Raw genomic sequence first — 70,592 nt, 5'->3', positions numbered from 1 at the left:
GCTAGACACTTTACATTATTCTAATCCTCACAGCAAACCTTGGCGGAGGTGGGGCAGGTGGTAAGCCACTTTATTCCCATTGTACAGACGATGAAACTGAGGCTCAGGGAAAAGAAGGGGTTCTACTAGGCCACACGGCGAGTGGTAGAGATGGGTTGGAACCCATGTTGGTCAGGCTCCAAACCCAGCCCTTACCAGAAGGTGCCTCCTGTCGATCCCTCCACACTTCTTTGTAAATGACCAGCCTGTCCTCTTGGCCGACAAACTTGTGATCTCACGATGTTGGTGATTTGAGGAAAGACCAGAGCCGAGGGGTGGAAGGAAACCATGGGGAGGACCTCTCTGGGTGCTGCACCCCCTCGTGCCATGCACACCCACTGTTCCCCTGTCCTGCCCAGTCCCATGCTGGGTGTGCAGTGGGAGAGGACACGAGCTCCAAGAAGCTCCCTGCCCGACAAGGAACAGTACAAGTCCTCAGACAAATGCATCACAGCCTGAGAAGAGCCCAAGGAGAGGCATTCATGAAAATCCAGAACGTTCTATTCCCATCCTGCTTTCCACTTGCAGCTTCCTGGAGCTTTCTCCTCTCGAGGTTGTGAGCACACAGAAGCCCCAATCGGGAGAGTTTTGATTGTTCTTTCTCTCACTTCTGCATCACCTGGGGCCTGAAATATCAGCTGGCATGAATTTAGCACTCAGGGAACATCTTCCTAATGAGCTCACAAATAAATGAGCAGCCGAGCAGGAGAGGGCATTAGCAGGTCCAGCTCTGGAACGCGGACCCTGTTGTGTTCTACATGGTCTGTGTGCTTCTAGAGCCCATGCTGTTACTTTATTGACAACCACATTTATTTGCCAAGGACACCTAAGTTTTTCCATCACTGCTCTGAACTGAGCACCCAGTGTGTGGCCAGTGAATTCACTTGCAGGCCACCAGCTGGGTTGTAGCACTGGCTTAGCTACTAGTTCCTTGAGACGTTAAATCAATCCCCCGCTCCTGTCTCCAGCCTCACTAGATCCAAGCCTTCCGTATTCCATAGAGAAATCTGAACTCCCTGCCCTCCCAGCCAATGAGGCGCTGGAACGTGCCTCACCCACAGGGGTCAATTATGAGCCTCATTTCCCTGCTGCACGTTCAGCTGACATCACGTTGGTAGCTTCTATCAGCCACTCTGGGAGTAAATTGGTATGTGCTTTTTTTTTTTTCCTAGAAAGCCAGTTGTTAACATTTCTACCAGCATACAACTTCAAAAGATCTGGAGCGCCTGAGTGGCTCAGTGGTTTAGCGCCGCCATCAGCCCAGGGCGTGATCCTGGAGACCCGGAATCGAGTCCCGCATCAGGCTCCCTGCATGGAGCCTGCTTCTCCCTCTGTCTGTGTCTCTCCTGAATAAATAAATAAAATCTTTCTTTTAAAAAAATCCAAATTCGGGACATCTGGGTGACTGCCCAGTGGTTGAGTGTCTGCCTTTGGCTCAGGTCATGATCCTGGGATCCTGAGACCGAGTCCTGCATCAGGCTCCCCACAGGAAACCTGCTTCTCCTTCTGCCTATGTTTCTACCTCTTTTTCTGTGTCTCTCATGAATAAATAAATACCATATTTAAAAAAAAATAAAAGTTCCAAATTCCTTTAAAGTATCTGATGCTATCTTTAAAATCCCTGTGTATTTTGCAATTACTGCAGAAAACATAAGTTTTTATGTTAATAAAACATTTTTAATGACCAGCGATATTACTTTGTCAGATCCTCCCTAATCTTTTATTAAAATGAGTGCTCCAAGAAGGCTTCCACATGTACCACGTACCTGTACCATAATACATCTGCCTGCAACTGGCTTTTCCAGTTTGAAAAACAGAGTATGAGCGGGTGAGGGAGGGAGGGACAGGTGGAGCAGAGGGGAGGCTGAGGGCAGAGAGAATGCCCCATATGGGGCCACAATGGTGGATACATGTCCTCATACATGTGTCCCAACCCATGGAATATACCACATGAGAGTGGCCCTTCACAGAGACAGGGACTGTGGGTGACCAGGATGTGCCGATGCATCAGTTGTAACAAAGGAACTTCCAGCGGGGGTTGCTGCTAGCTCGGGAGTTGGGGGGGGGGGGCGGCTGGGGCTGTGTGGGAGCTCTTTGCTTTCTACCCAATCTTGTTGGGAACCTAAAATTGCTCTAAAAGTGAATTTTATTACAAATTAAGATTTAAAAAGAAAACAGCACTGCCTGATTTCTGGCTGTCCTTCCAGATCTCAAGTCCATAGGGTTTTGTGTCCTTTCTTTATTTAGCAGCAGTGAAAGCAGGATGTCCTTGGCAGGTGGTAGGGAAGCTGAGGCTCACACAGGTGCGGCCGGCTCACCGCCATCAGAGGCCCCAGCACGGTCGGGGTCAGGCTCAGGGTCAGAGATGAGCAGCCCAGGGGAGGCCCACATTGATATCACCTGCTGAGTTCATGGCAATGCAGATCTCCAGGCCATCACACCCAGGAATAGCCGCTACGGAGGTCCCAGCCTGCCAGCGACCGAGCCACGGCCCGGCAGTGCAGGCTGAGAGCAGGCCTGCACCCAGAGCGGCAGGAGTGCAGAGGACTCGGGCCCTATCCCCTTGATGAGAGACACGGGGGCCAGCCCGTGACTCACACAGTCTGGGGCAAAGCGCCCCCCACCCCCGCCATGCCTTGTGACCACCACCTTCTCTAAGCTGGGGTCTCCTCAGCTGTGGAACGGGGACAGTGTTCATCCCCGGGGTTCTGGGAGAATGAAACCAGATGCCCTGAGACCTTCAGCAGGTGGGACAGCTCCTGGAAGCAGCCTCACCCTTGCTTGTGGGGCGGCTCCTTCTCTGAGTCTCTAGCCAGCCTGAACCATGAGCCAGGGGAGGCGTTTTACCTCTGTGGACAGAGGGGCCCCTGGGGCCTGGACTCTAGAGACAGGTCCAACTGCCAGCAGGGAGAGAGTCCCTTCCTTTTCTGAGTGGCCAGAGCGACCAAGTTGCAGGGACTTGGCCCCACACCCAGCCGCTTCCCCGGAAGTGAAAATGCCCTGAGAGGCCCCCTCCCTAATTTCTCTCCAGTGGACCTTCCCATATTCACATCACTGGTCACCACTAGTTGCTTCTACCGAGGGTCTTCCCTACACCAGACCCCAAGCCCAGGCTTGCCCATTCGCCTTTCCCCTTAACCAGAACGGCCCTGGGAACTCTCACCGTGTGCCTCTGGGGGTGAGGACACTTGTCTCAAGGTGTTCAAGCCACAGGCCCGAGGCCAACCAGATTGGAAGCAGTGGAGCCGGGACTGAAAGCCAGGTCAGGCCCCTTAACCACTACCTGGCAGGTGGTTTGCCTCCTAGGTACCAGGAGCTGAGTCCACAGACTTGTTAAAATGAACCTCGAGTCACTGGCTCACACAGGAATCTACCAGGGAACTAGTGTCACCAAGACAGAGGGCTGCTGTGTGTGAAGGGTTTTCTGCAGGTTATCAATGGGGTCATCAATCAGGCGGCCCTGCAGTGATGCCCAAGGGTTAAGGCTCCTCTGTGTCTCACTCCAGGGCAAGCTCTGAGCACCACAGCAAGGTCTGAGCAAAGCTGCTGCAGCTTGGAAAGTCGATACAGGAGGCCACAGGACGCAGCAACAGTGAGGGACACGCCCAAGGTCACCTAGCCTGTTGGGGAGAGTCTGCCCTGGAATGCAGGCTTCTGCTTTCCTCTGCTCCTTCCAGCAGGATCCACGTGGCCAGACTCCTGCATCAGGAGCAAAGCCCAACCAGGGAGGTGAGTTCTGCCCCCAGGAACCATTCTCGGCCAGGCACGAGGAGCTGGCTCATTTCTTTATGTTCTCATCTCCATCAGGTTCAGGATCAAGGGCCCCGAGCTGACCTCAGCCAGGTCAGCATCGCCCAGACCACTCGTACTCTGGCTTCCAAAGTGGGGCCATCTGCCATGGGAACCAAGCAGACCCTCACACGATTTGCTTTGGCTCCATCCGTAGATGTAGCCCAACATCTCCAGGACTTAGGTGGTCAAACGGTGCCCCAAGACGTCAGTCCTAAGAGCAGAGACCTAGTCTTCTATCTGGGATTGACCCAAACTGTTCGGTGCCTACCAAAGTAGCACCCTGAACGTGTTCATTTCCAAGTGCTTGGGAGGCATGACTGAGCCAGAGAAAAGCCCCAAATGGAACTGCCCCTGAATCCCAAGCACCTTCCCAGGAGCCAGCCATTGACAAGCACTGGGACATGGCCACACCTTCTGTGAACAACGTGGACATCCAGGTCAGGACGCCTGGAAATGTCCATCACCTGTCCTGCGTTCGAATGTTCAGTCAGCAATGCTGACCTCCTCCTGTGTGCCAGGCACCTGCGGGAAGCTAGAGACTCAAGGATGCACAAGACACAGTCCCTGCCCTCATGGCACTGTGGGAAGCCACCAATGGCATCAGTGTCACAGGGCAGCAAATGCCCCCAAGAAAGACAAGCCCAGACAACAGCAGAGAAGGTGAGGACAGCTGAGGGAGTCACATCTGAGCAGACCCAGATGAAGTGAAGGAAAAGCCACATGAACAACTGGGAGGAATATTCCAGGAGGAAGAGCAGCTGTGCAAAGGCCCTAGGGTAGGACAATGCTCAACACATCTGCGGGCAGCAGGGAGCCCCACGAGGCTGCTGTGGAGTGAGGAACAGGAGGGAGAATGAATGGAGAGGTGGCCCTCCAGGAAGGCCACTCCTGGACATTATCCCAAAAGAGCAAATAAAAAGAAGCAAATACGCACACATAGGCATTTGTAGCATTGTCCCCGAGGATCAGAAATTTCCAAACCACCTAAATGGCCAACCACTCAGGGACAGCTGAAGAGAGGATGGCACATCAGCTCCAAAGACAGTTGTGCAGATTTTGTAGCAATGAGGAACACAAGCATGATATAATGTTTTGTTTTGTTTTGTTTTGTTTTTTCTTTAAAAAAAAAAAAAGTTTTTAATCTCGGCTCAGAATATGGTCTCCAGCCAGAATGAAGACTGAGAGCTGTTGGCGTGGTCTGGCCGGGGGGGTTGGGGGGAGGAAGGTGGCTGTGGGAGGGGGCAGTCCTTTTTTCCTTTTTTCAAATTTTATATAATGCGGTTACTGTATTATTTTTATAATTTAAAAAAAATTAAGGGAAAAATGTGTTCAAACCAAACCAATGGCAGAGCGAGGGGAGGCAACCAGAAATGTTGGTTTCCCTTCCTCATGATACCAACACCCCCGCCCTCCCCCCCGCCCCCAGCACACACCGACGTTTCGAGTTTTCTCACCACCACCTTCTGGGGTGCAGCCAGCGCCGGGAATGCCACGCTCAGCCCCGAAGGGCCACAGGGATTCCTCGGGATGGGGGAGCCCGGCCCCTGAGCATCACTGGCCTCTAGAGCAGGGTCAAGAGCGGGGAGGGCGCATGACCTTCCAGGGCAGCTGGAGAAACCGTGTGCCAAACACCTCCCCAGCTTCTGGCTGGCATCCCACCCTTGAGACTCGTTTGAGCCACCAGGGGTTTCCTCCTGACGCCCATGGCGACAGCCCACCTGTCCCTCACGCCCGTAGTGGGTGGAAGGCCACCCGGGCTCACTGCCTCCGAGCCGGGGGAGTTGAACAGCCCCCCAGCCACTCCGCAGCTATCCCCAGGCCCACAGGCAAATCGGAGGCACGTGGCACGGGGACCCTCTGCACAGGGCACGGGGTCCTGAGGGGATCCACTAGGGGCCCGGTCTCCAGCTCCCGCTCCCTTCTCTCACCTCCTCTCCTAAACCTCTCTCCTTCCCCAGCTGGCTGCTGTTTCCTCAACGGCGCTGAAGCTCTGTGGACTGAGGGCAGCCTGCCCACCTCGCTCTGTGCCCGGCCGAGCCCCTGACACCCAGCTCAGACGTCTCCTCTTCCGAACGGCCTTCCCCGATCTCACCACATCCCAGGATGGATCAGGAGCCCATCCAGGCTCCTCCTGCCCACCGCAGCACCCATCCTGACCAGCCATGAGGGGAGAGCTGCTCTTCCTGCCCCCTCCCCCCGACACACCCGTCGGGGTGCCAGTCCAGAGGCCATGATGCATACATGAGCCCAGGTTGGACAAGCATTGGAGAAAAGGGAGCACGGACGGTGGAAACGAGAAGGGGTCATGTGAGCCTGGGGACACACCAGGTGCCCAAAACAGGCAGAGGTGCCTAGGCAGGCCCTGCTGAGAAAGCTGTGGTGTCAGCTACCAGGAGTCCCTTTGCCTTCAGTGTCGTGGGATGTGACACTTGCTGGCAGGGAGGGGACCAGGCATTTGCTAAGGAAGCCCCCAGGAGTGGCAATGTCTGAGCCGGCGCTGGTGGCCGGGACCCGGGAGGCCTGAACAGGGCCGTGTCCAGGAGCCGCAAAAGACCGGGATTCCTCTACCAGCCTTCGCATACAGGTTTCCATGTGATGAGGGTCTCGGCTTTTTTTCTTCCAGATGGGAATAGAAAATAAGGGACACCTGCATGGCTCAGTGGTTGAGCATCTGCCTTTGGCTCAGAGCATGATCCCGGAGTCCTAGGATCGAGTCCCACATTGGGCTCCCTGCAGGGAGCCTACTTCTCCCTCTGCCTACGTCTCTGCCTCTCTCTGTGTGTCTCTCATGAATAAATAAATAAATAAAATCTTTTTTTTTAAAAAAAGGAATAGAAAATAAATTGCGTCCTGTTGTCATTTTTGTAAAACTCTCATGACAAAAATAAATTTAGAACATAGAGGGAAAAAATACAAAGACAAAACCCACAACTGGACTCATTTCTACAACCCACCATCAGAAGGGCCTGCAAATTTTAGATAGAACTTTATACGGGGGTTCGTAGCCACGTCACACATGCGGATCCCCAGAGGAGCTCTTTACAGTGAGGGTGTCCAAGTGCTACAAGTCCAGGGGTGAAGCTCGGACGTGAGCCCCCACGGCTGTGACTCTGCAGGTCTGGGTGCAGGTCTGGGCTGGGCTAACAGGCCACCAGGTGCCTGTTCCCAGTGAGACCCCTAGAGGCTCTGGAGAGGATGGGTCAGTGTCCAAGTAACCCAGTGCTTCCACCCTCATATGTTTGCTTTCAGAACCCTGCTGGAACCTTCAGACGGAAGCCTGGCCTCAGGAGAGGAGGCCATGAGAGACGGGAAAGGGAGACGGGAGGAGAGTCTCCCGGGGCGCATCCACGTGCGTCCAGGGCCCTGAGCAGTGCACGGCCGTTGGGCTCAGGGCTTGATGAACCACCCTCAGCGTGTGGTGCCGGCTGGCCAGGGGCCCCTTGGGGCTCCGAGTCCTCCCCTACACACAGACGGCGTAGAGTTCCAGGGCCTGTGTCCAAAGGCCCTTCCAGCCCTGAGATTCTGGTCCCTTTGAGGTCGGGGTGGCACAAATGTGCATCATTTCTAGTGGAAGCACCATCTCACCGAGGCATGTGTTCTATCATTTCAGTTTGCTCCATCCAGATCTTACATCCCACCCAAAATGCTGAGTGCATCTTTCACTCCCAAACCCACGCCCAGGGGGCCCACGGGCAGAACAGCAGTCATCAAAGAGGTGGGGGCTTCTAGCTGGTGAGCCTCCAGAATGGAAAATAAAAGCCTGTAAGAACCATTTGTTTGGGTCCAGGAGTCTCACTGGTTTCTTATTTTTACCTCCCGCTATGTTTCCAGCTGGTCTCCACTCAACATGCAAGGCGTCTGATTAAATGAACAGAAACTGGCTTGCAAAGGGAGTGGCGGGTGTCTGGTGGGAGCCCATCTGTGAAGCGGGGTCTGGGAATGCGGTGGGGGTCGTGTGGTTTCCGCACCTGCTCAGGCCGCCGGAATGGGATGAGCCCGGGGGTCATGGGGAGTGAAAATGTGGAAGTGCGCAGCCCTGCTCAGGCCTGCGGGGCCTGCAGGTGTCGGGGGACCCCTGTCCCTCAGCCTCCACATGGAGGGTCCGGGGATCTCGCCAGAGCCCTATCCTGCTGTGTGGTTCTAGGCAAGCCGCTTCATCAGGAAGAGCCTCAGTTTCTCCATCTGCATAACAAGAACAATAAGTAGACCGTGGAGGGGTTGGTAGTGCCCCCCGCCCCGAGACACCCACGCCCTAGTCCCCTATGCCTGTGGATACGGTGGGTCACATGGCAAAAGAGAATTGCTGCTGAAGATGATTAGTTGCTTGCTAATCAGCTGACCCCAAGATGGAGAGAGTAGTGTGGGTCTACCAGGTGGGTCCGCCACCATCACTAGGATCCCAAAAGCAGAAGCGGGAGTCAGACTGGTGCAGGTCGGAGGGGAGGGGGGAGCTCCACCTGCCACGCAGGTTGTGAGGGCAAGGAGGGAGCCACAGTCAGGCAATGCGGTGTCTCCAGGAGCTGGAAACGCAAGGAAGGGGATTCTCGCTCAGAGCCTCCCTAATGCCTTCATCCCCAGGGGGCCCAGGCCAGACTTCTGACCCTCAGAACTGCCAGAGAGCACATCTGAGCGTCTCTAAGCCTCTAGGCTCGGGCTTGTGCGACAGCAGCCCCTGCAAGCTATTCGCGGGCTCTGCAGGGTTGTGGGTGTTGAGGCAACAGGTGCATGTGCAGCACGCAGCACGAGAGGGCAAGAACAGAGAAACTCGGCTGAGGTCACTGCGTTAGTGAGGGAGGCTGCGTCGACATCCGTAACATCCCCACCCATGTCCTTCCCCTTTAACGTACATGGAAGTCCCCACCCCGCTCCATGCAGAGCTGTGGGGTGAGCCCACCCAGCCGGCCTCCTGTGGTACCCCAGCTGCAGGCGTGGGGCTGGGACAGAAGAGGCTCTGCTCTGGTTTGGGGAGACTGGGCATGAGTTCGGACCCAGGAGAGGGGAACAACACCCATCTTTGCATCACTCCTTACGTGGGACTTCTCGGCTCTGCCACTCGCTTTGAAAACACGGGGCCCCCGAGTCAAGCCTTATACAGAGAGTATTTTGGCAAAATACACACCACTGCTTCCAGAAAGATGCTTTATTCATAAAGCAATGGAGATATGTTTGGTTCGGAGAACTGTAGGTTTCTGAGCATGTGGACACCCTCCAGCCAAGACTCCCAGGAGCCCCCCTACCCCACGGTGGAACAATCCAATTGATACCTCACAAGAGGGTGGACCCTCCCATGGGACCCGCGGAGGGAGACCGTGTCAGAGCCCACTGTGGGAAGTGGTTTGGGGGCCACAGAGCGGGGTTCCCTGTCCAATGGGTGCTCAGAAAGGAGGACTAGCCTCCAAATGGAGATCTCCCCCTCTCCTCCCACCTGCAGGGCTGCACCAGCATGAAGCTCTGGGGTAAAGAGGCATCGATCCCCCATTTGAGCTGAGAGGGAGCAATGTTTGCTGGCTCCTGGTGGCACGTGACCTGTTTCTTCTCACTACAATGTGGTCTGGGGTGACCTTGTCTGAGACTAGTGTCCTTTGAGGTGGCTTGTGTCCAGCAGGAGGACAGCATGGCCCAGCCGGAACCGGGACTGTGTCCCGGTGTCAGGGCCCCTCTGCTTCCTCCAGAGTAATCAAGTGAATGCTTCTAAAAACATCCTGCAACCCCTGTTTTTCATGCTGGCCTTCCCCTCCGTGTGATATATCTAGACATTCCCAGGCCCCACACCTCAGCTGGTTTGTTGCAGAAATAAGCCACGTTTTCTAAAGGATTTTTTAATGTAACGTTAGTTTCATGAGTTTCCTGGGAGTCGTGGAAGATAAGGGTTCCCTGCACTGTTGAGTTTGGGAAGCAGTAGGCTTTTTGCTGCAGGACTTCTCAGAGCCTTTAATATGTTCTAGGGCATCTGATATGTATGGAAAGAACTGGGGTACTTTCAAACTTTGACTACAAACCAGGGGCCTGGGTTTGTTTGCTTGAGGAGGTGGTCAGCGTCTTGGAGGAGAGAGTTTATAAACTGCAGGAATAAGGGGAAGCTAACACAATGGCATCTAACTGGTGGGACACAGACTCCGTGGGAGCCGGGGAGCCCTCCCAGGAGTTCCACTGCAGATACTATGGCTCAGGTGTGTGCAACTACTGATCAGAGGCCAGGAAGCTGCCAGGACTAATTGAGACAACCTGCTAGCTATGGCAGGTCAGAGAGTTCAGCATAGCACCTGAGAATCAGGGAGGCTTGCAGGGTGTGGCCCCCCAAGAGCCCTGCATGGTCTGATCTCAGCCCACCCGCCCCGGAGGCCTCGATTCGTTTGTTGCACCGGCTCCTCTGTCTGCGAACATAGTGCAGCCTTCCTCTGCTCCACCCGCAGACGCCCCCTCCACCGGGAGAGGTAAGGTCCCCGTGGCATCTCTCGTGGCTCTTCCCCAGTTTTCCAGCACCTTCCACACTGATGCAGGAGCAAGTGAGAGGCAGACCGGGCTAGGCAAGGAAAGATAAGGGAAAGGCCCAGAGTCAGGCTCCCAGGAATCTGAGCTCCCATAAATCCCAAGGACACCAAAAGGCCCCAGAGTCGGGCTCCTACACATCCCAAGAAAACAGAGATAAGACCGTGAAAACAAACAAACAAAGAAAATAAGCCTGGCTCCCTAGGTCCACAGTGTTAGGGAGTATCCCCCTTTAATGGACACTAATCCCAGATGTGGAGAAATATTATGGAGGAGATAGTAACCAGAGAGAAGGGAACACCCTGTTTGGGCTCATGTATTTACCAAAAAAAAAAAAAAAAAAATTGCTTGTTATTATGATAGTTACAAGTCCACCATGTTTGTTCTAAATACTCACCCAGATATTGATAAGAAATGGACCGAGTTCCTGGTCAGTTTCCTATAAAAGACCACAAAGGCCTCTGTGGCCGCCCTGTGGGGAGCCCGCTCCCTTCTGAGAGCTTTCTCTGCCCCTGCGCTTAATAAGCTTTGATCGCTTTGCTCGCTCTGTTGTTTGTGAGACTCATTTTTTGACTCCATGAGAGAACCAAGCTCTCCCCTATCATTTTGGTGCTGGAAACCCAGACTACTCCCACGGAGGGGTGAGTAAAAGTGGACTCTATCCTTTTTTTCCTGGGAGACCTCTCTCCCTTGGATAACCTCTTGTAACAAACACCAAAACCGGGCACCTGTCAGTTAAAGGTGAATACTGGTCTTAAAGATTCAGGTGATAGGCTTCTGGAGAAAGGTTTGGTCAATCCCCCTTCCCCAAAGGAAGGGAATGTTGGCCTAACCCTAACCAGTTCCACTAGAGTCTTTCTGGCTTTCTGAATTGGCTTCCCCGCACCCCCCCACCTCGGGGGGCTTTGCTTACTGAGGGGCGTGCTTGCAAATGGGACCTCAGGTATTGGAACCGAAAGGCAGCAAGGGTGAGGCAGAAAACTTGACCAAAATTGGCTAATGAGTGGCCTGACTGATAGGCACCGTGGGGCTAGGCATGCAAGCGAATTTACATGACCAAACGATGAGGGCTTATGCAAGAGCAGTCTAAAGAATAAGGCATTTATAGGATTTCCTGCTAGCCTAAGGTTCATCCGGAGGGCGCACATAAGGAAGGACTGGCAATCCAGTGCTCTGAACCTGCCCTTCGGTTACTGCTGGTGGCCTTGGGGTCTCAAGACACGTAAAAGGATGGAGATCAGCCCTGGGGGGTCACGCCCCGGGGAAGCCTCATCCACAAACAGCACATGCCTCCCACTGAGAGACCTTAGGTGTTTCACTTGCTTCCTTAGCCTTCTAAAAAGAATATCATAATTGAAATTTAATCTTGCTAAACTCTATGATTGATTAGGCCAGATTTTTTCAGGAAAATCCAGAGGAGGCAGGAGGATTAAGTGGCAGATGGGTAAGAGTGGTTACTCCCACTGACCTGATCCCTCCTCATCCCAAGACGTTAGGCCACTCTTCACTTGGGAGGGCAAACCAAGGGACACCTTGGTTTAGGCGAGAGCTGACTTGTAGGGACACCTGCAGTGGTCACCTCTCTCTAACGGGTACTGGGTCAGAGACTCCTACCTGGTTTTCGAGATGGGAAACAACCCATCGGCAGAGACGCCGATGAGAAACTAGGAAAAATTTGACCCACTGACGCTTAAAACAACAGGTATGGGTAAGAGATTCCTACCAAGATCACGAGATGGGAAACAAACCATCCTCTGCAGGAACTTCTCTAGATTGGGTACTGCAAAATTTGGTGTTTTCCCCTTGTAAAACTTTTCTAGTGTTTTCCATGGGTTAAAAACAGTGGGTTTTTCAAGGCAAGGTGGAATAAGACCTTCATGGCAAGGCATGGTCTCTTCTGCTCTCTAGGACTCCCCCTTGGGTTGCCTTTTAACCCAATGGAAACAATTTGGATTGCAAAATTTAAGGACTGATCTCCGGTAGCACTTGCATGGCCTTATTGGGATCTATCAGTTAGATTTTCTGTGGAGAATAGGGCTGTAACATCAGGACCCCCACCTAAGGGCCTCTAGCAGAATGTGTTTGCCTGAGCACTTTGGCTCATAAACTCCTCCTGACATACTACACTCCATTTGCTGGAGGAAACACAGGCCTTCCCAAGCAAAGAGGAGGCTGACCCTCACTGTTCCCTATAGATACAGGCTACTCCAGCTGTACATGGGAGCTTCTCCCTCACTCATTTCCCAGCTTAATGGTTATAATTAGAGCCAACTATAGCTAGTCTACCTCAGAACGGGAACTTTAAGGAATATTCCCAAAGAGCTGCCAAAACTCTTTGTTTCAGGGAAGTTTCCCTGTCTTCTCCTGCCTGATATGGGCTGCCTCATTCCACTTGGTGGAAAAACATGGCATTTGCTCATCAATCCAGGTGAATGAGCTTTAGAACTGGAAATCCTTTTCCTCAGCCTTCTGGCTGGCTGCACTTTGCCTCTTCTGTCTCCTCTCCCTCTGCTCCTGTTTCTGTACCACCTTGGGCGTGGGCTGCAGACACCGTCACTTCAGATTTCCCCACCAGGGTCACAGGTAAAAATTGGCAATGGGGCATAAAGTGACTTTTAAAAGTGGACCCAGGTGAAACATACTCAGTATTTAAACTAATTTAAGTTTGTTGGTTTAAGATAGACATGTAACTTTTATTCTGTTAAGGTTTGCTAAAGGTTAAATAAGCTCGGGTTATCTCTATTACAATTTGTTAGCAAAAGATAACTTAAAATGATGGCTTATCTTGTCTGTCAAAGTTTTCATAGGTAACTGTAAAGATCCCTTTCAAAGTTTTTGGTAACCTAAAACTTCAAAGTTTTGCTGGGATAGTAACTGAGATTCAATTCAGGTCTTTTCTAAATAGGATAAAGTGCTAAAGCATTGATTCCTGGACATAGGTTTGTGCTTTTGACATCTTGCAGAGAAATTAAGGTTATTTGAATCTATTGGTAAATGTGCTTTGCGCTTAATCCATAAATTTTCAATCTAAAGAGTTTTGGTATAACAGTTTACAATTAGTTACTACTTAGTTTTCACTGGAGACCAAGGTTTCTGCTAAATGTAATTAAGACTGATGGAGAATAAGGGAAACAACTCTGTATATAGAAATGTTAGAAATTTGTAAAAAAAAAAAAAAAAAAAAGATATAAGAATGGCAATACGTTTTTGTTAAAGGTAAAAGAAGTTAATTTTGTCCTAAATTTTAAGACCAGTTGAAAAGAAATGGCTTGAGACAAAATCTGCATGTAAAAGAAAGTTGTTAGAAGGTTTGTGAAGGGACATCTTTGGAAAAGAATTTTATGTGGTCAGGATAGACTAAAATTGAAATGAATAGATTTTAAAAGTGCACAGGTATAAGATTAAAAGTCTGCTTTCTCTGTTCAAAAAGACAAATTTTCCTGCATTGTTGGTCTGCTCTTGATAAGACAAGGTAAACCGTTCTTTTCTCTTTACCAGCCTAGAAAAACCAGTTTCTAGGTTTTGCCTTTAACAGGTCTTTAACATCCCTAATCCTATTTAGGCACGTGCTTTAAAAGTTTCTAAGGTTTTAACAAATTTTCCAAGATTTAAATTGGAAATGGGAGTCTTTGACTCATTAGGCCTTTTATTTGGTATGTTAACTTACTCTGAAAGTACTGTTAAGCAAATGATAAGCCTTAGGTTACATTTGAGTAAATGGTAGAACTATTCTAGAGATGATAACCAATTCCTGAAGTTTTAATATGTTTTAATATAAAACATCACTTGATATTTATGAAGTGTTATGTGTCACAAATAACTTGTTTCCTTGTCAATTTGCATCATGATTAACTGTCCATTTCTAAGTTTTTATCATTTATAATTGTTCTCTTTTGTAAAATGAATTTCATCTTCAAGGAGGTTCATATAAAGGATCTTTAGGACAAATATAGTTTTAATATCTTTAAGATCAAAGCTGAAATGGGTAAGAGTTTCCAGAACTAAAGTTGCATTCAATTTAAACAAGAATAGTAACATGGGACTAAAGAGGATTATACCTTTGAAACACTGCTGGAAAATGCAGTGAAAACAATGCAGGAAAATTTGTCTTTTTGAACAGAGAGAAAGCAGACTTTTAATCTTATACCTGTGTACTTTTAAAATCCATTCATTTCAATTTTAATCTATCCTGACCACATCTAAAATCCAAAAGGATTATAGTTTTGAAACACTGCTGGTTCTGTTTGCTCTTCCAGGTTAGGAAAACTTAAGACATCTATGACCTACAGAAATGTAAATGTATTCATTTGTAAACAAATTAAAGCGTTAACTTTTCTCTCTACTTGAACCCTCTTTGAGAAGGTCTCTCAGTAAGCTTTCTTCCCTGGCACTCATGGTCATTTGCATAAATTCAATAAGAATCAGTTCTTGTAACAGGACACCATTGGAAATATTGGTTATTTTACAAGGCTTTGATTGGAATGTTATATTTGAGAGAGATGCATAGATCAGATATGACCAAAGAGCTCTAAGGAACTAAGGTTGACTTTATGAAACCTGGAGCCATAAAGCCACTTGGAAATGTTGGCCTGATACCTTGCTTGCTTGCTTGCTTGCTTGCTTGCTTGCTTACAGAGTTCCCAGCAGCCTCACCAAGTAAGTAAAGAAATGTCACTTCCTGGCAGGTGCAGGAACCTCAGGATACTTTGGGGACCTCATAAAGAGGAATCTGCCCAAATCTACAGGTATTGCAGGCATGTCTGATGGCAAGTGCTTGGCTTGGCTTGGCTTGGCTTCTGGCCTGGAGAGGCTACTAAAAGTTCAACCTAGACTCTAATTTTTTTTTAATTTTTATTTATTTATGATAGTCACAGAGAGAGAGAGAGGCAGAGACATAGGCAGAGGGAGAAGCAGGGATTCGATCCCGGGTCTCCAGAATCGCGCCCTGTGCCAAAGGCAGGCGCCAAACCGCTGCACCACCCAGGGATCCCCTCAACCTAGATTCTAAAAGATCTATATGATCAACCATTATTCTTGCTGAGCTTATGTAAATAAGTAGGCCAAGTTTGTTAAAACTGGACTTTGCAGACAGGTCAGTTCTGATGTGGCTGATTAAGAAATGAGGGTTGTTATAGAGAGAAACTATGTTTCAGTAACATATCTCTGCAGATGTTAAATTATAGCTCCAATTGTCTTTAAATAAATGTTGTTTGCCGAAGCTAGGCTGCTTGAGGTAAACTTCAGAAATAGCTTTTCTATTTCTACACAATAGCTCATGTATAGATAATCCTTATGCTTTTTTATTCTATGGGAATAACAGGATCCCATGAGTATATGATTAAACAACAAAAAAAATGGAATTCCCCAGCAACTGTATACACAACTAGCACTTTCACCAACTCTGTATGGCTGGGATCACGAAATTGCTCCTTTAAAGCCAGAGTGTACCTCACTGCATGGGGTTAACTATAGACTTGTGAAGATAATGCATGACCCCACTTTATGATTGGATTGGGTGATGTACTTGGGGATGCCCTTATTTCTTGACAAGTTTTCTCCTACTTGCAAGTGATTCCTTGTAACTATAATACTGTTCGGGCTAGACCTCAAACCAATCAGGCTGTTTGATGGCTTTATCCCTTAGTCATATTTATCTTAGAAGCCGCCTCTACTAAGGTACGATTGCAAACAAAGGCTATTGCCAAGCATACAATAGCTCTTCTGGTAAAAAGAGCCTCAAAGCTCACTGTGAGACTTGCAGGACTTTAGATAGGACTGCAATATAAAATAAGCAAATTGTTTGCTCAGCAGAACCTTAAACGACCCATCCCAAAGCGCTGGATGCTCTAATTCAAGAAGTTGAAGTTAGGGCAGGATTTCTAGAGAATCGGACACTATTGCTTCAACATCACTTAGGTTGTAAAGAGTTTCTACATATGTGCTGTTTTACTATAACTAACAATTCTCATAAGGTCTCACAATTAATGACATTGAAGCTCAGCTGGACAAAATCAGTCTCTACAGAATTATTTGATTGGTTTGGAAATTGGAGTCAGTATATGAGATGTTTTACTAATAGAAATAATTGCTGGATTTTGTCTTTTTCTCTGTGTTTGCTGGTGCCTGTGTCGCTTCATGCCTTCCAACATCTCTCAGGAGCTGATCTCTTGACTGACCCCTGAGAATACTCTGACTGCTGTCCCCCCTCCACCACCCCTTTTCAGTCTAAAGCAGCGAAGAGTGGTCATCGTTCCATTCCCTAAGTTAAGGTTACTATTCCAGAGGGAGGAATGATGTAGGAATGAGTTAGGGGAAGATGGGGCTAGACAGGGAAAGATAAGGGAAAGGCCCAGAGTCAGGCTCCCAGGAATCTGGGCTCCCATAAACCCCAAGCACACCGAAAGGCCCCAGTGTCAGGCTCCTGCCCATCCCAAGAAAACAAAGACAGTAAAAACAAAAAAATAAACTTGGCTCCCTAGCTCCACAATGTTAGAGAGTAGCCCCTTTTAGTGGCTACTGAGTGGGACACCTTGATGGCTCAGCGGTTGAGTCTGCCTTTGACTCCAGGCCTGATCCTGGAGGTCCAGGATCGAGTCCCACATTGGGCTCCCTGCGAGGAGCCTGCTTCTCCCTCTGTGTCTCATGAATGAACGAATGAATGAATACATACATACATACCTACATAAAGGCTACTAAGCAATCACAGAAATCCCAAATGTAGAGAAATATTATGGAGGAGATATTAACCAGAGAAAAGGGAACACCTTGTTTGGCTCATGTTATGATAGTTATAAGTCCACCCTGTTTGTTCTAAATATCCACCCTGATACTGATAAGTTTACCAAGTTCCTGGTCAGTTTCCTATAAAAGACCATAAAAGCCCTCTGTGGCAACCCTGTTGGGACCCCTCTCACTTCTGAGAGCTTTCGCTGCATCTGTGCTCAATAAACTTACCGCTTTGCTCGCTGTTGCCTGCAAGATTCATTCTTTGACAAGAACCAAGCTTTCCCGTATCAAGACTTCGAGGCACACAGACTCCTCAGGGCCCGATTTGCTCTGTCTGCAGCCCTGGAAACAGGCTGTGTCTGCTGGTGTCGGGCTCCGCTCACGGTGGGCGCTCAGTACACACAGGTGGATGGAGTACATGATGCCGAGGCCCCTGCAGAGTATTGAATACTTAAGAGGGACCCAAAACCCCTGAAAACCACAGGCCCAAAGGGTGCATGGAAGTATTAACAGTAACGAAGCATTAATTAATGACAGGTGGGGGGGGCGACTGCCAAGGGGCGTGGGAGGGAGTCATGAACACGTGCTAAAACTGGAGGCAACTGTGTGACTGTGACACTAACGGCCACCAAGTTGTGTCCTGCAGCTGGGTGCCCCGTGTGCTGTGAGGTGCTCCCCGATAAAGCCGGCACCAAGCACACGTGAGTCCCAGGAGAGCGCTCTTGGCACTGTTCTGCACGTTTTCTCTGCGTTTAAAATGACTTCCCGGTACATTTTTGTAAGTGGCCGATCCCGTCTCAGGTGAGCAGGACTCTGACTCCGCGCTGGGAACGTTAGCCTTGCCCGGGTCGGTGCGGTGCCCTCCAGCGAGGGACGCGCTGCACGTGCGCCTGGGCGCTGGGGCCGGCAGCCTGGCCGGGAGTCGGGGCCGTCCCACGGGTGGGGAGCCGGCCCACTGAGGGCAGGCGGCCTGGAGATGGGCAGGGAGGCCGCCTGCCCGGGAGCGGGGTGGCGGGCCCCGCAGCGAGGCAGGCAGAGCGGCGTTTCTTCCAGGGACCCTCATGCGGTCCCCCCACGCGGTGCCCGCAGCACCTGGGCTCCCTTCCGACGGGAGGCCCACAGAAACCTCAGGGGGCCGTGTCGCAACAGCGCCCCCCCCAAACCCCCCCCCTCCCGCCCGGCTGGAGATGGCCCACGAGGCCGGGCCTCCCCGGTTCAGGTACCGACAGGGACAGCCTGGACGCCGGGGCCTCCCACGGGCCAGGGGGCGAGGTGAGGCCCTGAAACCAGAGCCCCCGGGCCAGTTCCCCTTCCACCGCCTGCGAAACATGGGACTTCCACTAACGATTCCTCTTTGGGCGTCACTTGTTCCTTAGGGCAGGACGTGTGGAGCCGGGTGCCTTCCGTCCTCAACTTCACCTTTTCACTTTTCTTATCAGAAAGGTGCATGACTAATCTCGGGAGCCAGGCGCCTCATCCGCATGGAACCACCCTGATGCTCAGGGTCCCCGAAACTTCGCTCCTCTCCCGCATGTGGGTCAAGGTGGGAGCCTGAGGCGAAACGAAATTCAGAATGAGAAGAGCCGAAATAGAAAGGAGAAGAGTCGGGCTGGGAGCCAGTCACACGGCACCTGGAGCAGCTGCTGTCCCTCCTGGCCCAGCTCTCGAAGCAGAGCCCGCTTGTCCACTTGTCCCATGTGGCTACTTAAATTCAAAGTGTTTAAGTCGTGACATCCTCCAGGCTGGTGTCCCGGGTGCCTACTCTTCCCTATCATCCACATAAGAGCTGGAGAGAATGTTCTAGAACCTGGCTTTTATGGGGCCCACACCCATCTCCCGTGGCCAGACTCAGGGGCGGACGGCATCCTCCAGAAATGGACCCCACTGCCCAGCCACCCGGACCCAGCCCCACATGCAGGCCCCTGCCTGACTCAGAATCACTCGGCCTCCCCAAGCCTTGGTTTTCCTGTCTATAAAATGGGGCAACAGTAAGGCCCACCCCACCGGGTTAGAACTAAGTCCACACCCATAAATTGGGGCTATTCGTTCGAACGTTAACTAAGACTTCCTGAGTACCTATTCATCGACCAAACAATATTACCCAATATTGAGGTATTCTCCTTTTACGATTTTATTTATTCATTCATTAGAGACACAGACAGAGGGAGAAGCAGGCTCCATGTAGGGAGCCCGATCCTGGACTCGATCCCAGGACCCCGGGATCACGCCCAGAGCCGAAGGCAGATGCTCAACCTCTGAGCCACCCAGGTGCTCTGAGGTATTCCGCTCCTGCCGTGCCCTGGGCACTACACCCCATGTCCTTATGTGGTCAGTGCAGTGATCCAGTGGGGTAGTTTTTGTTACTCCTATTTTAAAGATGGGGAACGTGAGGTCATCCTGGCAATGAGACCCAGGCTTGAGGCTGCGGCTGCTGCTGACCTAGGGTCACTCTTCAAGATAAAGAGTACAGAGCAGACACCCAGCAAGTAAAGGACCCACAAGAAAGGCACATGGAGCTGAAGCTTCATTAGCCCCGTGGTCCACGTGTAGCTAAACTGGGCCTCCTGTGCTGGGTAGGCCAGCTCCTGGGCCTCGACCTCTGCCACATGCACACACTCAGGGACAAAGCGCTTGGTCACCCTGGAACCTCACGGGAGGGGTAAGGGAGGGGAGAGCATGAGGCCCTTGGAGGGAGGCAGGAGAAGGAGGCCGGACAGGCACATGAGTAGCAGAGGTTGGGAGATGGGTACGGGCCCCATAAAAGCCAGGTTCTAGAAGATTCTAGCTCTTACGTGGATGATAGGGAAGAGTAGGCACCTGGGACACCAGCCTGGAGGCTGTCACGACTTAAACACTTTGAATTTAAGTAGCCACATGGGACAAGTAGCCATCAGGTCAGCACAGCTGAGTCCCTTCAGGGCTCTGGGCATGGAGTCTTGATGTCCAATCTGTGTGGCTACGTGATGGCTCCATTGCTGTGAAGACAGCAGATCAGAAGGGTGGCCGATGTTTGCAGCGAGAAGCTACCCACCACGGAGTGGTCAAAGCAAGAGGTGTTGCTGTCCAGTGGGGAGCCAAGCAGTCAGGGTGACTCGGTTGTGTGGTGTCTACTGTCCCTGGGACACAGAAGCAGGGATGGAGGGGCAGCCTCGGGGCGGGGTGGGGGGCGGGTTAGGTCCAGTCTCAGGGTTCAGGGGGGCGAGGGCCGGGCTCAGGTGCGAGGGCAGCCTGGGGGGGGGAGGTGAGGGCCAGCCTCGTGGGGTGGAGGGCCGCCTGGAGGGGGCAGCAGTTGAGATCAGGAGTCTGGACTTTGAGGAGCCAGTGGTCCATCTTCGCAGAGAAGTCAAATGCTGTTCCTGAGACAGTTCCAGAATCCGTCAAACCACCGTGAAGACGTGGGTTAGACATCACCAGCCTGTGGTGGCCACTTTCTCATGGCAGCAGACGTGGCAGACGTGGCCCTGGCAAAGCACAGCCTTAACAGGTGGCAGATGAGGTTCCCACGGACGACACAGCAGCACAACTCACAAGGTTTGAGCGCCAACCAGGGTGTTTCTCTTAAGCTGATGCACTGTCTCCAAGCCCCACAGGGCAGTCACCGTGGCCCCGGTCCCCTTACCCTCGGGTGCCCTGCGTCTCTCCAGCTGGCAACTTTCTCCAGCTGCCTCTGTCTGCTCTGCTGCCGGGGCCAGAGCCGCCAGGGAACTCCCGCCCTTGGGAGCAGCCTGTGTGTGTGTGTTCACTCCTGTCACCCTCACAATAACCCGGAGAAAGAGGCGCCAGCTGTATCACCCCCAGTTTAGAGGCAAGCAAGGTCCAGTACAAACAGAGCCCCTTGCTCAAAGCCACACAGCTGGTAAGGGCAGAGCCAGGCTTCCAGCCTCTTCTAGCGCATTCCAGCACATGCGTGGCCCACAACCACACCCTGATGGTGACCCCAGCATCGGGGCAGCACCAGGACAGTAACGACCACGTGTGTGGAGCTAGGTGGCTGCTGGGCCCTGCCCCAAGTCTCCCTGTGTGCCTTTCCTCCTGAGGGGGTCTCTGGTCCCCACCACCCACTGCAACCAACTGTAGGTTGCTGCTGCGCTGGAGGAAGCTTCTCTCTTCACACTCTAGACTCAGTTTAAAAATAAAGAAAAATAAAACCGGTTCAAAATTAGCACAAGACTCGCTACAAAGAACACAAGACACAGTTTCCTGTGTGTGTGTTTTTTTTCGTCAGTTTTTTTTAAGACTTCCAGAAAAGTTTCCTCTGCAAAACTGAGACCAAAAGGGTAAAAAACATGCAAATATGCTGGTCCAGCCTTGAACCATCCTCTGTACCCAGTCCAGGGTTGCCATAGAGACTCAGGAGAGAGAGAGAGCCAAGTCCCCCAAAGTTTCAAAAGCTCTGAAAGGGAGCTCCCTAGAACTGTGTGTGGTCACTGTCACTCTGGGCTCCCATAGACCAGGGGCAACTCCTTTGACCCTGTGTCCTGAGCCTGACACCATGCTTGGCTTGATGGATGGGCAGGTGGAGGGGTGATGGAGGATGGATGGAGGATGGATAGGTGGATGGGTGATGGGCGGATGGATGAATGGAGGGGGTGGTGGATGGAGAGTGGGTAGATGGTTGAGTGGCTAGAAGATGGGTGGATGAAGGAGTGGTGGATGCATGGACAGATGGATAAATGGATGGCAGATGGGTGGATGGATGGATGAGTGGATGGAGGGAGGGGTGGTAGATGGAGGATGGGTGCATGATGGGTGGTGGGGAGGTGAGGGCAGGTGGACGGGTAGCTAGGTGGGCCGGTGAAGGAGTGAGTGAATGAATAATGGTTATAAAAACTCCATCACTTGACAGCCTACAGAACCAGCCTGAGAGGAAATGTAGCCAGACGCTCGTCCCTTCAGATCTGGACTCACACGGATGCACACCTAGTGGTGAACCCCCGTTCCCGTACTGTCACCGAGGGACAGAACTGCTAATCCAAGCAGCACCCCTACCCCCAGCCCCACCAGGCTAAGAGAGTGCAAGCCGTCTGAGCATGCAGGGCCCTGCGTGAGACTGGAGGCAGGAGAGCGTGGTGAACTGAACCAAAGCGAGTTCTCAGGTGAGGCAGGACTCTGAAACCTGGCCTGGGGAAGGGGCAGCAGCGTCTGTGGGGTTCAAGAAGACAGGCCCAGACAAGCATGTAGAACAGCAGGGGAGGTGGGAGTCCTCTCAACAGAAAAGGAAGACTTCACGCCAGACCCCCCTGCAACAGAACAGACAGCTCGGTATGAAGGAGTGAGCTCCTCATGGCTTCAAGTATCCAAGCCAGGAATGGTGAACGGGGGTGGATTAAAGTGACCTTCCTCCCACAGGGTGAGGGCCTATGTCCTTTCCTTCAAGCCGGTGGGCACTGTGCCTGCTTCAGGTGGTAGAGAAGGCAGAGATGACACTATGGCCACATTCAGGCCTGAGCTGGGGGGGGGGGGGGGGGGGAGGTCTGACAGCTCCGTCTTCCTGTCCCCCAGGACACTCTCCCTAATGTTCCTGGGCCGCCAGGCAGGAAGTCCACCTGCCCTTCCAGAGAGGCCACATGGGCAGCCCTGGGGCCGCACTAGAACAGAGGCCCCAGAAGACCCAGCCCTCCCGCATCCCATCCATGAAGCTGCCTTGGGGCTCTGGAGTGGCTCGTGGGCCAGCTGGGCAACCTGGGGGACCCGGTTGTTACCACATGGAGTGGAAGAACCAGCCAGCTGAGCCCTGCCTGAGGTCCTGACCCACAAAGTCATAGGTAAAATAAAGCAGTGGGTGTTCACACCACTGTGCCTGGGTCAGTTTGTTTGGCAGCGTTGGAGGACGGCCTGCCAGCTGTGGGACAGGCCACGGGGGGGAGGGGCATGAGAGCTCCACGTGGTCCCCGAGACACTGGGATGCTGCATGGTGCAGCTACAACAGGGCCAGGCCCTTTGAAGGTCACTCTCTGTGGTTCAATAAAACCCAGACCAGTAAGTCCGGGACAGATGTGAGATTGGAAATCCCAAATTTGTTGATTCCAATATTTCATCTCACCCCATCTGAAATGCACTCTTGCCTACCCTCCAAGGGAAGGACAGCGTGCACTCTGCTGGTGAAACCGGTCCTTTGTGCTGTCCAGACAGCAAATGCCAAGCCTGCACCGCTCACCCCTTTACTCCAGCAGGTGTTCATGGAGCTGAGAGCCTGCTGCATGCCCTGCACGTCTTGATACAGGCTCTGGGGATGCAGCAGGGAACACAGACGGACCTAGTCCCAATCTCCTTGAACCTAGTGTGTGGCAGGCGAGACGTGCTGATCAAAAAGAGAAACTCAACACATATGCATATGTAAGTGCTAGCTGAGGTGGTAGACTCAGCAAGTGTGTGCTGTGGCAAGAGTCTTAATCTGGAGGCAGGTTAGGAAAGGTTTTCCCAAAGAAGCAGTACCTAAGCTGGAACCTGAAGGAAGCAGGAGTTAACCAGCCCAGGAAGCAAGGGGGCAGATTTCAGGAAGAGAAAATGGTGTGTGCAAAGGTCCTGGGGTAGACAGGAGGGCGATGGGGAGTGCTGGAGAAGCTCCAGTGTCCCTGGAGCTTGGTCGGCAAGAGGAGCATAGAGACAGCCAGTACCCAAGGGGTTGCTGGACCAGCACACCCAGAGTCCTACAGGTCACACAGAGGGTGTTGGTCGTTATCCTGAGAGTGATCGGAAGCCACGGGACGGATTTAAAGGATAGTGCACCATGCTCCTTGGCTTTTAAGAAGCTCACTCAGATCAACTTTCCAGTGAAAACCTTGAGTAACTGCTAAATGAAGGATATTTTGTGTCAAACCCCTGGAAGGACCAGAGAGCCTTCCCTGGTCACTGGTCTCCTGTGCAGACCAGGCGACAGGTGCCCAAGGCAGAGAGGACAGAGTCCGGGCCACCCCACCAGCTCCTCTCAGTTACCTTGAGAAAGCTCCCTAGTGTGTTGGGGCCTGTTTTCTTCCAGAACATAGAAAGGGGTTCAGGAAACTACCCAGCGAGGAAGCCAGGCAACCAAGGGCAACATCCACGGTGAGCTGTCACGTGATGGGACGTGTCGAGAATGGTCCCTCACCTCGGGGGTCTTCCCGCCACAACCAGGAACTCTGATCTAACCGTGACAAAAACACCAACAAACCCAGACTGTAGGACAGTTGACAAAGCACCTGACCGGTGCTCCCCAATGCCGTCGAGGGAAGTCTGAGAAACCGTCACCACCCAGAGGAGCGTAAGGAGACAGGACAGCGGAGCCCAGCGTGGGATCCAGAGCAGAGAACAGGCAGTTAAGGAAACGTGAATAAGGTACAGGCTTAGCTCATAGTAAGGCACCCAGCCCAGCCCATTCATTGTGCCAGAGCCACCCTACCGAGGGCAGGCACTCCTGATGGGGATCGGGGTGTGGGGTGGATGGAAACCTCCAGCACTACCTTTGTGATTTTTCTGTAATTCTAAGATGGCTCTTAAACATAAAGTTTTGGTTGTTTTTGTTTTTGTTTTTGTTTTTTTAATTGTGATCCCCGGACCCCATCTCCAGAGCAGGTTCTGGCCTGGACGGGGTATGGGACTGATCTTTGCTGAGGCTCCTGCTCGTGTGATGGCCATCAGGGGGCCAGTTTAGGAGCCGGTGCAGCTGCTCCCGCTGGGTCCCTCCCGATGGATGATGGAGCCACAGAGAGAGTGATCTGCAGTCAGGGTGCCACGGTCAGGATACCTGCCCTGGGGACGGAGACGGGGCTAGACGCTCTGGGGTCACTGTCAACCTCAAGATGCCAAGGCCCAGAAGGGAAAGGCCACCGGGTTCGGGAGACCTGGACTCAAGCACAAGAATTACATCCTTGGCTTCGTGGCATGGGAGCACTAGTCTGCAGGGCTGCAGAGAGAGGGGGGCCGGGCCGGGCTGCTGAGCCACATACCCCTCACCTGCGGCACTCCTCATGGGGGCTGCCACATTTGATCTCCTGTAGTGGGCACCAACGGAGAACAAGGGTGGGGGGCGGCACCCCTGAGTTCTGACAGCTGTGCCATTGATGAGCAAGCCATGTGACCTCGAGCCAGCCATGCCTCGGTTTCCCCATCAGTAAAAGAGGAATGACCTTGATAATGGTGCAGCCAGGAGAGGGGACATGGGAAATGCTCCCGAGAGGCGAACTGTCGTGCACGGGACAGGAGCCTGATGGACTCACAGGTGTAGACCCAGGCATGGTGCATGGGTGGTGGCACGCATCTGTGGGATTGCTAAATAATGAACCAAATATCTGCAAGAGAAAACACTGAGTGTTGCACAGCGGAACGCAGCGGAATCAGCCACAGGACAGGTGAGGGAATGAAAGAGGGCACGTTCCTTGGAACTTGGTGGACTTTGGCCTTGTCTGGTGTGGTAGGCCTCTGGCCCCCTTCGTCCATCCACCTGGCGTCTGGTCAACAAGCTCCTTTCTGGCTTAACTGGAGCGCAGAGGTGCCTGCTGTTCACAGTTCACACTTGGGCCTGATGCCCGTGAGCAAGGGCTGCACCGTGCCTCCCACGAAGACACAGCACGGGGTCCTGGCCTCCACAAGCTCGGGGCCATGTCTGTCGGGCCCACCGGCTGGGCCACCCTCTCTTGGAAAGGCGTGGCATCATGACTAATTCATTCGTGTGCGAAGACCTGTCAAGGAAGAATGAGAGAAGCTAGGGAAGGGGTGCCCGTGCCTCAGGAGCGGCAGAGGTGGCATCACGGGAAGGCGGAGTGAGGCTCCCTATGGTGACAGACCGTCGGCGCCCGCCTTTGCACATGGCACTCCACTCATCCCCGGCCACACTGGGAGCAGGGCGACTCTGTAAGTGGGAGGGCTGGGCCGGGGACACGAGGTTGCAGAGTCTGGGTGCTTCTCTAGCTGATGTGGGGAGGAGAGCGCAAAGGGGACCAGGTATGTGCCTCGGGGTACTTGAGGCAGCAAGAAGCAAACTGTGGAGTCAAGAGGGTGTCTTCCCTAGAAAAGAGGAATCCCGGAGCTGACAGCCCAGGCTGGCACTCCCCTGCACAGGCTGGCGGCAAGTGGGCATCACCTCCCTGGCCCCAGCCTCAAGCCGAGGAAGGAGTGGGGAGGCTTTCCCAGAAGCCCCCAGCACATCTTGTCTTCCCAGTGTGGGTGTCATCACGTGCCCCTTCCTGAGCCTGTTACTGTCGGGGGCAGGGGGTGACCGTCACTGTCATAGGAGGGGTCGGGAATTACGGCCGGGTAGGGAAGGGGGATCCTCGCCCTGAATCATGCTGGGGAGGAGTAGATGCCTGAACAGAATCAGGGCTCTGTGAGCAAGGCAGAGATGGTGAGACATGTCCACTGCCAAACAGCTCTGTCCCTGTCACTGGCCAACTTCCAGGCAAGGTCTGCTCCGTCCCCGAGACTTGGGCGATGTGCTTACATCACTGAGTCTTGGTTTTTTCCATCTCAGCAATGGAAATAATATTGGCTACGATGCTTGGGAGGCGCGGAGGGGAAGACTGGTCTTCGGCAAATGTGAGTCCCCTTCCTCTCGCCCACAGGACACGCAGTCACTGCCCTAATGTACCACATCGGCCATGGAGACTTCGCCGTCATCAGCACGGTCCGTGAGCCGAGATCTAGATGTTTCCTCCAGACTCTCAGAAGCTCTCTTGGGTCTGGCCCTCGGGCCCAGGGACACGCATCTCAGTCCTCATTCTGCAGATGTTCCAGCCATGAGAAGACCCTCATCTGATGAACGGTTCAGAGAGAACACAGGGTCCACGTCAGAGGCCAGCGTGAGGGTAAGTTCCAGAATATTCTGGTTGCTTCTGAATTTGCAGATCCACTCATTCCTGTGGGGGTTCCTGCATCTGATGGCCCTGGAGTGCCTATGAAGTGCTGGGGAGGAAGCCGAGCACCCGGCTGGCAGAGGTCAGGTCGTGTCTCCACACCAAACACGTGGGGTTTTTCAAACCTCGGTGGCATGTTTGAAACATTCCCGACTGAGATGAAACAAGTTGTAAGCCTCATTTACAAAGTCATCCCTTCCCTCCCACACAAGCCACACGATGTGCCTGCTAGGTTGTTCAGACTTTCCAACTACAGATTTCCTTTCGGTCAAGCCTGAAAACCCAGAGGAAGCTCAGGAAGGCATCTTGAGAACGGCCTGCGCGCCCCATGGTTTCGGGTGGAAATATGGTCTCTGCTGTGACTACATCGTGGTTGAATTTCACACCAGAGAAAGGAAGGACCGACTTCAGCCTCAGAACGAGGAAGGCCGTAACAGTCACACACAACAGAAGCAGCAGTGGCAGCCGGTGGGGAGCGTGTGGAGGCTGTGTACCCCCACTCTCGACCCCGCACCCCCGGGCCGGCCGAGCGCTGGCCCCACAGGACTTGATGCAGAGGGCATGGCAGAGAGGGAATGCCCGTGAGGATGGGCTGGCAGCAACAAGTCAGGAGGAAGTGGCTTTGTGAGCTGTCGCCCTCACAGCAGCCCGAGAAGCAGAAATTTAACCACACAGGGGGGTATGGAGCTATTTTCAACCTTGGGGTTTTCACCCCGAGTTCCCAAAGCGCTCGGGCACCCGGCTCCTGTGTGACACCATCAGGGCCCTGGGCTCACAGGAAAGGACAGAAGAGAAGACAGAGGGCACCGGGAGCAGCACGGCCCTGCTCTGGACCCTGGGTCATGAGGCCACGCTGGGCCTGGGTCTCCTGTCTGCTCCTGCAGGAGTGCGTACCCTCCAGCTGCTGTAACAGACCCCACATCCCTTCTCTTAGAGTCTCTGACCACAAATGTAGATTCCGGGGGTCAGAAGTCCAACATGGGTCTCTCGGGGGCTCAAGTCACGGTGTCAGCAGGACTGGTTCCTTCTGATGCTCCAGGGACAATGTTTCCTCTCCTCATCCAGCTTCCAGAGTCCACCGTCCTCCTCGGCCCACGGCCCCTCTGCATCTCTGAAGCCAGCAGAGCGACACCGTCCAGTCTCTCCCCACCCAACAGGAGAACCCCACAGGGATGCCGGCCCCCACCCAGACCATCCAAGGCCACCTCCCCATCTGTAGAGTGCTTTCCACCGTGAAGGGAGCTCCCGCCCAAGTTTGTCCTGAGAACTACTCTCTGGACATCGTGGGGGTATCACCCTGTACACCTCAAGGTCCTCCCCTCTGGAAGTTTCTTAAGATTCTGGGCAAGGGCGTGAGGCCTCTCCCAAGCTCCCTATCTGCCGCGGTGCTGGCTGATGTTCAGGGCGGCCCGTCTTCCCCACGACCATGCTGTCCTGTGCGGCCTGCCCGCTCCCACACATGTGAGGCCCGTCCCCGTCCTGTCCACGGAGGGCTAAGTGGGGCTTGGGAGTGCTGACTGGCCTGTCCACGGTCATACAGGAGGGAATGGCAGAGCTGGGTCCCTGACCCGCGTCCTGCCCGAGCCCAAGGCCGTGGCCGCCTGGATGGAATGCCGCCCTGGTGTCTGAGGTGGCACTAAACCACACTCAGCTCCGTGAGTCAGGATGAACCCAAGACTTGCCTATCGAGCTCCTCAGCCCACGACTCTCACTCGTTGCTGGTGGGGATACAGAATGGCTCGGCCACTTTGGAAGACAGTTGGGCCTTTTTGTCACAAAGCTACACGTCGGCTTAACCTGCGATCTATAGTGGCGCTTCCAGGGATCCATCCTTAGGACCTGACAACCAACATCCACACAAACGCCTGCAGACCCACCGGGGCAGCCGCGTTCACGACTGCCGGGCAGGACGAGGACCAGAGCAGCCCAGGTGGCAACGGAGCTCCTGGAGCTGCTGTTGGAGCCTTTGAATGAGGACAGGGTCCAGGCAGGAAAGGTCACACCCGCCGCCATGGGGTCCTACTGCCTCCCGCCCCCCTCCCACGCGGCGCCCTTGCTGTCCTGACCCTCTATGTTCAGCTGCTCCCAGGGCAAAGCCCTCCTGCCCTTGGCCAGGGTCCCATGTGGTCCTGAGCATTGATACAGAGCCCACCCGGTGATGCTGGCAAGGACAGGAGCACACGCTCCAGCAGGAATGTGGGAGACTGTGTGATAGCGTGGCCAAGTCGAACACGTGCACACAGGTGACTAAGAAATCTAAATTCTGACGTGTGTGTGCACATGTACCAGGACATGTACGCGGTGCCATCGGTGACAGCCAAACCTGGAACCAGACCGAGTGCCCAGCTGTGGAAGGAGGTAGCAGTCATGACGGGGTCACTGCACGGGAGGCACCCCGGCCATGGAAGTGAATGAGTGACCGAGGATAGCACGTCAGTGGGGCCGGCTCTCCAGTAATGGTGAGTGACTGAAGTTGGACACAGAGGGAGACTTAGCGTGTAACTCTAGTGTGTGACACCCCTTGCCAGGCATGTGTTCAGGGGCTGAGTGCTGGTAAACGTACAGATGAAAACAGGGGAGTGGTTACCCGAGGGGTGCAGGTAGTGCTGGGCCTCCAGCTGACATCATCCCCCTCGGTGTCCGTGGGGTGCAGGCAGGGTCAAGAGCCAGGAGGCTCCCCACCCTAAGCATCCTCTCTGTGGCTTCCCACCCACCTGCCAAGGGAGGAAACTGAGTCACACTGCTGCGAGCCTGGTGGAAGGGGCAGGGACCAACCTTTGGTGCCGACAGGTCGGCAGGCCTGAGACGAGGGAAGTGATCCCAGCCAGCATTCTTCACTCTCAGGAAACGAAAGGCACACTTTAGGGAATTACCTTGAGTTTCAGAACGACCTGTGTCCTGCACCTTCCCCCAAAACTTCCGAAAAACAGGCTCTTCTTGAGTAAACTGTGTCTTGGCTGGAAGTCCTGCAGCTTTCGCTGGGCCAGATAGTTGTTGCAATCGTTTTCCTTATGCACATGGGCCCTGCTTTGCTTCCCCAGACTTCTGGAGGGGCCCCTGCCCGCCACCTATGGCAAGCCCGGGCCCAGCCTGAGCTGCCTCCCCACCAGCCCCCCAGTCCTCCCTGTCCATCAAGGCTCTGCCCCTGCCCCGCCACTGCATGCCCCTTCGCAGTCCTGGGAGCCCCCCTGGCCTGTGTCCCCTGCTGGCACATGGGTCACACACTGCCTGAGCCCAGGGCCTGCCCAGAAGCAAGCACACACTCATGCATCAGGAGCTGTTCTTTAAGCTGGTGCCATGTGTGAGGGATTCAGTGCAGAGCAAAGCAGACCCTGTCCCTCCCTGGTGAAGATGAGCATCTCCCATGGGGCTTCACCCTGGCCCCGTTGATATGTGGGAATGGATAACTCTAGTTGGGTCAGTGGGGAGGCTGTCCTATCCACTGGAGGGTGTGAGTGGCATCTACCCATCAGATGCCAGCAGCTCCCACCTCTCTAGTCGTGACAACCAAAAATATCTGCGTGTCCCCAGGGGTGAGCCCCTGACAAGTGATGAGAATAAGACCACTAATGCAAAGAAATATGGATGCTTCTCAAACCCCAACTCCTACAGCCCTGGGAGGAAGAAGTGGCCCCGAGGTGTGCCAGGAACTGTCTTGGCTCACACTTAGAGGGGTAGTATCAGGGGCCTGGCTGCGTCCCCTGTCCTGCTCCCTGCTACCAGTGCGTGGATGGGTTTGGAGAAGAGACGAGTGTCATCGACACATGGAAACTCAGGAAAGAGGACTCCTCTGCGTGAAGAAGATGCCAGTGATCAACCCACACCAGCAAGGGCCCCGGGGGAGATTTGCAGCAGCTCAGTATCTCCAGTGCGGGCGGGTCTGAGGCAGAGCATGGCACACGGCTCCAAAAAGCTGAGATCAAGGACCAGGCGGGAAGCATATTCAGCTCTGGGGGCCGAAGCAGTCTCCGTCATTAGCACCACAGCAGGCATGGGAACATGCAAACAAGTGAGCGTAGCCAGGTTTCAGTTAAGCTCGACAACAGGCGGTGGGCCAGGTTTGCCGGACGCACTGAGACCTGGTGGAAGAGAACCAGAAGAGAATGTGCAGAAGCCAGGACTGGCAGGAGCAGAGCTGTCACCACCCAAGGCGGTGGCACCCAAAGGGACAAGAAGAGGGAACGGTTCCTGGGGCCCAGGGACAGTCATGTGCAGACTGCTGCCTTGGGAGCAGCACGGCTAACTCCGGGAACTGCATGGAGAAGGCCGGCCTCTCTCCTCCCACCCTCTGACCTGCTGGGCTACTTCTGGCTGATGAGGCTGGAAGCCAGAGGGTGGGGGAGCCTGCTAGCACTCCGGGCAGTCAGCATCAACTGGACACTGTGGGGAGAGGCCCTCTTGGGAATCTCTTAGCTCCCTGTGTCCAATTCCACACCCACTGAGCAGTCTGCCAAGTTGCTGCCCACACCACCTGCCCACAGGGAGAGGCTGGCCCCAGTGCTCCACGTCGGGCACCAGGCCAGGCCTAAGCACTGTGCGTGGATGACCTCGTGCCATCCTCACATCAACCCCTGAGGGCAGGGCAGCTACCCTCACAGCAGCCATGTGAAGTAGGAGTGACACATCATTTAGAGCCCAGGATACTGAAATTTGAGGAGGGAGAGTCATTTCCACGGTGTCTCACAGCTAATCAACAACCCAGGCAGGATTCGAACCCTCAGCCCATGTATCTGCCATTTGTGGCTGCACCTGGCTGAGAACTGCATGCTGCTTTCCCCACCTTTGTTCCCCCTCACTTCCCCTCTCCAGACCTACCCCTCCGCTCCCCACCTGGCCTGTCGCCCGGTCCCCAGTCCCCTGGCCTCCGTCCCGTGGCCCTGTCTGACCCAGTGATGCAACAGCCCGGCCAGCCTTGCAGTTGAAATATTCCGAAATGTACAGTAGACCAGGCCATCTGCTTCCTGCAAGCATTGCCTCTGCCCCTGTCAGGACCCCGAGCAAACGTGCAAGTGCACCAAAGCAACAGTCATTTTATTTCTGGGCTCGGGATTTCTAACTGGCCCGGATTGCTCAATGCTTGTTTTGGACCGTGGAGCAGGGAGGAGGTCAGGAGGAAGGCTCCTGCAGGTGCTACAGGAAGGGAAATGATGAACAGAGGGTGACATCTGGGGCTGTCCAGCGCACCGTGATTTCTACCCCCAGAAGATCTCCACGAGAATAGCAGAGTCCCTTCCTCTCATGCTTCTCTGAGACATGCTTATGTTCCAGAGCCTTTGTTCTTTCCTGCTCCCTCGGGTCCTTACAATTTGGAAAAAGGAGGAGAAGAGAATGCCCTCCACGTAGAGGCGGTTGATGCGTGTGGGAGCAAAGCCAGGACCTGGGGGCTGTCTCAGAAATGTCCCTCCCGAGGAAGCCTAGCTCCACAACCATGAGCAGTCCCAGGTTAGCTCAGATGCCCTGTTTTCACTGATGAGATCCCCGAAGTCGACTCACACAGCTCACCCATCCCGGCAGTCGTGAAAAGTCTTCCCTTCTCCTCTGTGCCCTCCACACGCAACCTAAGACTCCCCGCACGCGGGCGTGGCACTGGCTGGCCATTCCTGGTCCCCTCGCTCTCTCCCTGCACATCAGCTCAGTCCCACTCCAGCCAGAAGCAACCCGTCTGGGAAGGGGGGAGAGGCAGAGCTGAGCTTCCAGTACAGCGCTCTCCCCGGAAGACCTGCAGGAGGGAGAGGTCTGGGAACACCCCATCATTCCCCATCATTCCTGCTGCACTCGTCTAACCCCGCAGGAACCTCTGGGAGTGCTCTCCTTTTCCATTTTGTGCAGGAAGGAGGTGATGGGAAGGGAGTGAATGTGTTTTGAGCACCTGTGATGTGCGAGGCAGCTTGGAAGACCCGTCTCCCTGAGCCCTTCCCGGCCACGTCCGGTGCCACCTGTTTCTACTGCCAGAGCACTCACACGTGGGCCCCTCACTCAGAAGCACCAACCGTGCGCCTCTGCCCGCCAGGCCTGGTGGAAGCCGGTCCTCACCTTTGCTCCAGAGCAGACAAAGAATAAGAAATTACATGATGATCAACCATTGTGGTATCATTATTTCCTTAGTTATACAATTTCCACATAGTTTTAGTCATTATATAATCATTGAATAATTCCTATATTTATAAAATTAAATCTAATGAGAGATAATCAAAGAATTCTAGAATAGGCAAGTACATAAACAATTTATCATATTACTGTTTAATAATTAGCAAATAATTGCATATAGTTAGTTAATATAAATGAGATTTTTCTTAGACCTATTAAAAGTCTTATCAAAATTTAAGAAACATTTAAATTAAAAATTATTAATTTTTAAACTTATTGAAATTTAAGAAAAAGTAAATTAATTACATAAATGATAAATTAAATATAAATATACTGTTTTTTTAGCACTTACAGTGGCCGGGTACTGATGTAAGCCCTTTATCCCCACAGTCTTACAGATGAGGTGACTGAGGAACAGAGAGTTTGAATGATTTTCTCTAGGACCCACAACTGATGAGCCCTGAGCTGGAAGCTGAACCCTGGGCTGTCTGGCACGTTGTCCCTCTGCGAGAGGGTAACAACACTTCATGGAGCAGCCAGTGTCCCAGCAGGTCCCCTGACCCTTCCTGCTCCAGTTAGACTGCCAACCCCAGCTGCCGGCCCCTGCAGGGGGGCTGAGGCTTCTGTGGCCACCAGAGCCACCTTCTCCCGCATTCAAGCAGGTGGAAACCAAGTCACTAACAGCTCTGGGAGCAGCCTCACCCAGCCCCTGGTGGAAGGGGGTGGACGGGGGCCTGGCTCCCTGGGGCTAACACTGTGGGACCCGTGCACCTGGTCATTCCCAGGCCGGCAGGAGCATCACCTCCCCAGGCTTCTCCTCTCCCCCACCAGCTCCTCCTGACACAACCCCGCATGCACCCTCCTCACCCTCCATCCTTGTTTCTGCTCTGCTTCCAGGGGCCTCCCAACGCAGGATCCCACACAGCTGCTTAGGAATGGCGTCTACGCCGAAGAACAGCTGGCCATTTGCCCAGCACCACTGTAAGCTGCTTTGGTGCGCTCACTCCACCCTCACAGGCAGCCTACGAATGGGAAAACTGAGGCATGGGGTGGGGGATCTTCCTCACCTGCCCTCACTCACTCAGCTATGGGTGGCAGAGCTGGAAGCTCCATAAACCTTCCTGGCCCCCACAGGAGCCAGAACCCACGGCATGACCTTTCCTTACATCTCATGCTCTCGCAGACACATTTTGGCAGAGCCCTAGTGTCGGGGATGACAGCAAGGAAGGCGGCCCTGCCTCCCCCCAAGAGGTGAGGAACAGAAGGATGGGAGGGACAAGGGAAACCCACACGAGGCCCTCGCCACCCTCAAGAAGCTCCCTGGTTGCTGCACCCTCACTTCCAATGGAGACAGGTCTTTTTCACACAGTAACACCCCATCCTCTCACCCTGATCGGTGATTGGTATTCCCAAGGGAAGGCCTGCGTTCTGAAGAAGGTGAGTGTCCATGACTGGGCTCCCGCGGTGGATTGAGGGAAAGGTTGACCTGTCTGGGCCTCAGATGACCAGGGCAGAATGGAGCTGGGCTTCCAGGCCGGGAGGCAGAGGCTACGTTTCCACAAAGGTAGGCAGGATGCCTGGCAAAGCAGAAGATGTTTCATCCCCACCCAGTGGTTTTCAAACACGGCTGCCAGCTCCTTGACACTCCTGTCATGGAGGGGTGGGGACCCTGCCCACGATCCTTGGTCTGGGTGGCCTGTGACTGCTTTGACTGATGCATCATGCATTGAGGCCATTTTACCAACAGCCGCCTGCCCTGGACTGCCCTGGGGCCGCCGTGTTGTGAGGAAGGCCCAGCTATACGAAGAGGCAGAGCGTGGCCCCAGCTGTCCCCTGCCTCCCAGCACTCCCGGCCCAGGCCCTGGACGTGTGGATGAAAAGGTCTCTGGATGATTCCACCCCTCAGGGCACTGAAGTCATCCTCCACTGTGTGAGCCTTCCCAGCTGAACCCCCAGACTTCGCACAACAGGGGAAAAGCCAACACTGCTGTGTCCTGTCTAAATTCTGACCCATGACATCCATGAGCAAGACAAAATGTAAGTTCGAGGGTAGTTAGAGGGGTAGCTGCTCCCATCCCTGGAAGACTCGATCCAGATAACAAGGCGGCCCAACCAAAACAGAAATGCACGCATTTTCCTCTTGAGGCCTGAAGTAGATCAAGCTGGATGAGGCACCCCTTCCAAAGACAACTTGCACATCAGATCAAGGATGTTCAGAAAATGCTGGATCCAATGGGTTTCTTAGCACGAGAGAGAACTTGAATGTGCAACATGTCGTGCACATGCCCAAGAGGAAGATCGAGATTCTGAGCAGGTCAAGACATTTACTGCTTCCCCTACTTTTAGTAAAAACAGCCACACTTTTCCACTGAGAAGCCACCCCTCCTCCCTCGGCCAATTGAGCGGCTAAAATTACAGTCATTTGCTATAGATCATTTTTTAGAAAGAATTTCTAAATATTTCTGAGTAGTCGGGTTGCAACACTTTCTCGTGTGGAGAGTCTGAATCACTCACACAAATACCTTCTTCCTGCTTCCCACGGTGGCCTCTCCATGGAGAGTCGTCAGTCCAGGAGCACGAGGCCTCTCCTAGGACCCCAGGCCTTGCAGATCCTGTGGATGCTGATCCCAGGGCGGGGGCAGCATCTTAACCCATCTGGACATGACAAAGGAAAACCAAAATTTTCCATCCCTAATGGATTTTACAGAAGTTAGTGTGCCAAGGGGTGATCACTCAGAAAGTGATAGTTGAATTATCTCCATAGAAGAAAAAAAAGTCTTGATTTGCATAAATGTTTCTAGAATATGAAGAGGGAAGGCTGCTTATTCGACCCAGTGTCTCATGAGCCCAGTCCCACGGGCTGCCCTTGGTTTGCAGAAGCTTCTCGTCCAGAGGAGGTCCTACATTTCAAGAGTCAGGTCACCTCTAGGACCCTGGGGCATTTCCAGAACTCCTGGCCATTCCTGAAGTATTGGGTCCCTGAACCTCCTCCTCGGCAGATGAAAGCACCCCAGCCTCCCTTGGCCCTACAGGAAGCTGAGTGAGAAGGGTCTGTCCACCACGGTCTGCAGAGGAGTGCTGAACTCTGGCAAGAAGCAGACTCTGTCCAGTTTCCACATTTGACCCTGAATCCACAAGCAGAAAATGGTTTCCTGATAAACAAAGTTCTGGTTGCAACATGGGGGAATTAGGGTGACTCAGTGAGATTTCTAAGAGAGCCAATGATTGGCCAGCAGCCACCCCTCCGGGGGTCATTGGGCCCGGCAACCTCAAGCCTCGCAGCCAGGCCTCATCAGATAGCCTCTCACCCCAAGCTGTCCCAGGACACGAATGGCCACGGTCTACCCCCATGGGCCCTGCCTTCATTCCTTCATCTCTGCGCCGAGGATGAGACCCATCCCAGGCTTACGGGGCTTGTCTGAGGAAGCCCGTCACCTGTCAATGGAGCATGGTGGGGAACGCTTGGGAACACCATGCCCCCTGGGTTGGCTGGGGTCGGGGCCCCCCTGAAGCAGACTGATCTGTCCTTGGTTGTTCAACAGGAACCTCTCATGAAGCAACCTCCATGATGACCAAACTAGGCCCCTCCTGTCCCTGCTGTATCCCCTAAGAACCCAGCACAGTTGAGTGTGTGAATGGAAGGATGCACATCCCCATCATGTGTGGCCAACCCAGCTCGGGGTCCAGCACCTTCCAAGACTGTCCTATCCCCACCAACCTCCTTCTCCCTTCACACCCTCTGCACTTTCCTCCATCAGCTCACACAAACCCAAACAGGCCCCCGGACCTCAAAAAAACAACCTAGCATGCCCTGCATTTTCTGCATCCAGAAAATTCTCTGACCTGCAAGCCTCTATACTTTTTGCTGTTGTTTTGGGGATGAGAGAAAAACAAGCAAAAAAATCCTTGAATCCTCCCAGCGTGGCACTGTGTTTCAATTCCCCCTTAAAGGACCCAGAATCAGGTAAAAATGATGAAATATTTTACAGTAACTTTAACAAAACACAAAGCACGAATCAGCTTTTTAAAAAGCACTTTATTAAAATAAAGAACAAAAAAGATCAATATACATTTTAAATGGATACAAAAATAAATATTCATTTAGCATATTCAAGATAAATGCTTTACCATTTGTTTGAGCTAGACACCGAAACCCACTGTTCTCCGACATACTTTTAGAAAACAGACCTGTTATCCTTGATAATGTGATGCTGGCTTTGTTGGCTAAAGAGGAAAAGCCACTTTTGTTGAATTTCCCTATGTTTGCAGGTGGAATCAAACACTACCCGAGGGACCCAGGATGATGGAGTCTTGCTACACACGCGACGCCTACATCACCTTCATGAAAGTGGCCATGGGGAAAGGGAACGGGCATTGGATTTGAAATTAGGGACCCATGGTTACTAGGCTGCCAGGCTGGCTAAGTTGGGGCATACAAACCCCAGCTTCTCCCACATGGCAAAGTGGTGTTGACAGGTAAGGCCCCTTCCTGCCCTTTCACAGTGAGACTGAGCCAGGGTGGTGGCAGCCAGTAAGGCTGCTGCTGGGTTATAAAGGAGAAAGAATGAGGCCAAGGCTCTTCTCCCCACCCCACTGAGAATGGAGGGAAAGCAGCAGGGCCTCCCCTACCCTGCCTGCTGTCCATACTGAAGATGGAACTGGCTCCTCCCACCCCTGCCACACAGTGGGCACCTGCTGCTGCTCTATGCTCACCCTGGCTGGCCAGCCTCCACCAGTTCCTGCACAGCACACAGGACACACAGCCAGGGAAGGGGCACCCTAATCCCCAACATAGCTAAATACAACTCCCCCCGCCCCCCCCCCCCAGAAAAAAATGTTCAAGTGCTTTTTAATCATGAAAGTGGTTTTAGAGCAGTCGTGGAGATGTGTTATATGCATAAGACAAGGTCGGTGGGAAGGCTGACCTGCCCTTGCCATTTTGACATATTTCGGGGTAGTCGCTGTATCTTAGTTGCTAGGAAATAACGTGAGTCCCAGCACAGGACCCCTCTGAAGAGAATTCAGTATGACCTGAGGCCATCTGGCACTTCAAGGAGTCCTAGGGAGGGAGAAGACACCATCCCTGCCACTGTCCACCCCAGGACCAGGGTAGTGGTGAGAAGCTCATGCCTCTCACCCACATCCTCCAATCCACCCGAGCCACACCCACCACATGCTCAACACCACCAGCTGGTCTATGGGTTCACTGAATCGAAGGCACAATCTACAATTACTTTTTGCGTTTGTGGTTTATAGCCTGCTCACTTGATAAAAAAAAAAAAAAAAATTCAAAGCAGTTTACAATAGGACATGTGAAATAGGACAAGTAAAAGTATGAATATTTTTTAAACAGGTCAAAACCATTTAGAAGAAAAGAGCAAAGTATCAGGGATGATTTAATTACAGAAATGAAAAAAATTTAGCTATAAGCTTCCTGGCAGTAAGGCCCAGAGGGAAAATTGTCATGGTCGGAAGGTGAGAACACACCAGTTCGTCTGGTGCTGGACACGCCCTCTGGCAACGTGTCCTGGGAGGGACATACATTCCTCTAACAAGCCTGGCGTTCTGCTCTCACTTGCTAAAGAGAGGCTGTTATCTAAGTATTTCTAAAAAATCTTATTAACATGCTTCACAGTAAAGGCACTCCACATCGAGTCAAGCATATGAAATCATCTATCTATAGCTCTAACACAAGGTAAAGACAAAAAAGCAGCCTTGTTCTGACAAGCTGATCTGAGATTTCAAATCTTTTTCCCCGGAAGCAGCTATGGGCTAGGAGAATTGAATGCCAAGTCTTTGGAAAGATCATTTATCTCTGAACGCTGAGAGAATCTGGCAACTAATGATAATTAGGGGAAATGCAGGGAAATAAATGTTTGAATCACAGATTATAGTTACAGCATCCAGATCATTTGGTGCAGGTTTCAAAGTAGAAGTGTGACGCGACTGTTTTTAAACGTCAAGTCCTCGGGGAATGCCCTTACTAAATTAAGAGCAGAGTGAAGCATCCCGCCCCAGGTCAGAGGGATCCACATCTTTAAATAATTACAACAGTAATTGTAATAATGAAACATGAGGCATGGGCAGAATGGGGTGCCCAGGAGAGGCTTAAACCGTGATCTGCTGGTTTTCTCTGAAAAAAGGTCTCTGGTGTGAGGCACAGATGTCTGGAAACATCCGGAAGACCTGGTCTGGCTGGGATTCCTCGGGAGGCTGCACCATCGAGCTGGCGCCACAGGTCTTCCCAGCTTCTTCCACCAGCTGCCGGGCGTAGAGCTGCTCGATCTAGACGGAGGGGCACAGTCAGACATGGAGGTGGGAAGTTCGCTGGGATGGTCTCTGACTCTAGCCATATCCTCTCATTACCCAGTCCAAAGCTATCATTGAGAACTGCCCCAGGAGTCCCCAGTGAATGAGGCCCAAATAGGCAGGTGCACGGAAAGGGTAAGTGATATTCCTGCAAAGACTCCTATGTACAGTCCCAATGCAGTCCCCAACTGGTAGCAGCCAGTGTCCAGAATTCCACCATTAGAGTGGAACTTCTGGACTAGATTGTGTAAGGGCTTGCAAAGCCTTATCTGTCTCTCAGACCCTGAGTCAGTTGAACGTGGCTAGAAAGGTAGAATCTTGCTAGGGGGTTTTGAATTAAAAAAAGGCAAGGGGAGGGATGCCTGGGTGGCTCAGTGGTTGAGCATCTGCCTTCAGCTCAGGGCGTGATCCCATGGTCCCGGGATTGCGTCCCACATCGGGCTCCCTGCATGGAGCCTGCTTCTCCCGCTGCCTGTGCCTCTGCCCCTCTCTGTGTGTGTCTCATGAATAAATAAATCTTAAAAAAAAAAAAAAAAAGGGCAAGGGGAGAACACAGATTGTGAGTCCCAGAACATGAGAAGATGGTTCAGAGGTGGCAAGAATCTACTAGCTCCACTTGAGGTCTCCCCAGGCCTGCCTCGGCCCACAGGTGGAGTCCCCTGCCCCTACTGCCTGTTCTCCAGCCCAGGGATAAGTGGAGTCCTGACATGGGGGCTCGGAGATGGCAGCCCGAAGCTGCCCGTTCTTACCTGCACCAGAATGAGTTTGGAGCGCAAGGGGGTCATATCTGGAAACTCTTCTCCGAAGCACAGCACCACCCTGCTGTCGGGAAGCCGACTCTGGTGGTTATAGAACTGCTGCAGCTCTGGAAAGACAAGGAAGGGGCGCTGTCCATCTATCCTCTGCCCCAGTGGGCGCCTCGGGGCTTTCACACCTGAGCTCAGGCCACTTGGCCCACCCTCTGCAGGGCTCCTTCTCCAGGGAAGCCACCTGCCTCCCTCGGGAGTTTGCAGGCCGGGTGGCAGGAGACCTGACCCGAGCTGGAGGCCGATGCTGTTACAGGTGGAGGAACAGAGAGCGGACACAGGGTAGGGAGGTGGCCTGCCTGATTGCAGCCACCCTGACCTTCTAGGAGGAACACAGGGCGAGATGCTAATCCTATGTATGCCCCACAGAACAACAGCAGCTCATGCATGCCATTTCTGTGTGCCAGCATCGTCCAAGGACAAGGTACAAGGTAACCGTGTCCCAGAATGTGCCACATGGATCCCTGGGGACTTGCAAGCTGGGGCGTGGCCTCTGCATTTCTAACCAGCTCCCAGGACCTGGGACAGTTCACAAGGGAGCTGCAAGATGCTAGGGTCCTTAATCCTCCCGGCAGGCATGAAGGCAGGGCTCAAAGAGGTTCCCCAGGATGGTTCAGCAAGAATGCACAGCCCAGGACTGTGCCAAGGAAGGGGGCGTGATCGCGAAGGTGCAGGGCAGCAGGTTGCAGCGGTACCGACCTCGGAAGAACTGGCTGGTGTCAAAGACCTTGACCACCTCGTCACGCTCCAGCTTGTTGGGCCTGTCCTTGCACACCACGGCGTTGCCGCTGCAGAACACGCGGCCCTGACACAGCCGCCTGACAAGCACGCCCTGCCGGCTGCTGTGCAGGAGCACGCCGCGCTCCAGGTGCCCGAACAGCTTCCGCGTCACCTGCCGCTGCCGCTCGCTGGGGATGGCGTCCGCTGGTGGGAAGCGCACCAGCTCCAGGCCCTCGGGACTGTACAGCTTGGCACTGGGCAGGCCTGGCTGGCTCAGGGACAGGCGGCAGCCCTCGGGGCAGGTGGTGGTGGTCTGGCCCACCAGCTTGCCCCCGTAGTAGAAGCTGATGACCATCTGGGAGAAAGCTGCAGGAAGGAGGGGCGCAGGTCAGGGGCTGCAGGGAAGGGGCCTCCCCACCAGGTCTTTTCTTGCTCCCCACCAGTGTGTGGGGGGTGGTAACTGCTTGTGTGCCTGGGACCTCATGCACTCCTTCTAGAAATAAAGTTTTTACAAGTATGAATGAATACACAGAAGGGCTACGGAAACCAATGACTCAATATAAAAACCACTATGGCGCTCTCCACTCTCTGGCAAAGGTCACAATGACCCGTACAATTTAGAAGTTAGTGAAATCGCTCCATCTCCCAGCTACTGCGTGATTCTGGTAGACAAGGTCCTATAACACACACACACAGGACACACCGTATACACGGTTTTCCATGCTCTGCAACAATGTGGCCCACTCCCTAACTCGTAACAGACGCGAATGCTAGATCAGGACTCCAGGTTAGGAAATATATAGAGACGCGATCTTTTTCTTGACAAATTCACAGTCCCCCTGGGGTTCCTTGCATTTTAAATCCTAACTCTCCCCCAAACCCTTCATCTAAACCTGTTCTTGGAAGAGTCTGAAAAATGTTCAAATTAAGCCAGTGTTTCCCTGAATCCACTACGTTTAGGATTGAGGGCGGGTGGCAGGGACCCAACATGAAGTACACGGAAATACTATTACTCCGTTTTCAATATTCTCTCAGGCTCAGGTCACCTCAAGAAGCAGCCTCAGCTTGGTGCTGATGGATCCTTCGCAGCAAACCCTGACCGACTCCTTTTTAAACAAAGGGAGAAAATGGGTCTCTCAGCCTCGGGCAGGTGGTGTCATCAGACCAGAATTTCTGAACAGTGCTTTGACCTCTAAATTCCTACTTATAGCAAGTGGCACTGGTTCACCTTTTACAGGCATAGATGGTCTCCATTTAAAATAAGTCTTAAAAAAAAAAAAAAAAAAAAAAAAAAAAAAAAAAAATAATAAGTCTTAAAAAGTGACACTTAGTGAAAAGAATGTTAATAGTAGTACAGGTGGTATCAAGATATGAAAACCCACTGCAAAACGTGTGGTTCAAGTGACTGAAGTTTGGGAACCTTTAAGCTAGGGAAGGAATGAAGACAACAGCTAACTTCCAGGACAGTCCCAGCGAAATCTGCATTTTAATATCCTTAAACTATAAGAACTACATGCACTATCAGTGAACTTGATGAGTTTGGGGCACCTTCTAAGTGTCCTAGATCTGTCCTGGGATGCCCCCTTGGAGCCACACAAACTGTGAGCTGCCCAAATCCATGGTGACCCCTAGAGTTGTGCAGTGCACCACCCACACAACTGTCAGGGGCAGACATATTGGGTGGTCACCTGGGTTAATGCTGCTATGTACCTATAATTCCTTGGACCCTCCCACTGGGCTCTGCTTAAAAATAATTTGCTCAAAGAATAAGACTCCCGCTACTGTTCACAGGCTCCATGTTCTTCCATTTGGAGTTAAATGGCATTCTAGAATCACGCAGGGTTGGGAGCTTCAGGTGTTCCGATCTGATTCATGTGACATGTGGGAGGCCCGGGGGGGGGGGGGGGGAGTCACCTGGCTGTAAGTGGCAGCGCCAGCATCTGACCACACGTCTGGTTATGCCCTGTTCACCACCCTGCCCACTGTGCCAAGTCTGTAACATCTGCATCTCCTGATGACACACTCCACTTCCTTCACTCCACAACAACTGCATGAACTTTGTCCCAGTGAAGGAAACACTCTGGATGACTCTGTCACCATTCTGCACCTCCGCTCTGCCACTGCCAAGGCTTTCTTCCTACCACCACCTCTGGGCCCGTGAACTGCTCCCTTGGGAGCGGCAGTGTTCCACAGATGCCTGGGGGAGGCCATCCTGGTGACCCCAGTGCCACAGGGCAGCTTAGCTTGGGGAAGGTTTGAGCTGGAAGGGCCTGAGTGAGGACCACTGCACCCAAGAGGTAAAAGCAGCAGAGGCCCACGGAGAAGCCACCACTGAGATCACCATGTAACTCCAGCCAGCCCTTCTGCAAGTCTCAGCAGCCAACTGCGACCTGTCCTGCCCCCCCAACAGCCACCTGCCCACCGGGGGACGGCCTCACCACAGTGGCAGCAAAGCAACAATGCCAGGAGCAGAGATGTCCTGACATGGGAGCCCAACTGTGGGACCCGGGGCAAGCAGTTTCATCACTCTGTGCCTCAATCTCCCCATCAGCAAAGAAGAGAATAGCAGGACCCAACCCCTCAGGTGGCTGAGGACTGCATGAGCTCACGTTTGTGCTTAGCACATGTAAGCACCGCACCAGCAGCTACTACTACATAAATCAGGGTAACAGGACAAGAAGCTAGCTGTGTAGATGAGACTCCTGAAGTTCTAGATCCTAATTCCTGGTCTATGCAGCATACACCAGGAGCTGTCCTCACGTGCTATACCTACCCACACATTTAATGAGGTAGAGGCTCCTCATTATTATACCCATTTCCCAGGTAAGGAAACAGGCATAGACAGGTTAAGGCATCTGCTCTGATGGCACAACTGCTAAGTGGGGGAGACCAGACTCACTCGTTTCCCCAGCACGCCCGTTCCACATCTGGGTTCTTTAGCACTGAGCCCCACTGTCTGATTTCAAATGCTGCCTGCCCCCCCAAACATCGTGAACACAGTTGAGAGCGCAGCCATGGGCACATTTAGATCCACCAGGGCAGTGGGGTGTTGTTAATCCAGAGTTGTGGTCAACATTTCACTTGGGAAGCTTTCACATAAAGATTGAGACTTCTAATCTCCCCAGGAAGATGGGGAAACTGAGGCTGGCAGCGTCTGAAGTCCATTGGGCACCAAATAGCACTGAAGAACCCAGGGGCAGGGGCCTTTCCACTTCACAGAGGAGTCCGGCACTCCCACCACCCTTCACCCGCCTGTTCGCTCATTATCTCGCCCCTGCAGCACTGAGAACAGGGGACCCCTGCCATCGACTTAATTACACAGGTTGGGGGGGGGGGGGGTGTGACCTAAACAGAAGCATCAAAGTTCACAACTTCTAGAAAAGTGTTGTAGGATTTTCTTTGCATGAAGCAGTGCTGTGGGTTGCTTCACTCACTGTGTGCTTCGACAGCTCTGGAGCAACTGAGCACACTTCCTCCTCACCCAGATGCCTCAGCCCTGCACCCCGCTCCCCCCCGAACCCAGAAAGCACTGGTCAGCAGACTCCCCAGGCCACAACCCAGAGCTGACTAGGTCAGAGGCCTGACCCCGTGAGCCAGGGCCTCCCGGAGCGGGGCCGCTGCTGTGTGTGCTGGCTGCAGCCAGGTGCCTGGCTTTGAACCCAGCAACCTGCTCGCTAGCAGGGTGACCCTGACCAGCAATTTTACCTGTAAGCCTAGGTTCCCACATCTTGGAGGCCAGAGTTGTGACAGTCCCCTGCTTGTGGGGCTGCTGTGCAGTGATAGGAGTGCTATGAATAGGAACATCGCTTCTCTGTCATTTTCTTGCCTGGGTGAGAACCTGCCTCCACCACCCCAAATACTTGTTCCATTTGGGCCTCAGTTCAGACACCTGTCTGAGCCCCATTTCCCTCTCTGCACCAAAAGGCCTCTGGTCCCCCAGACCTAATGTCCTGTGGCCCATCCTGATGATTAAGGCTGTTCACTTCTCACAGACCCGCAGCTGTTGGGGAACACACCAGTTTCCTTTGCTCTAAAGACACTGTCAGTGAGCCAGAATGCAAATTCCAGGGGCCACTGGCAGGACATCTGAGTCCCCAGCATAATGAGACAAAAATGTGCCACAGAGGCCATCTCCACCTATAAGGGACAGAAGCATGGATGGGATAGTCCGAGGCTATATCCTAGCTCTGCAGCCCATAAGCTGTGTGACCCAGGGCTTCTGAGCCTTGAAGTGGGAACAGTAACAGCACTTGTCTATGAGTGATGGAAGGTATAATGAGACGTGGCCATGAAAGTCTCAGCACTGATTCTGGCACCTAGTCAGCATTCAATAATGTCAGCCACCATCATCATCGTCACCATCTTCACCACCACCACCACACCATTATCATCCCCACCCACCAACACCATCATCACAATCATCATCCCCATCATTACCATTAATTGGTATTATGAACTTGAGTGTGGAAGAGAGTCAAGGAAATGGATGCTGGTGACAGACACTGGTGATGTTTGTTGACCAATGACATCCCTACCAGAAAATTTTAATCACGCTACAGTTAATCCTCACCATACACCAGTGAGGTTCTGAGTAGGTCCATCACTCTGCCTGGGGTCACATAAGAGGGGCAGAGCTGGTGATGAGCTGTCCATATGCTCTTGCTCCTGCATAGTTATGCAAAAGAGCCCTTTGGATCTATTTGTTGGTCCAATCTTGAGTTGGTCCTCAAGAAGGCTAGGCCCTTGCTTTCTCCAACAGAGGAGGAGGACTTGGGGTCCTGACTTTTGACACTAGATCGGCTCGTCCTGGACCCTTGCAAGCCCACTGCAGGTCCTTTGAGCTCTGCCTTGGAGAGTGCCCATGCCCCACTCTGCCAACCCACCCAGAGCACCTCCGTACCTGAATGGTGCGCATCATAGGCAGTGTACCCCGTCACTAGTGGGAGGCCTGCCAGAGAAAGAGAAGAGCAAATTCAGACGCAGTCGTGTTGGGGGGTGAGGGGAGGAGAACTGGCTCAAATGTTCCCTTCTCCAGAAGTTTCTTTAAAAGCCACAGGCTTCTGCGGACTTTGGGATTTCCCACCCCCCAGCACGGTAACCTATGTTTTATAAACCAGACCTCAACTCAACCAGCAAAGAGGAGGAGGAAGCGTCCTCTGTGCTGTGGGATTTCTGACCAAGTGTCAGTGTGACGCTCTCAGCCCACATCTCCTCCCACCCCAAGGCCTGCTCTAGAAATACTACTAGGCTGCATGCCCACCAGCCAGGCCCCATCTGCAGGAGGGGCCCTGGGGCCCTGAGCTCACTTTCCTTGAGGGGCCATCACAGTGCAGGGAGAGGGGGCTCTCCTGGGGCCCTGGACACAAACCTGCCCCCCATAGCCTGGTGGGCTATGAAGCCAGTTGGGCCAGAGTCACCTCCTAATCTCCTGCAGAGTAACAGCAGCAGAAAGAGGCTGAGAGAGCAAACACAGAAACCCGCACTCATGGAGGAGGGTCACATAGTGGAAAGTGAGCGGGTGTGAGGGAGGTGGCATCAGAAGCTAAGTGATACATGAATGCCTCATTCAGGCCCCGTGACCCCTTGGGACAAGTCCTAGTGTTCCCATAAGATGAGTGGGCTGAGTCTCAAATCAGGTACACAACCTCCCCCCATGGGATTCATATCCAGGGCTCCAAGTGAGTGGCTGCACCGACCTGGCCCTGGCCTCCCCTCGGCTCCAAGGGTCCCTAATGATCTAAGAGAATAGCTGGCAGGCCCGTGTGGTGAGGTCAAGTGCAGCTGAGAGCCCCTTCTCCCCTCTGGCCTAGGTAGGGCTTGCCACAGCCACAGGAGCATGGGGGCAAGCAGACCGCCCCTAGGGAAAGGGTCTGTGGGCCTTCCTAAGAGGCAGTGGTGATGGCAACCAGGGGTACCTCTCTGGGCTCAGTTATCTTCAATAAAATAGGGATCACGTAGTACCATGGCCCTATCTGCCCCCGGCTGCCTGAAGGCAGAAAGGAGTGAACACTGTAAACCACTCAAATAAGCCCCAGTCTCCCCCCGCCCCATGTGGGAAGGGGGGCGGCTCCTGAACTCCCATCCTTACCTGCACTGGGCTGCTGCACCCACCAGTCTGAGAGGAGCTGGTTCCTACAGGCCTCCGGCGGGGAAGGGCTCCTTTTGACCACCCCCATGTAATCGTCCACAGAGGGCTGCAGAACAGGGGCGAGACAGAGGAGCACTGTGGTCACTGCACTTCCAGGGTGGGACTCTGGGGTTGGTTTAGACTTAACCAGAGCCATACGGTCCCCTTTATCCCACGACAAAAGAAAAATATTACTTTGCATCTTGAAAGATCCAAGACAAATCCAGCAGGCTTAGCAATCAAGCTATGTGGCTGAATTACAAGCCTCCGCAGGACCCCTAGAAAGCTTATGGCCTTTCTGTGAAACCACCTGATGCAAAACAAAACAGCCAGGTCACCCAGCTGCCCCGATGTCCGAGAAGCAGACAGGTTCTGGGACACCCATGAACAGTGGCGCTGAACAAACTCTGCCATGACTTCGCGAGTCCTGCTTAACACTCCACCTCTGGACTTTCAACCTCTGACCCATTCCTTAATGGATGCTGATAAATCTGATCAGCAAACATTTTGAAATCTGCTTTTCTTGGGATCCTGTTGTGCCAACCCAACCACCTCACTCTTAGCCGAGTCAGCAAAAAAAAAGCCTTGTACAGAAAATGGGATGTTGCTGGAGACATGAAGCCAGGAATTCACTTGGTCTGCTGCCAGAGACCACCCAGAAACTCAACATCTGCCATCTGCAGAAGCCTCAGGCCGCTTAGGGTAGGCTGCATGTTGTTATCTGCATTCACTGACATCCCAGCTACTCCTAAAAATTCTGCTATCGCCATGTGAGTATTAGGAAGAACTTCTATAGCGCCCATACCACCTTTTATAAGAACCGTGTGGGATTATTTTAGCTATGCAATGTACACCTGGTAATAGCCATAAAAACAGAGGGAAGAGGCTGATGTTAACAGAAAAGGGTACCTGTATAGCTAAAACCGGTAACCAAAAACCCACGTGTTTTGCCTTAAGGAGACCCCATTAAGCCTTTACTTATAGCCTATTAACTATGAGTTTACATACAATTCTAACGAGTGTGATTACAAGCCTTTCCAATCCGACAAGGCCTACCAGCTGCAGATTGTAAGACAGGCAGCTCACCTGCAGTGAGAACTAGCACCATCAATTATCCAAGTCATACAGACAATCCCAAACTGCAAGGCAAGTTTACATTTATTCACTGTGGCCTGCCTAAGAAGCCAAGTGAATACATGATGCATTTTTTATGACTGCCATTCAAAAAGTTTAAAATAGGACACATTTACAGCTGGAGCAAATGTCAGCGGCACAGAACAAGTTGCTCAGCCCGACCCTTGGGATGAAGTTGGGGAACGAGGTGAAGGGGCTGGCCAGACGGTGGAGAGGTGCTTCCCGAGAGAGCCCATGGGCTCTGGATGCCCTGCCAGGGCAGGAGAGATGCCGCCCCTCACCAAAACCCACACGGCTTCTGCAGCCAGGGCTGGACCTTACCTCTTTGATGAGCTCATCGATTTCAGAACGACCACACTCCATCTCAGTGATCTCGCTCACACAGCCAGGAGTCGCCATGCCTAATTTGCCTGTGAAAAATTGGACAGACACATGACAAATGGCACTGTGGCATCATAGCTATCATCAAGGCCATAATCAGTGTTTTGGGGGTTTTGTTTGTTTTAATGCTGAGTTGAAAGAAATAAAAGAAGGAAGGAAGGAAGGAAGGAAGGAAGGAAGGAAGGAAGGAAGGAAGGAAGGAAGGGAAAAGAAAGAGAAAGAAAGAAAGAAAGAAAGAAAGAAAGAAAGAAAGAAAGAAAGAAAGAAAGAAAGAAAGAAAGAAAGAAAGAAAGAAAGAAAGAAGAGAAAGAAAGAAAGAAAGAAAGAAAGAAAGAAAGAAAGAAAGAAAGAAAGAAAGAAGAGAAAGAAAGAAAAGTCAGTGAGTGTCTTCCCTGGTTTGGAAAAGGCCGAGACATTTTTTCCCGCTGCTTTAGTTGTCTGATTGGCAAAGTCAAAGGGAGAAGTCGGTTTTGTTGCTTCTAACTCAGAGGACAAGGATGGTGGTGTGGCCGGGGCCCCATTTGCTGAGATGGAAAATGAGTTCCTATCAGACATGCTTCACACCAGGCGTTCACCACCCATATGGGTTACATTTACAAGCCAGGCTGTTTGAAGATACTCAAAGATTTCCTGGCAAAATGTGTGTGCAGATTGGAGTCATTTTTTAAAGTTAATTGACAGGAAATGTCTCTGTGGCCTTTCCAAATATACAGCGTGCATCTGAGTGCACACACCAGGCACACATGCACAGCGCACCAGGATAACAGGCTCCATCAGGCATGGCCTACAGGCACACAGTGGCCCCACAGCAAGCACCCCACACCAGGCTCGTGTCCTCCCCATGCATCACCCCCAGGCCAGAGATCCGCCTTATCAAGGGATCAGTGTGCCAGGTTTTGTAACTAACAAACACCTAACTGACCCATTGTTCCATCCTGACTGAATCTTGATTCTACTTTGACAGACTCGAGAATTCGCTAGAAGCTGCTGGTGGGGGAAGTAAGGGGTAGAGGGGGCACCCCCGGTGTAGCTTGCAAACCACTCAACTACAGAGCAGAGTGGGTCCATTTAGACATTATGCAAATGCAGCGTCCCTCTGCCGCCTGAGAACCTGCTGCTTCTCTAACATCCATCCTGGCAGGTGATGCTGGCCGCACCCCATGCTATAAACAAGCTGGGCTCACCTGCCAGTTCAGGCTTGGCCGATCCTGGGGGTGGGGGACGAAGAGAAACTTCTCCATTCCCTCAAATCACAAGTCATTTTGTGTTGATGAAAAATTATCCAGGACTTGGAGGGAGGATGGAGAGATGCCCCTGCTCCCCTGCCTCCCCCCCCCCCCCCCCAGAGCATTGCCTATGAGACCTCCCTGTCAAGGTCACCTGATTGTCCAGGGGAAGGTCAGTTTGTTTGACTCCCTACTGACTACCTGGGTTTCAGGGTTCCAACTGAGTCAGGTGCTGATTTACACACAATGAAACTACAGACAACCAGCACCTCAGAAACACCCCCCCTCCCAAACTATAGTGGCTCGCCAGGGTGGGATGTCCATAGGCTGGGCCCATGGACGGTATATCATCCAAGCCACATCCTTGGCCACAAAATCTCTGTCCTTCCAGGGGAAAGAGCTAAGGGATTCTGAACCACGCTCACTACAGATTTGGAAGAGTCACAATTTTAGTTTTTGTTTTTTTTTTAATTCTCAGTCAACATTTTCAACCTTCGCCCAGTAGGAAGAGCTCAAATTCAGAATGTCTGCACAGCGCCAGAGAGACTGGGGGCTCTGCCTCTCTAGGCACCCTGGGCTACTAAAAAGCTTGGGAGAAGAAAGTGATTAGGCTGATGTGGTCTGGTTGCTACATCTCATGGCTAATCAGTGTGTCTGAAGAATGTTCTAAACCAGGGACGGTAACGAGCTGTCGTGTCAGGGCCACTCTGCAAAGGGTTCTGGAGCCCGACCTGAGCCCACTGCCTCCTGGCTGAGGTTCAACGTCTGACCAGGGTGTGGAAGCTGGGCAGTGGCTCGTGAGGCAGGAGCCTCCTGTTTTAATCCCCTCACAACTGCTATCGGGATTCTGGAGCTAGAACACCCATGCAAATCATCACATCCCAGAGCTCCCGAGTAGGGATCAGGATCTAACCATGTGCTGAAGCGTGTCTGCTCCCTGGCAATGAAGCCAGCGGTGCCACCATCCCCAAACGTGTTCAAGACCTTCACCCTCAATCCTTATCATCAATCCATCCACCCACTGACTTTTTGTCCCCTATACCATCCCCTAGCCCCCTCTGGGCAGCACTAGGAAACAGAAGGAATTCCTCATCCATCCACCCTGCCCAGGATGCTTGCTCCTGCTGACACTGCCATTGTGCCTGGGGGCGAGTGGGGGGGTGTTCCACAATGGGCTCCCGTCTGATGGCAGGGAAGGTGAGCAGCAAGAGGCCACCCTCGAACCGCCCCCCCCCATCCTTTCCTCCACGGGCATAGCCTCTCTGTCCACTGGGAGCTGCCACCTGGCCAGAGGACAGCGGCTGAGGTCAGGGCAAAGAGCTCTCAAGATCTGCTTATGCAGAGGAGAGGACGGGCCTTCCACCCCAGACCCAGGCTCTCTGGTGGGGGGCTGCAGGCTGGCCAGCCTCTGCTGGGCTCAGTGCCTGCCATGGATAATTACATTTTTGCTCCTCCTCGGGGACAATCCGGTAAACTTTGTATGGCTCAGAGATGTCCAGCTGGGACCGGTCTGTCACTTCCTCAAAATCTGGGCTCTTGTTCAAAGCACAGCGTAGCCTTGTCTTCCAAGTGGCTGGTTCAGCTTTGTCTCCTTCCTTAAATTTCCCTTTGAAAACTGCCCAGGCCTGAGGAAAAGAAAGGAACACATGAGATAGGCAGCTGCCCTGCCCAACCACAGATGGCCACGGCCGTGGTCAGGACCAGCACATGCTCACAGTCCTGACAGTTGTCTCTGGGCATTGGCTCTCATTCCAGGACTTGCAGGGCTCAAACACCTCAGTCTTGAGAAGACCTGGGCCAGAAGGCCCACCCCCCCTGCCTGCCCCCAGGTCATCCAGCTGAGCCAGAATCCAGCCCCTGCCCCTGGCTCCTCCACACACACATGTCTAGGATCTGCCCCCTGTGGAGCCCGTGGACCCGAGGGCCAGGAGGAGCCTGACCCGAGGGCCAGGAGGAGCCTGAGGCCAGCTAGTATAAAGAGGAAGTCGCACATGGTTTCAACTACAGTGTTCAAAATAAAGAACAATTTGTTGCTTTTTCAAATCAACCCCTAGCTAAAATTTAGCATGAAAAGGGAACAGTTGCAAGAAGTCTGACTGTGGTCATCCAGGCCCTGCTACTTTTAATAGACATTGTGTTTTGCATTTTGGCTTGTATTCGAACCTTCCCTGCCCCACTGCCAGGGCCCTGTTTGAAAGACAACGAAATGTTTTCTGCCTCTCTCGGTTTTGCACAGCTGTTCTTGACCTCTCCAAACCTCACAGTCTCAACGAGGACCAGACATTCAAAGCTGGAAACCTATAAAAGCCACAGTGCAGAATGGGGCAGAACTAAAAAAAAAAAAAAAAAAAAAAAGAAAGAAAGAAAGAAAAGAAAAAAGCAGACAAACACATGAATGGGCTTAGTTTCAAGATTTCAAAATTGGAATCCAGACACACCAATGGAGGGGGGCGCGGGAGCTTAGTGCTGTCAGGTTAAAACTTTGGGTAGCAGACAAAATCAGAGCCACCCGGTAGCCAATGCTAATACAAGGGCTGGAGGATTCGAATCCTCAGCACCACTCAGGAAGATGCAAGTCTTCCCAAGGTGATCCAGTTCAGAGTTCCACTGCAGCCAGTGTCCTGGAGCTCAAAGCCTGCACCAGTGCCCCGGGAGCTCAAGAAACACAGATCCTTGGGCCCCAAGCCCTGAGATTCTCATCCGTAAGCATGGGTTAGATCTGGGAAACTATCCTCAGCCAGCATCCCTGGGGCTGGTGGGCGACCAGGGAGCCACACTTGCAGGAACTCTGTGACACCCCAGCTCCATCTCTCACAGTCCAGGCCTCCTTCCCCACACATCCCCTCTGTGGATGCCCTGAGCTTAGACCCTGTAGCACTGCTGGAGGCAAATGGGGCAATGTTCCTGTTGGTGCACAGAAGCATCACCCCCTTCTTTGACACAGACACAAACCTCCCTCTGAGGTAAAGGGCTTCCAGTCCCTGCCAGTCTTTAACTGCAGCACTTTAACTGCATCGCAGACCATGTGTGCATTTATTTTTTTCAAGGAAGGCAAACCACATTCACACTGAACATTAATTTCAAAGTTCTGTTATGTTAAATCAGTTTCTCTAGCTCAGAACTACTGATACCAGGGGTTGGATCATACCTTGGGGTGAAGCCATCCTGTGTGCGGTTGAATGTCTAGGAGTATCCCTGGCACACGAGATGCCGGTTGTGGCAATCAAGAATGTCTCCAGGCATTGCCAAGTGCACCCTGAGGAGGTAAACTTGCAACACACTCCCCCACACCACCCCACTTGGCGAACCACTGGGTAATAACCCACATTACAAGTGGGCCTTGAAAAAAAAAAAAAAAAAAAAAAAAAACAAGTGGGCCTTGAAGAGCTTAGGTTCAGAGGCAATGTTAGGATCAGCTGGGCCTACTACCCTGTCCTCCATCAGGGGCTCACACTCACCCATGAAGAAAGGCAGGACGCCACAGAGCAAAGCGGGGACCCTGTGGTTGGGAGGTGCCGGGGGTCGGCATCAGGTACTTTGCTTCCAGCACTGCCCTGGGCCCTTTCAGGGGCTCTCTGGCTGGCTCTAAAATATCAGCTTAGCTGCATGATCTGTCAAGACGCTTCTCAAGCTAACACCAGAGGGAACGGAGCGATTCCAGAGTCCACCACCGCTGGCCAGTCTCCACCCTGCCCTGGCGCTCAGCAGCCAGCAGTAAACCTGTGGCCATAGATGACTCCTGACCGAACGTTATTGTCTCATCTCGTGTTTTAAAAATCAAATGTGGAGCACCTGGGTGGCTCAGTGGTTGAGCATCTGCCTTCGGCTCAGGTTGTGATCCCAGAATCCCGGAATCCCGGGATCGAGTTCTGCATTGGAGCCTGCTTCTCCCTCTGCCTGTGTCTCTGTCCCTCTCTTTGTCTCTCATGAATAAATAAATAAAATCTTAAAAAAAAAAAAAAAATCAAAAAAAAAAAAAATCAAATGCTATTTTTTTTTCCTCAAAGGCCTACTGATTTTGAAATACCTGTACTAAGTAAGTTGTAGATCATTTAGGCCCATCACAATGCTGGTCAATGAGAGATATGACCATCGGCTTTACGAAAAGGATGTAAAGTACTTTTTTAAAAACAAGTACGAGTGGGTATGAGGGCCTCCATATACTCAGGGATGGTACAAAATGAGCTCAGTCTTTTTCAACCCCTGTCTCCGGCTTACACAGTGAGGCTGGCCACACAATCACACCTGCAGACGGTGAAGAATCCTCTGGTATTAATGGCTTCTTACGCTCCACTAAATTTTCTTAACTCACAGATTTTTGAAAGGTTTTCTGTGGCCCAAACTAAAGGTTCTCTACTTAACCAGAAAACCCATAAGCTGGCTCCATCCACCCAAGGCCTGACTGTGGGCTCTTGCCCCAGCAAAGGTGCGTCTGGGCATCGCAGGGATCCGCCCTCAGAGGATAGCAGCCAGCTGGCAAGACTCTGAGGAGCGCCACGTGGGTTCTTCCCCCATTTCTCACCAGTGTGCCACCCTCCCCGTGGCCACCAGCCCTGGGGGGCACCCACATCTCCCTCCCACCCCGCTCCTGCTGAGATTGTGGGCTCCTTTCAGATTGCCACACTGAGCGACTGCGTAATGAACGGAAGCATTGGGAATCTTGCACATTTTTCTCAACACTGTTGAAACGGCCATGGAGAGCATTGCATAAGACGTATAAATCTGGGGCTGGCTTTATTTCATTACCCCTAGAGCCTAAGTTGAAACAGGGAGCAGGGTGAAAGGAGAAGCCTTGCATGGCCACCAAGAGCCACAGGCAGGGACAGGCCACCTACTGGCCCAGCCTCTATCCCCTCCTGGAGGTTTCATTGATGGTCACTCACAAACCGAGCCCTCAGCACCCCACACATCTGCTTATGTCCATTCATCCTGGTCATCATCAGCAACCCAAGAGGTTCTCAGTGAGGAGGGGGCAAAAACTACCGGCTTGAGGGCAGGCGTGCTGCCAAGCACGCTGCAGATCCCAGGATGGCCCCACAAGAAGGAACTACCTGGCCCTAGGTGTCAGTGATGCCAGGGCTGAGGAGCTCGGGCCCGTAGCCATCTATCACCTAGAATTCCCAGTGGACCCTGTGGACCTTGGGCACTGCTCAAATTTAGCTGGAGTCTTTCCCAAGAGAGGTTCATACTGATGCCAAAGGCAAAATGCCTCTACAAAAGAGGCATCCACAGCATCACCAAGAATGATAAAGGAGCAAACAGTAACACTGCAAATCCTGGCAGGACCCAGGCTCTGGACCTGGGTTCCCTGATGAGAAGAAATCTGCTGGACACTCGGGCTACACAGGGCCCCATGAAGGTGAGTGAGTACAAACTGTCTACATGTGTCCACTCTCCACGGAGAAAGCTGGTAACTGACCAAAGAGTTCTGTGACCCCGGATCAGAGATGTAACAGAATTGTAACAGAAACGTGGAGCCCACTACAAATGCTACACAGAGACCGGAAGGGCCAAAACACCTCTGAAGCCAGCTGTGACCTACTTGTGCTCCACTCTGGGGCCAAGGCATGATCTTCCAAGATTTTTGTTCATTTGGATCAGAGGATTGCCATCCTCAGTCATCCAGTGCTGCTTGGGGTCCTGCACACCTGTGCTCCCTCCCTCACCACAGTCTGGGGGCCAATGCCCACCCTTCTACAACTCAGCCTGCCCCGCCCTCCCTCATCCTCACCCACTCTCCCCTCCCTGGACCCTGAATGCCCGCAGAACTAGAGGGGCTCTGAGCCACCTGTGGTGCATCTGTTTGCCATCGCAGAAGCCAGGGCTCACCATGACCCAGGGATCCAAATCACCCCAGGTGGGGGAGCTGCATTCCTGGAGCCTCAGAGAAGCCCGCAGGTGACAATAATCCACAGGGGACTCTGACAACCCAGCTGGGCTGCCCTCGCTCCTGCTCCTCTGCCTGAATGTTGGTGGAATGGCAAGAAACCTCTGCTGGTTGGCACTTAGGGTTAGGAGCATGGGCTCATGGTGGGGCTACCTGGCTCCACGGCCCAAGAGCTATGAGATCTCGGACAAGCCCCTTGTCCCTTGGTGCCTGGACAGGAAAAGAACAGCACCTACTGTAGAGGAGCACGCAAGAGGAGAAACAAACATGTGGGTCAGGCCTGGCACACAGTGAGCTCTCTTGCTCAGAGCTGCTGGTAAACAGCAAGCCTCTCCATGCTTGGGCACTTCTTATTCTCAGGGGAAGGAAGACTATTCTTAGACCTCTGCTGCAGGTTCAGGACACCCCACATGACCCGGCCCCGGAAGCAATGACAGATGGTGTCTCTCTTGTCTGAGCTGACGCTATATTGCCAGGCAGAAGTAATAACTTTGAAAGTACAAAGACTTATTATGCCCTTCCTAGAATTCGTAATGGAATTTAGATGGTAACCCGGGGAGGGTAAAGGTCTTGGTCTCAGGGCCTTGCAGAAGTCCTCTCTCTCCCTGACTGTCAGCCTCATGCAAAAGAAAGGGTAGGTGGGGAAGAGCCCTGGATACCCCCTGCCGGGGAAATGCCAACGACAGCCGCCAACTGACCTCAAAGGGGTTCAGTCACACAACAGGTGTGTGGAGACACATTCAGCACTCAATCTATGTTTGTTTAACAAAATTAGATGGCTTTTCAAGCAAAGGAGAAAGATGTCACTCAACGCCTCCGTGGGCCCGAAGGGAAGACAGCAAGTGCTGGTGATGTGGGATAGGAGTTCCAGTCTGTACCTTAAAAATGGATGCATCCACTTCTTGGTTATAATCTTGCTTGCCAGCATGTTTCCAAGGGATCCTGAACATGCTCTTCTCATCATTTTCCCAAATCAGCCCCGGGTACATGTTGCTGTCAATCTGCTCAATCAACCACTGCCGAAGCCGCCGGCCACCGTTCCGGTCACACATCCTTGGAAAGAAAAAAACACGTTCTGTGAAATTACAAATATCGTCTCATTAATCATAGCACCCCATGTACTTGGGAGTCCAGAATTGCTGACAGCATGATTAGAGGGCTGCAACACAGGTGCTAGCCTAGGGGGAAATCCACAGACCCCAGGACCCTGAGCCACCTGCCGTGGGAAGAGCATGCTTCCCTGGGCCCTCTTAGTCCTGAAAACTGAGACTCTGTGGGGCATCTGCAGCTGCCCTGCACCATATACCCACCTGTCCTAAGGTTCTGGCTGGTTCTGCTTCCACCCTTCGCCCCTTGCTCCATTCCGGACAAACACAGCCACGTCTAAGAGCACCATTCCATTTTTAGCATGACGTGGGGAATAATCACTTTTACAGTTCCAGGTCCTTTAATAAGCAGCTCATCACTCTCAGAGCCAACTCTATCACTTGATGCCCAGTCTGACCCGTGTCTATTGGCAAATACGACATCTGTGTGCTCCAAAAAAGGAGATCCTCAAAGATAGCCCTTCTAGATTATTCCCTCAAAGCTGGGTTAATGATAAGAGCAAGAGTTTGTGAATGAGACAGAGATGGAGTCCCCTTGAGACCCACCATCTCCCAGCTGGGTGACCCTGAATCATGATTTAACCTTGGGAGTGCGAGCCAGGGGGACTGAAGCCCTAGAGTAACTATCAGTACTGGGCATCCTTGTGGTGAAGGTTCAGAGGATGCATATGAAGCACCTGAGGCCATGCCTGGACCTGAAAAGATTCTAACAGATGCTATTGCCCCAACTTTCTTGCTCAGGAACCCTTACAACCAATTGGAACGAAAAGGAAGATCAACTGGGGCCATAGGACAAAGCAAAGTCAGCTGGGCTAGACTCTTCCAGAAGGCACCAGGATTTGGGGACCTCACCAGGGTACCCAAAGACATCCTCTAAAAGAACACTGTTGCCAGAAGAGGCAGCTTTCCCAACAGCAAAGAGAAAAAGAATAATCATGCCGTATCGAATCACAGCCCACATTTACAAGAACAGGGGTGGAAATCCCCTAGACAGTTGGACAGACGCCCACCAAAAAAAAAAAAAAAAAAAAAGGCATTTCTATTCTTCTGATTAAAGTGTGACCTCTTTGGGCAAACAGGTGTGAAATAATCAGTATTGACAAGACATAATGTCCCCAAGAATACGGTCACATCCAGAGCCATGCTGGTCCATGAAGCAAGAAGTACAGGACTTGGAAACCAGCCTCCCTACAGGTGTGGGATTGGAAAGGGGGCCCAGGTCCTGGGGAGAAGGAGAGTCCCAAATGCCAAATGTGACTTTTCCATGCCCACAGGTGGGCGTAAATGGGGTGAAGCGCGTGGTGGAATAGGAATTGGACTTGGATTTGGAAATGCAGACCCAGCAAAGGCTTTTCTCCAGCTAGGCCTTGGGAAAACCACCAGAACCTCTCTGAGGCTCTCCTCACCTGCAAACTGAATGCACCTCAAGCATCCCAGAATTCCAAAACAGCCCCTTGTGCTTATAAATAAGAAGTACAGATTTAGGAGGGCAGAGCCTGGGTGGCTCAGCCAGTTGAGTGTCTGCCTTTGGCTCAAGTCGTGATCCCAGGGTCCCGGGTGGATCTTCATGTTGGGCTCCCTGTTCAGTGGGGAGCCTGCTTCTCCCTCTCCTCCCTACTCATGCTCTGTCACTATCTCTGCCTCTCTCTCTCTCAAATAAATAAATAAAATCATTAAAAAAAAAAAAAGATTTAGGAGGAACACCTGGTGAGAGAAAGGAACCATGCCCCAGAAGATAACCTAGCACAGTACTGATTCCTGCAGGCCTTCCTGGAGGAAAGACAGGAGAATCTCGCCTCCCTTGAGGAGTGAGCTGTGTGCAGGAGGAGGGTGAGAGGGGCCACAACAGAAGCGGTGGTGTCTGCGGATCTGTCAATTCAATGAAATGTGCCCACTTATTAGGACTTTATTCACCCTCTTAGCATGAGGTTTATAAACCAGAGTCCGCGCTCCGGGAGCCTCCTGAAAATAAAAAGCAAGATTTTGTTTGTATGGGCATTTTTCTAGAAAGTGGGTCAACACCTTCTTATCAAGATTTCTAAGGCACTCATGACCCCCAGAATTGTTAAGGACAACTGTCTTGGTGATTTATAAGGACAGGAAATGAGAACAGAGAGAGGGCATGGATAGGAAGAGTGAATCACAGAATAGGAAAACTGGACAATACTTTAGAAACCATCTAATCCAGCCGGCCTGCTCACAGGAGTTAACACTGAAGCCCAGAAGGGCACCCTGACCCCCAGGCACCCCAGCAGACTCTTATTTTGCTCGCTCTGCAGAGAAAAGCCAAGGTCACGTTACAAGATCTAAGCACATGGCCAGTCCCACCTGAATCTTCATGGAAAGCACCTCTAAGATTCTAAGTGGCAATACAAGCCTAAGATTCTAGCTCCATGACCCACAATGATTTAGTGAAGGCAAACCCATTAATCCCGTCAAATGTCAAGCCAGAAAAAAATTCATAAGCCTGGTCACATGTTTATAACTTCCTCTTCCTTGATTTTTAGATAATCATTCTCTTTAAGGGCCAAGTCCTATCTGGAGCTAATCTGCATCCCAATAAATGGGTCCCAGGAATCAGCTTCCCAGGCGGGAGGTGATAAAAAGCTGCCCTGCCCCCACCCAAGCCGGATTCCAGGATGTGCCTAGGAGGTGCAAGACTCACCACCCACACCTCTCAGGGCCCCGAGGTGGGGCGGGAGGTATTTGCCTGGTGGCAACACAGCCCCAAGTCCTCCACCCCTAAACCAAAAGCATCAAAGTTATTTGTCACTTTGGCCTTAGTCTTTCTGAAATGACTGAACCACTCTCAATTCTTTTCTTGGAAGAGCCTCCCATAATCTCAAAGGGCATGCTCAGAACCTTCATTTCAGGACCAGCTCCTAACTCGGGTTTAAAAAAAAAAAAAAAAAAAAAAGTATGTTACATCCCCCTACAGGTTGAAAGGACAGTTTAAATTCTGGAACATTCAGCCTCCAGTCTCTCCATCCAGCAAGCACTCCACAGCCCTGGGGTAAGCAACATACCTCAAACGGGAAAGTCTCCCCTTTGCCTTGGGGCGCATTTTACGCCCAAATGCCTTTTAGCTGTGAGCCCTGCAGGGCTAGGGCTCTCTGGGCAGGGACCCCTGGGGTCGGATGGGTGCGGAGGGCGCCCCGCTGCGCAAGCTAGCTCACCACCCCGGTGGTCACTGGGCGCTTCCCAAGCGCTCCTCCGGGCAGCAGGACTTGGGCGGGACCGGAGGGCAGGTCTTGCAGTAAAGAGGTCGGTCCTCCCCCTCCTGAGAAAGGCCATCCTGGGGCTTCCACGCAAGCCAGACTTTTAAGAAAAATGGGATTTTGGAGGGGCAAGCATCAGCCGCCGGGGGGCCCGCCGCCCGCGCTCCGCGCCTGGCCTGCGGGCCTGGGCTCGGGAGGGAGAGCCGGGACCAGGAGGCCGGAGCCCGCCGCCTACCTGCCGCCGCGCGCCCAGCCCGCCGCCCGCCTTCGGCGCCGCCGCCCGGTTCCCACGCTCCCGCCGCCGCGCTCCGGGGATGCGGCCGTGGCTGGGGCGCCCGCGCGGGTCTAGGGCGGGGGCGGGCCCGGCGCGCCGAGCGGCGGCCGCGCGGGCCAATGGGCGCGGGAGACGCGCCGCGGCCGGCCAATCAGCGCGGGCGCCCCGCCAGCGCCCCCCAATGGGGGCGGACGGCCCGGCCGGCCTTCTTCGAAGCGCTCGTCTTTCCGAGAAATCAGTTTGCGCAGAGGCGGTGGCTGACGGTCCGGGTGTCCTTCCGGGGTCTGCGTCGGGGGTCCCGGGGGCGGCGCGGGGCGGGGGTGTCCGCAGAAATTCCCGAGGGGCCGCGGGGGCGTTCCTGCGGCGGAGCCCGCGGGCGGGGCGCGGCGTGCGAGTCCGATGGCGGAAGACGAGGTGCTGCCGGCCCGACGGCGGAGGGAGGTCGGGGTGCAGACCCCACACCCAGGGCTCCGGGTGGGTGGAGGTGGAGAGCGGTGGAAGTCACGGAGCGGGTGGGGGCCGAGGTCAGGGCTGCAGACGGCCTGAGGTCCCTGCACCGTGACCCCCAGCAGGCCCGGACAGCGGTCAGGCCCTCCTCGGTGAGCGCGCCCCGAGTTCCTGGAGCTGCAGGGGAGGCATCCCCCCACCCCACACACCCCCACACCCGGAGGAGAGGAAGACCCTGGTCACGTGTGCAGACTGGCCAACTGTACACCTGCCGCGGCTCCTTACAGACCTGGTCCTGGGGCGCCAGTCACTGCCCACTGACCCCGAGTGTAGAGAAAAGAAAAGAACGAAAGAAAGAAAGCCCAGATGTTTAAAGAAAAGTATCTGAAGACCAGAGAAAAACAGGATTGTCCAGCATATTAGGGCCAGAATGTCCAATTAGGGAAATTTCCATCATAAATCCTGTTGTTCCCCAGAAAATGTCAATTGTGTTGTGTTGGGGGGGGGGGGGGTCTTCTGTGTGTCTGCGCCGTTTCCAGCCGCTCCTGGATGTTAACTGGCATTTCCTATTTATGGTGGAGTGGGGGCAGCAGGAGTGATGGAAATGACCAAGAAAACCCTGGCAACAAGGGAAAAAGACACGTTTCCCCACATTCAGGTCTAGGCACCCTTCTATAGAGAAGAGTCAGAATCTTCATTGACTTTTATTGCCTCTTTGGCCAATCATACACAAGCAGCAGTGTTTACTAAGCCATTAATTCATTAGACTTTTCAAGAACCTGTGAAAATGTTTGAGCCTGAAAAGGAAATTTTATTGGTCCCAAAATGCAAGAAGTACACTGCAAGCTTGAAATTTTTTTTAAGATTTTTATTTATTTATTCATGGGAAACACAGAGAGAGAGAGAGAGAGAGCACGGCAGAGACATAGGCAGAAGGAGAAGCAGGCTCCATGCAGGGAACCCGATGTGGGACTCGATCCTGGTACTCCAGGATCATGCCCTGGGCCAAAGGCAGGGGCCCAACCGATGAGACACCCAGGGTTCCCCTGCAAGCTTGAAATTAATAAATGTTTGAAGAAAAGTCCCCAAAATGTAACGTGCCAACTTCAAATTGTAATTTATTTACTGATAAACATTTCATTGTACTTGAAAACCACATGTAAGTTAGAAATCACTTGGTAAGAATTTCCTAATACCATGATTGCCAGGAAGTCATAGCAATCATAAATTAAATGAGTTCCCTGTCGCTAAATAATTTCAAATGAAAACTATTTTTTCAAAGCTCAAATTCTTTGAGAGTATTTAGATAACATGGGAGTATCTTGATATGTTTGTTATGATGTGGGACAAGCTTGCAGAACTCAGAAATTCTTTAAAGAGTCTGCGTGCGTGTTTATACTCATATCTTTTCAGAAATGTGCCCCTTCAGCCTGCCCAGGTTACTTACCTACCTGCCCACTACACAAAGACGTGTGCTCAAATTTCCACTCAGCGTTCCAGTTAGATCAAGAAAGGAGCACCCAAGTATAGAGAAGTCAGCCCTGGAACTGTCACAGCCCATATTACTGGCAGTAGGTGTCACTATATGCATTACAGGAGCTGTTCACCATACACCAGCTTGCACCACAGCTGCTCCTGAAACCCCCTACTTTCAACGTGGGGATTCTTCACTGCCTGGGAACAATTTCTAACCTTATCTGTTTAGTTCTGTTCTTATTTAATGAGGATTTATAGAGCAACTGCTATGGGCTAGATCCGATGCCAAGGACAGGAGACTCAAAAACCAAAAGTGAAAAAAAAAAAAAAAAAAAAAAGTGTCTCTGATCATTCCTTCCTCTCCAGTGACCTGCCAGCACCTCGTAATCCGGGTACAGTTCACCTTCATCTCCACAGCAGCCTACGCCTCATCCTCCATACCACGTCCCTGTGTGTCCTCCTCGCTGCCCCCCAGCCCCCCTCCCCCCGCTGCAGCCTCTCCCCCTACAAGGGTTTCCCTGTGGCTTCCCAGCACGTCCAGATGCTCATCCTGGCATCTGAAAACCACACCCTCCCAATCTGATGGATGGCAGCCTGCCACCGTGGTCAGAGCAGCACATTGCGAGGTGGGCCCTCAGTTCAGATCCACATTCCTGGCTCACCAAATGTGTGGCCTCGAGCAAATGACTTGACCTTCCAAACTTTTGGTTTTCTCATCTGTACAGTGCCGTTGATGATAATATTATGTGAAATTATTTGAAATCGCCAACATTCAGCTATTTTCTCCCCACAGAAGGGGCCGTTTTGTATGGTTCAGCCTAGTATTCCTGCCTCTTAGGATTAGCAAGGACTGCCTGGGACCACGAGGGCACCGGGGAAGCTGGGGACTCTGTAAGGGAACCTGCGAAGAGATTTCTCAGGGAGGAACTTTTCATTTTCCAGTCCACCTCTCCTTCGCACCTTCCAAGCCAGGCTTAGGGAGGGGTGTTCAAGAGAGCCTGGAAAGGTGGATGCTGGGAGGACAGGGTAGACTCCCTCCTAGAGAAGCCAGAGTCACCTGTGGGTGGGAGGGGGTGGCGTTCTGCCTCCTGGCCTGGAAACCGACAGGTGGTGGCACCCAGCGCTTCTGATGAGCGAGTCCTAGCTTGCTACTCTCCTTCATCCACCAAAAACAGAAACCCTGCAAATCTCTATTCACTTCCTAAGGCTGCTGTAACACCTCATCTTTCAGTTCTGCAGGTCAGACAGCCAAGCTGGGTGGCACAGAGCTAAGATGGAAGAGTCCATGGAGCTGTGTTCCTTTGTCTTTTGGCCTCTTCCAGACGTGTTCTTGGCCTTAGGGCCCTTCGCTCTGTCTGAAAGCCCCGATGGCCAGTCTCCACATCACATCTCTTCTGCCTCCCTTGCAAGAGATCGAATGTGTATGGTCCCCCCGGAATTCCTGTGTTGAAACCCTAACCGTGCTCGAGGAGGGCACTAGGAGGTAAAGCCTTCGGGAGGCCATCTGGCTGCGGTGGCGGAGCCCTCCTAAGCGGGAGGGCTGCCCCTGCAGGCGGGACTCCGGGAGCTCCCTCCACCTCTGGAGGGCACGTGGAGGCAGCTGTCAAGGAAGCAGCGTCTGCCAGCACCCTTAATCTCGGATTTCTAGCCTCCAGAGCCTCAAGAAACGAACCTGTGCTCTTTATAAGCAACCCAGCATACATATTCTTTCATTGCAGCCTGAGCAAACTGAGACATCTTTCTGTCATATCTGATAATTACCCCGTGATAACATCTCCCACCTACATAATCCAGGACAGCTCATTAGCGACTTCAATTCCACCTGCAACTGTAATTTCTCTTTGCCATGTAAAGTGACGAGTTTCTGGCACCACCGGTTAGAATGAAGTTGTCTTTGGGGCCAGTGTCCTGCCTGCCACACCATCCTTAAGACCCAACTCAAGCCTATTTTTTTTTCCTTACCCCAGCCTTTGACCCTCATTTTAAACACATGGACTCTGGCCACACTGAAATCTTCACTGCATCATTTGGGACTTGATGTTCACCTCGATGAATGATTTCACTGGATTCTACCTAAGATAAAGCATAAGACCTTTTTCTGGTTTAGCACCACTACTTAGCACAGCACTGAATTAGGGGTGCCATATGTAGACACGTGTGAGTTTCAGTAATCCTCTAAAAGGACTCATGAGCTCACCATAGAGTCGTACTCACGGCCCTAACGTGTTATAGGGAGATGGCCCAAAGCAAGATCAGCAAAGGGACAGGCACACAGGCAAAGTCTGGGAGAACGTGCACCAGCTTCCTGAGCCCTCTCTCAGGGGCCACACAGGAGACACTCTGTTCCCCAGCAGCACACTGTGACAACACCTGGGAAGTGGTGTCCACTAGGGAGGCTCGCCAGGGATGTGGCAGCCAGAGTTTTCCTGGGAGTCAGTCATGTGAGCACTCTCCTCTCCCTGGCACAGACCCAAATCCCAGAGTCCCTGGAGGAAAGCAGATGTTCTGCAACCACCACGTTGTTTGCACAGTGTCAGCACCAGGAGCCCCTCTTATCAGCCCTGGGAGTGGGGGACCCTCCCTGAATCCAAGTTCCCAGATGCCAGCTGAGGGCTGACCTCACCAGGAGGCCCTCCTGGGGACCATGCTCTCAGGCCTGCTGCATTAACTCCCTTATGCACATGCTCCTCATTCTGAGGGGTTTGTTGACTCGCAGAAGCTGCCACACGCTGCCACTATGGCTGTATCTACCTGCTATTGGCCTATTGTGTTTACTTGCTAACTAGGGTGAGTTGTGTTTTCTCCTGCTTCCCACGGGCCCAGCATTCACTGGATGGTAGGAGTGGAGGCAGGGGGGATGCAAGCTTCCCCTGGGGCCTCTCTCTGAGTGCCAGCACCTCCATGGGGATCAGTCCACCTGGGAACAAGGGCCCCTCCCAGCCATGAGGCCCTGCTGACTTCACCAGATGCAAAAAATGTAGGTGGATTGGAAGCTTTTTAAGCTCTTTTCGGCTTGAAAGTTCTCGGTTTTCCCTGCTCTGTGGATTGCCCACGCCCCGTGGTGCCTGCCGGCTACATCTGTCAGCCATGTGGATCCCAGGGTGCACCGCTAAGTCTCTGTCCTCCCAGGCTTGACTCCAGTGCCTTCCAAGTACAGCTCTGGGCAAAGGAAACATGTACAGTTTGGGATTTTTTTTTCCTGATTGCATATTTTCACGAAACCAACAAATGGCCACTCTCACAGAATCAATCCCCTTTGAGATGTCACACTGACTCTAAATTGAGTTTTCTGCTTCAGACCACATCCATGTTAATGATATAATCGCTCTCCTCCGAGAGTGGCAACACCACATCAGAGAAAGGGTGGCTGATTGCAAGCAATGGTACGGCTGCTGAAGCTGTGAATGGGCAGCCAGAGAACACCGGATAAACAGGCAGAGGAACAGGACGTAGTGAGTGACCTGCAGTCCCCAGAGCGTTCATCTGGGCGGAGAGATAAGAAAGGCTTCAGAGAACACGGGGTGCGCGGGGCGGTGGGGGGGACGGGTTGGCCAGAGCAGGCCAGGGGTCAGAAACGCGGCGCAGGCAGGACAGGACATCAGCTGAAAGAAAACAGTGAGGTGAGGCAGGCAAAGATCCCTTAAAGCAGGGCGGAGAAAGCAAGAGCCACAAAAGAAAAGCGAGATGCACCGGACTTCACTAAAATTAGGAGTTTATGTTGGTTATCAGGCAGCGTGAAGAGCCCCCAGCACGTTGGGAGAAGCTCACCACACCCATTTTCAAGAAATGACTTATACGCGAAATGAAAAGAAGTCCTATGCGCCAGAAAGAAAAAAACAGATTCCATCTCCACCCCCGGCAGGGGCCGCGGACCGCCTGGACCTTCTGTGCCACCAGATACCACGGGCCATTTTCGGAGAAACGGGGTAGGCACAACGGCTACCGTGGAGTTGCCCCCTACTCGGGAACAGGTGAGTTGGTGCTTTGTCAGAATCCGCTCGGATGTCACAGAACACGTCTCTATTCCATGGATGTGGGCCCCGTACCTGCGGATTGCCCGACTTAACCTCCAGTGCGGGCTTTAGGCACCACGTCGCAATGTCCTGGAGCCGGGACGAGTGCTCAGGCTTTGTGAAAGAAACGTGACTTAATTGCACCGAGCTGATCAGCTTTGAGAGAGACCTTTCAAGTCACTGAAGTGGTTTATGTGGGCGTGAAACAAACGGTGCATTTGAATCAGTCCTCCTTCCTTCTAAGACTATCGAAATTAAGGCTCCTTAAAGTATGAAGTCACATTCACACTCTGAGTTTCCATACCGGTGTCTACCAAAAGACACAAGCACTGCACTAACCAGATAGCCAGAAAGCACACAATTAGCGGGATCCAAATCATCAGTCGGGGAAATGCAAATTCAAAACCACAGTAAGGGGGCCCTGGGTGGCTCAGCCGGCTAAGTGTCTGCCTTCGGCTCAGATCAGGATCCTGGGGTCCTGGGATCAAGCCCAGCATCCCACTCCTTGCTCAGCGAGGGGGGTTGGGGGTCTGTTCCTCCCTCTCCCTCTGCCCTGCTCATGCGCTCACTCTCCAGAGTAAATAAAATCTTAAAAACAAACACAATAAGACACCACCAGAATGGTTAAAATTCAGAATGGTAAAAATTGGTTAAAAATGGTTAAAACGATGCCAAATGTTAGGAAAGGTGTGGAATGACAAGAACGTTCACACACTGCTGCCAGGAGTACAAATTGGTAAATCACTTTGGAAAACAGAGATTGAACCTATGCCTATGCTATGCTCAGAGCTTCCACTCCTAAATATGTCCCCAGGGGAAATGCGGGCAGGGAACACATCCTCTAAAACCCACATACAAGAAGCTCAATTGTAGCTGTATTCAGAATAACCCCAACCTTGGCCTGGAAGCAGCCCGAATACCAACCATGCTCGAGGCACATGATGAAATACTAGGTGATAGTGAGAAAGAACGAAGCATCATTGCAGCCCACAGTGAGGGTGAAGCTCGCAGACGTAGCGCTGAGGGAGAAACGCCAGGGCAACAGAAGAGCCGAGAATCTGCTTTCATTTGTCCGAGCTTAGGAACAGGCAATACTAAGGCAACAGAGGTGGGAGTGGAGGTTCCCTCTGGGGGCTGGGACTGGGGGTATGAGAAGGAATTGACTGGGCTGAGTCACTGGAGAGCCTTCCTGGGGCTGGAATGTTCTGCATCTTGACCTGGGCGGTACGTATGCAGGTGTGCACATTCGGAAAATCCATCCTACCGTACCCAGGGTTCATACAAAAAATGAATACAGCGGCAAAGGACAACTGACCACCTGAGGGCAAGCGACAGGGCTGTTGGCTCAAGCAATATCCTCTCTGGAGATCAGAAGGAAGACTGGGCTGTGTGCAGGGGCGGTGCTGGGCGGCAGGTGCAGGAAGTGAGGGATCCTCCTGAGAAAGCCAACCACTGCTTCTAAGTTGGCAGTTTATCCAGGCAGATAAGGGACAGACCCATTCATTGGGTTCAGTTGACACAACACAGAATAAATGGCCACAGTTTGTCAGGGTGTGTGTGCATGTGAGCATGTATGCACACGCGTGTATGTGTGTGTGCACAAGTGCTCAGTTTTCTCATGGAAGAGGCTGTCTTCCAAGAAAAGGGAGGATTTCCTTCAGGTGGTAAATCAAGGCTGACTCCAGAGCCTCTAGAAGGAAACTGGATAAAACTTCTCTGCGCTAGAAATGTAAACTTTGACCCCATGTCCTTTCATGCAGCTTCTCTTGTCACTGAATCAATAGCTCTATTTGTTTAAGGTGGATTAGATGGTTATTTGCTAGTTGCTAACGATGTGGGAAACAAAGACAGAAGGAAATGTAGATAAAATTAAATATCCTTATAACCCGCAGCCCATTGACAAATACTTGAGGCAGGCGGAATAAGGTTCCTCCAGGGAGCTCCTGACTGTCTTCGTGTGAATGCCTGCCTAGAGGGAAAAACCACCTTAGCCAGACCATGGCCAGGTCTCCAGTATCCTTGGAGTCTCCTTTAGCATATGAAAATCCTTCGGGAGCTTCTCTTATCTTTATTTCCCCCAACCCCAAAGTATATGATCAGTTGTTCCTCACAATCCTGGGGCGGCAGCTCCTTCTGCCCCTGGCTCTGGTCCCCAGGCTTTAAGAAAACCACCGTTTTGCACCAAAGATATCTCAAGAATTTTTCCTTGGCCTTTGGCTCCAGATCACACCAACCTCACCAACATTCCAAAAACTACATCACTAATGTTGCCCTCGATCGATCTCTTTACCCTGGAAGGATGACAAATAAAAATCTGGGATAAGTCTCTGTTTACATACTAAAATTCATTATTTTTAAATGCATCATTGATTCACTTATTTGATTTTTATTCAATCCTTGCAATGCGCCAAGTACCTAATTCATAACCATCCTCCAAAGGAAGGGTGGGAAGCAAAGTATATAAAACTTTAAATAAGGAACGCCTGGGTAGCTCAGTGGTTGAGTGTCTGCCTTTGGCTCAGGTTGTGATCCCAGGGTCCCAGGATCAAGTCCCGTGTCAGGCTCCCTGCATGGAGCCTGCTTCTCCCTCTGCCTGTGTCTCTGCCTCTGTATGTGTGTGTGTCTTTCATGAATAAATAAATAAAATCTTATAAATAAATAAATAAATAAATAAATAAATAAATAAAACTTTAAAGAACTGCATGAGGTAATTTAAATTTTTTTTTTTACCTTTCAAATACACACTTTATATTCGTACTGATTACTAGCAAAAGAGCTTGAAACAGTCCTGAAAAAGAACAGTTTTTTGGAGTAAAAAGGTTCTAAGCACAGACCAAAAGTACTTTAACATTTGGGGCCATTGTTAGGAAATACTGGTTTCCTAAGCTATCAATTCTGACATCTACCATAGATGAATGTCTTTAAATTTTAACGTGCATAAGTAACACAGGGCATTTGGGGTGGGGTCAGGACCCTGTGTGCTCAGCCAACAATGTTAAATAATCCAGAATAAGTTTATCCATCCCCATCTTCAAGTTACCTTTGCTGACTTGCAAAGTCAGACAACTCTGATAAAAGTACAGAATAAGCACAGGAAAAAAAAATAACATGAGAGCAATTATTTATCTCTAAATAGAGCCATGGGCTCTGAGGATTCAAAGAGACATTTAAGACAGTGTGCCAGAACCCCATCTTCACACTGGTCCTGAAACGGGACCGAAGACCTCACCACAGTCCCCGTGTGTCGACAGCCTTCCTTTTGGACTCCTGCGGCACGTGGGGTTGTGTGTTGCTCCTGTGCTCACTTCGCTCCACGGAAGGATGGACTGTGCTTTCCAAATCCCTCTGAACGTGGGATGATGTGCCCGGTGCAGGGGAGGGGGCAGGTGCCTCTCCCCTGGAACATGGAGGGAACAGGGGCATCCTCGGCTGTGGCAGGCTTTGGTGGGAAGTGCTCCTATGTCATCAGGAGAACACTACTTAATCCTAAACGCCCAGGGCCCTTGCAAGTTTATGGTCGTGATTCCAGGGGTGCTCAGCTGAGAAAGCAGGAGACTCTTGATCTCGGAGTCATGAGTTCAAGCCCCACACTGGGGGTAGAACTTACATACATACATGCATGCATACATAAATAAAGATTGTGATTCCAGTTCAACTTCATTGTCACTGACAGGTGTTTGGTGAGTATTTCATCACCTGAGGCAGTTAGATTCACCCCGGGTCATAAACTGTTATGCCATAATCTCATGGTTGTCTATAATGTGCCATACAACTGGCAACAAAGGAAGAATGCAATGAAGAGTTAAGCCAGAGCTGGTTCCCAAGGCCAAGGTGCAGAACAGGGACCCTCGCCCCGCATTACAGAACTCCACCCCAAAAGTGAAGAGGAAGGGCTCAATGGTGTGAGGACCCGAGTGAAACTGGCAGCAGTCACTGCAATCTGCAGTTTGCTTTCTGTTTTTACAAAACACTCACTCTCAGGCCTTCTCCCTTGGTTCTCCAAACAATGGCACAGGTATGATTGCACCATTTGGCAGATGGAGATGGTGAGGCTCAGAGAGGCTTAAAGCCCAAAGGTCTCCCCACTCCTCCATGTTGCTTTGCTCAGGGATGTAGGTACAACTGGGGCTGGAGGGAGGAGTTCTAGGTAGATTTAGCTCGGTATCCCAGCTAGGGCAATTCAGAAGAAACAAACAAATAAACAAAAACAGAAAGAAAGAAAGTCATCCACATTGGAAAGGAAGAAGGAAAACTGTCACTATTGGCAGGTGTCATGGTGTTATATATCTAGAAACCCTAAAGACTCCATCGAATACTGCTAGAATCAAGCCTCTGTCTCCCCTTCTGGAAGAGTAAAGGGTTCAACCAGCCAGCTGCTCCAGTTTCCTCCAGACGAGCAGGCCTCCTTTCTCCCAGCAGAGCCAGGCTACAACTGCAAAGCATGCCAACTAGGAACTTGGTGGGGTGACATTTGGGAGAGGATACAAATGGCTGAAATTTCTTTACAA

The 70,592-nt window shown here is 52.3% G+C and overlaps 1 protein-coding gene and 1 long non-coding RNA gene across 2 annotated transcripts; one reads left to right on the top strand and one right to left on the bottom strand.

Moving 5' to 3' along the window:
- The first annotated feature begins 33,864 nt into the window (after positions 1–33,864).
- Positions 33,865–37,773, top strand: LOC144310286 (uncharacterized). The gene is made up of 2 exons (XR_013375980.1): positions 33,865–36,411; positions 36,503–37,773. It is a non-coding gene; the product is annotated as an uncharacterized LOC144310286 (long non-coding RNA).
- Positions 36,977–60,199, bottom strand: IRF8 (interferon regulatory factor 8). Its single transcript, XM_077891065.1, has 9 exons — positions 60,110–60,199; positions 56,429–56,603; positions 51,105–51,288; positions 48,378–48,466; positions 46,884–46,989; positions 45,696–45,743; positions 40,775–41,161; positions 40,019–40,134; positions 36,977–39,245 (listed from the first exon to the last, which is right to left on the bottom strand). The coding sequence occupies exons 2-9, from the start codon at positions 56,600–56,602 to the stop codon at positions 39,069–39,071; spliced, it is 1,281 nt and encodes a 426-aa protein (XP_077747191.1). The 5' UTR covers position 56,603; positions 60,110–60,199; the 3' UTR covers positions 36,977–39,068.
- Positions 60,200–70,592: the final 10,393 nt, after the last annotated feature.

This window comes from Canis aureus, chromosome 3 (genome assembly GCF_053574225.1).
Source record: "Canis aureus isolate CA01 chromosome 3, VMU_Caureus_v.1.0, whole genome shotgun sequence".
Classification (NCBI taxonomy): Eukaryota; Metazoa; Chordata; class Mammalia; order Carnivora; family Canidae; genus Canis; species Canis aureus.
This window is presented reverse-complemented; position numbering and strand designations above follow the sequence as displayed.

What these genes read in the sequence shown, in the direction of transcription:
- IRF8 (XM_077891065.1), bottom strand. Translation starts at nt 56,602, where the DNA reads ATGTGTGACCGGAACGGTGGCCGGCGGCTTCGGCAGTGGTTGATTGAG. An exon ending in TCGATGAGCTCATCAAAGAG is followed by an intron (nt 46,990 to 48,377) that starts GTAAGGTCCAGC and finishes CCTGTTCTGCAG; the next exon opens with CCCTCTGTGGACGATTACAT. An exon ending in CACCAGCCAGTTCTTCCGAG is followed by an intron (nt 40,135 to 40,774) that starts GTCGGTACCGCT and finishes TTGTCTTTCCAG; the next exon opens with AGCTGCAGCAGTTCTATAAC.